The sequence below is a fragment of the Triticum urartu genome, chromosome 3A (assembly GCF_056163025.1).
Source record: "Triticum urartu cultivar PI428250 chromosome 3A, HENAU_Tu73, whole genome shotgun sequence".
NCBI lineage: Eukaryota > Viridiplantae > Streptophyta > Magnoliopsida > Poales > Poaceae > Triticum > Triticum urartu.
Genome location: NC_141875.1, coordinates 556,115,360 through 556,187,448, shown reverse-complemented (window position 1 = coordinate 556,187,448; position 72,089 = coordinate 556,115,360). Strand labels below are relative to the sequence as shown.

The window sequence follows — 72,089 nt, the reverse complement described above, 5'->3', positions numbered from 1 at the left end:
AATGCATCAAGAACAACAAGCTACTGCACTCTAACATGACAACAAAGCGCATGGCAGTGATCCACTCAAGATGCTTGACAAAATATGAACACTGAGCTACGGCTAATTCACTCAATATCAGGTTCAAACAAGCATGGCAAAAGTGCAAAAGATATCAGGTTACAGACTTAGTGAAAATAACAACACGGCAGGAATTAACATCAGGAAGCAATGTTTAGAGCAAGATAACAACATGCTACAAGAACATATCATGGCAAAGCAAGACATGGCATGAAGCTACTCAAAGCATATAACAAAAGTCCCTTACTGATCATAAGCCAAAAGGGATCAGAAAATACAATGGCAACCATGTAAACATAGCAAGTTTCGTTAACAGATTCAGACTTAGCAGAAAACTGGAACATGGCAAAACAGAATTACGTAGGCATGTTTGCAAGCTCGATGCACTCACCACAAGGCATTGCATGACAAACTAAGCATACACCCAGCAAGTAGACATGATAAATAAGCTAACCGCGACAAGAACAACCTCATAGCATGGAAGGATAAACTATAACACCCTCGGCAAAATTGCTTAACATGTAAACAATCTGCCAGAAACATTTTATAGCAAAAGTAGAGCAAGATTGAGTCATGCTAGGGTACTCCATAATTGCAAGCAAAAACATGGATGGATAGAGCATAATAATATCTCAAAATAACCCTTACTGAACATGCTCAAAAGAGGCATGGATCACTCTCTAGCAACAAGATTACATGGCATAAAAATATTATCAGGGAAAAGACTTAGAAGAATTCTAAGTCCCTGAAATCAGCAACATCACGAGAGCTACTTTGCATGCTTGTGCTAGTCACCACAATGATCACAAAAATACATGGCATACACCCCTGTAAAGATGGCATGGCATACTTCAAAACACATGTAGGGCTCAAGATTATAGGAGGCACACATTAAACATGGCAAAAATGACAAATGTCCAATATCTGTTAAGAAACTGAAACTAACATTACATAGCACTCTTGCAACAGCATTTAGGGCATCAAGATGAGCTCAAATGAACATGGTGCAATGGAATGAAATGAAGTACACATTGAGACGAACAATTTGATATGCTACACGCCCAAAACGGAGCCACGGGTGCAAAGTTATGATGCGATGAAGAAGGGCATATGTTATGAAGAAAAAGGACTTAGAGAAGAAAACAACCCCTCCGTGGAAAAAGTCAACTCCGGTGAGTCGAGGCTGGATCCGTCATCTCCGACGACGGCGAGGCCCGAATGCAGCAGGGAAGGCCGAGGAGCGGCCGGACTCCGGCGGGGTGGCCGGATCTGGCTCCGGGAGGCGCGGTGGAGGCGGAAGCAGCTGGATCTGAGGGCGGCGGCGGCGCGGTAGGACGGAGGCAACCAGAGCTAGGCGGCGGCGTCCTGTGGGTCGGCGGCGACCAGCGCGGCGGCGAGGCGACGCCAGCGAAGGCGGCGGGACGACGCGCGGGCAACGGGGAGCGCGGGGTGCGGGCGGAGCACGCCGGGGCGGCGATGGGCCGGCGGGCTCGCCGGGCCGCGGAGGCGGGTGGCGGCGGAGGTGCCACGTGTCAGTGCAGGAGTGGGCGCGCGGTGGCGGCGGACATGTCCGTCGGTGGGTTTTCGTCCGGCGGCGGAGAGGGAGCGGGGCTAGGGTTCATCCGCGAGATTTTGGAGGGGGGTCTATATTTATAGGTAGAGGGAGCTAGGAGGCTCCAAATTGAGCACAGTTTGCGGCCACGCGATCGTGATTGAACGACCAAGATGATGGAGGGGGTTTTGGTGGGTTTTAGGTCACTTTGGAGGGGTGTTGGGCTGCAACACACATGAGGCCTTTTCGGCTCCTCGGTTAACCGTTGGAGTATCAAACAAAGTCCAAATGGCACGAAACTTGACATGCGGTCTACCGGTAGTAAACCAAGGCCACTTGACAAGTCTCGGTCCAATCCGAGAACGTTTAGCACCCGCTCACGAAAAGAGGTAAAAGGGGACACCGGAGGACCTAGGAGCGCAGGAATGCAAAACGGACAACGGGGAAAATGCTCGGATGCATGAGACGAACACGTATGCAAATGCGATGCACATGATGACATGATATGAGATGCATGACAAGGACAAAAACAACACGAATACAAAACCCAACAACGAGGAAATATCATAAATTAGTGCCGGAAATGGCAAGAGTTGGAATACAAATATGGCAGGTTACATATGGGGCGTTACAGGTATGGAGTTTTAATCGGACACAGATAAAGATAGGGGCTTATAGTCTTGCCTCCCAACGTTTTACCTCGAGGGTAATGTCAACAGTAATAGTTCATGTAAACTCACATCCAATTAGCCATATATACCAGGATCTTTCCAACATATTGTGCTTGCCAAAGGATAAAGTGTAAAAAGGAAGGGTGAAAATCACCATGACTCTTGCATAAAGTAGAAGATAATGATAAAAGATAGGCCCTTCGCAGAGGGAAGCAGAGGTTGCCATGCTCTTTCATGGTTGTATGTACAAAATCTTAATGCGAAAGAACGTCACTTTATATTGCCCCTTGTGATATGAACCTTTATTATGCAGTCTGTCGCTTTTATTACTTCCACATCACAAGATCGTATAAAGCTTATTTCTCCCACACCAATCAATCATACATATTTAGAGAGCAATTTTTATTGCTTTGCACCGATGACAACTTACTTGAAGGATCTTATTCAATCCATAGGTAGATATGGTGGACTCTCATGGCAAAACTGGTTTAAGGGTATTTGGAAGCACAAGTAGTATCTCTACTTGGTGCTGAGAATTTGGCTAGCATGAGGGGGAAAGGCAAGCTCAACATGTTGGAGGATCCAAGACGATATAATTTATCTCAGATGTAAGAAAACATAACCCATTATGTTGTCTTCCTTGTCCAATGTCAACTCTTTAACATGTCATATTTTAATGAATGCTCACAATCATAAAAGATGTCCAAGATAGTATATTTATATGTGAAGACCTCTCTTTCTTTATTACTTCCTTTTAATTGCAACGATGACCAAAACTGTGTTTGTCAACCCTCAACAACTTTTATTCATCATACTCTTTCTATGTGAGCTCATTACTCTCCATAAGACTCACATGATCTCTTGGTTTCTTTTTATTTCTTTCTCTTTTCTTTTATTCACTTAGGATCGTGGCAAAATAATCAAGCCCTTGACTCAACACTAATCTTTATTATATAGCTCACGGACTCGATTACACAGAAGGATAATAAAGAAAAACTCACAACTAGATCATGCTAAGGAAAAACGGTAAAGATAAAGGTCATGGTGATACTAGATCAAAATACTAAGGAAAAACGGTAAAGAAAAACTCTACTAGATCAAAATACTACTAATAGGATCGTACTAAGGAAAAACGGTAAAGATAAAGGTCATGGTGATACGATACCGGGGCACTCCCCCAAGCTTGGCAGTTGCCAAGTGGAGTGCCCATACCCATGTGATTATGTCTCCTTTGTTGGTGAAGAAGGTGGGGCTTTTGATGACGGATAGTTGCACATCGAGTGTAGGAGGTCTTCTAACTTGCGGATAATGCCCTTGAGTGCGATAATATGCTCCTTCAACAAAATATTTTCACGTGTGAGATACTTATTTTGTATACGAGCTAACTCAATCATCTTGAAAGCTTTGATTTCTGTAGGGGTAAGAAAATTTTGATCCAGTTGAAGGGTGTCTTCTGTTGCTGGAACTTGGTCCTCCATGGTCTTCTTGATCCCTTCATCCTTGTTGATCTCCATAGGTTCTTCTCTCTTCAGCTCTATCTTCATTAGCCAAGCATCGTTGCCCTCATGGTTGGAGGAGGAGGGAGACGACATAGTGCCTGGCCTTGACAACCCTGATAGGAAACAACTCGAAACAAAGACAGGAGATTTTTGCGTGATACGGGAGTCAAAACCTTCGGGAGAATATATAGTGAATTTTTACTGACCAAAATACGTATTGTGCAAGAAAACGGAGTCCGGAAGGCATGCGAGGTGCTCATGAGGTAGGGGCGCGCCCAGGGGGTAGGGCGCGCCCTCCACCGTCGTGGGTCCCTTGTGTCCTTCCCGGACTGCTACTTAATTTTCTATTTTTCTAAATATTCCAAAACAAAGAAATATTGCCTTCAAAATTGTTTTGGAGTCGGTTTACTTACTGTACCACATACCTATTCCTTTTCGGAGTCTGAAATGTTCTGGAAAGGTGTCCCTTATGTATTCCTCCGGGGTTACGGTTTCAATAATATTGGTTTCAAAATTTATGGGATTACCTGAGATATAATGCTTGATTCTTTGATCGTTTACCACCTTCGGATTTGTGCCCTCGAAGTTGTTGATTTTTATGGCACCGGAATGATAGACCTCCTCGATAACATAGGGGCCTTCCCATTTAGAGAGAAGTTTCCCTGCAAAAAATCTTAAACGAGAGTTGTATAGCAATACATAATCACCTACATTAAACTCATGCTTTTGTATCCTTTTGTCATGCCATCTTTTAACCTTTTCTTTAAACAACTTGGCATTTTCATAAGCTTGGGTTCTCCATTCATCGAGTGAGCTAATATCAAATAACCTCTTTTCACCGGCAAGTTTAAAATCATAGTTGAGCTCTTTAATAGCCCAATAAGCCTTGTGTTCTAGTTCGAGAGGTAAGTGACATGCTTTTCCATAGACCATTTTATACGGAGACATACCCATAGGATTTTTATATGCAGTTCTATAGGCCCATAATGCATCATTAAGTTTCTTGGACCAATTCTTTCTAGACCTATTGACAGTCTTTTGCAAAATTAATTTGAGTTCTCTATTACTCAATTCTACTTGACCACTAGACTGTGGGTGATACGGAGATGCAATTCTATGATTGACGTCGTATTTAGCAAGCATTTTTCGGAAAGCACCATGAATAAAATGTGAACCACCATCAGTCATTAAATACCTAGGGACTCCAAACCTCGGAAAAATAACTTCTTTAAGCATTTTAATAGAAGTGTTATGATCAGCACTACTAGTTGGAATAGCTTCTACCCACTTAGTAACGTAATCAACAGCAACTAAAATATGTGTATATCCATTAGAGGCAGGAAAAGGTCCCATATAATCAAAGACCCAAACATCAAACGGTTCAATAACAAGTGAATAATTCATAGGCATTTCTTGACATCTACTAATATTACCAATTCTTTGACATTCATCACAAGATAGGACAAACTTACGGGCATCCTTGAAGAGAGTAGGCCAATAAAAACCGGATTGCAATACCTTATGTGCAGTTCTATCTCCCGCGTGGTGTCCTCCATAAGTTTCGGAATGGCACTTGCGTAGGATCTGTTCCTGTTCATGCTCAGGTACACACCGTCTAATAACACCATCTACTCCTTCTTTATAAAGATGTGGGTCATCCCAAAAGTAATGTCTCAAATCATAGAAGAACTTTTTCTTTTGTTGGTATGTGAAGCTAGGTGGTATAAATTTAGCAACTATGTAATTAGCATAATCAGCATACCAAGGGGTACTACGAGAAGTACTTATGACATTTAATTGTTCATCAAGAAAGCTATTATCAATAGGTGGTGGGTCATCAAGAACATTCTCTAACCTAGATAAGTTGTCTGCAACGGGGTTCTCAGCTCCTTTTCTATCGACAATATGCAAATCAAATTCTTGTAGCAAGAGAACCCATCTAATAAGTCTAGGTTTAGCATCTTTCTTCTCCATAAGATATTTAATAGCGGCATGATCAGTGTGGATAGTTACTTTAGAATCAACAATATAAGGTCTGAACTTATCACAAGCAAATACAACTGCTAAAAGTTCTTTTTCAGTAGTAGCATAATTTCTTTGAGCATTGTCTAGAGTCTTACTAGCATAATGGATAACATTTAATTTCTTATCAATTCTTTGCCCTAGAACAGCACCTACAGCATAATCACTAGCATCACACATAATTTCAAAGGGTAAATTCCAATCAGGTGGCTGAACAATAGGTGCAGAGACTAATGCTTTCTTAAGTATTTCAAATGCTTCTACACAATCATCATCAAAGACAAATGATATATCTTTTTGTAATAAATTGGTCAGAGGCCGAGAAATTTTTGAGAAGTCCTTAATGAACCTTCTATAAAATCCGGCGTGACCAAGGAAACTTCTTATACCTTTGATGTCCTTGGAACATGGCATCTTTTCAATAGCATCAACCTTGGCTTTATCAACTTCAATACCTCTTTCAGAAACTTTATGCCCCGAGACCCCTGTTCAAGAATTCATCCGATTAACCAGTTAACTTGCCGATTAATCCCTACTCGTAGGGTCACCGAGTAGCCGATAAACTCAAAAATCGTCCGATTAATTGATTAAATGGCCGATTAACTTGCCGATTAGTCGATTAATCCCCTACTCACCATCCAACCGAGCAGCTACTAGTTAACGATTTCCTCAACAATGCCAAGACAATACCTTCATTAACCATAAAGTGGCACTTTTCCCAATTCAAGACAAGATTAGTTTCTTCACATCTCTGCAAACTCGATCAAGATTGCTCAAGCAATCATGAAAAGAAGATCCATAGACGGAAAAGTCGTCCATGAAAACTTCACAAATCTTTTCACAAAAGTCAGAGAATATAGCCAGCATGCATCTTTGAAAGGTAGCGGGTGCATTACATAAACCAAAAGGCATACGTCTATAATCAAAAGTACCAAAAGGGCATGTAAAAGTAGTCTTTGATTGATCTTTAGCCGACACAGGTATTTGAGAGAAACCAGAATAACCATCTAGAAAGCAGTAATGTGTATGTTTGCATAATCTTTCTAGCATTTGATCAATAAAAGTTAAGGGGTAATGATCTTTCTTAGTAGCCTTATTTAATTTGCGGAAATCAATTACCATCCTATAACATGTAATAATTCTTTGTGGAATCAATTCATCTTTATCATTAGGAACAACAGTAATACCTCCCTTCTTAGGGACACAATGAACAGGACTTACCCACTGACTATCAGCAACGGGATAAATTATACCTGCCTCTAGAAGCTTTAGTATTTCTTTTCTTACCACTTCTTTCATTTTAGGATTCAGACCTCGTTGAGGATCACGAACTGGTTTGGCATCTGCTTCCAAATTTATTTTATGTTGACATAGAGTGGGACTAATGCCCTTAAGATCATCAAGAGTATATCCAATAGCAACACGGTGCTTCTTCAGAGTTTTCAATAATCTTTCTTCTCCATGCTCTGAAAGGTTAGGACTAATAATAACAGGATATATCTTCTTTTCATCAAGATAAGCATATTTAAGATTATCAGGCAATGGTTGAAGCTCAAACACGGGATCACCCTTAGGTGGAGGAGGATCCCCTAGGATTTCAACAGGTAAATTGTGTTTCGGCATAGGTTCCTGTTTAAAGAATACTTCATCTATTTCCCTTCTTTCATTCTTAAACATATCATTCTCATGGTCTAGCAGATATTGTTCTAAAGGATCACTAGGAGGTACGGCAATAGAAGCAAGACCAATAATTTCATCCTTACTAGACAATTCTTCTTCATGGTGTTGTTTACTAAATTTAGAGAAATTAAATTCATGAGTCATATCATCCAAGCTAATAGTAACAACATTCTTTTCGCAGTCTATCTTAGCATTAACAGTGTTCAAGAAGGGTCTACCAAATATAATGGGACAAAAGCTATCTTGTGGGGAACCAAGAACAAGAAAATCAGTAGGATATTTAGTTTTCCCACACAAGACTTCAACATCTCTAACAATTCCCATTGGTGAAATAGTATCTCTATTAGGAAGTTTAATAGTGACATCAATATCTTCTAACTCAATAGGTGCAATATCATGCATAATTTCGTTGTATAAGTCAATAGGTATTGCACTAGCACTAGCACCCATACCACATAAGCCATGATAACAATGATCTCCTATTTTAACAGAAATAACAGGCATGCCTATCACAGGTCTAGGTTTATCTGTATCACGGGGTTTAGCAATTCTAGCAGTTTCATCATAGAAATAAATAACATGCCCATCTATATTATCAGACAAGAGATCTTTAACAATAGCAATATTAGGTCCAACTTTAACTTGCTCAGGAGGTGTGTATGTTTTAATATTGCTTTTATGAACCACAGTTGAAGCTTTAGCATGATCCTTTATCCTAACAGGGAAAGGTGGTTTCTCAACATAAGAAGTAGGAACAATAGGATCATTATAAGTGATAGTCTTTTCTTCAACTTTAATAGGTGCAGCTACTTTTACTTCTATGGGATGATGATATTTAAACCATTCTCCTTAGGGAGATCAACATAAGTAGCAAAAGATTCACAGAAAGAAGCTACTATCTCAGAATCAAGTCCATATTTAGTGCTAAACTTACGGAAAATATCGGTATCCATAAAAGATTTAACACAATCAAACTTAGGTGTCATACCTGACTCCTTACCATTGTCGAGGTCCCAATCTTCAGAGTTGCGTTTAATTCTATCCAATAAATCCCATTTTAATTCAATAGTCTTCATCCTAAAAGAGTCAGCACAAGAAGTATCAAGCATGGTGCGATTGTTATCAGAAAGCCGAGCATAAAAATTTTGAATAATTGTTTCTCTTGGAAGCTCATGATTGGGGCATGAATATAACATTGATTTAAGCCTCCCCCAAGCTTGAGCGATGCTTTCTCCTTCGCGAGGCCAAAAATTATATATATAATTGCGATCACGATGAACAAGATGCATAGGGTAATACTTTTGATGAAATTCCAATTTTAATCTTCTATAATTCCATGATCTCGTATCATCACATAGCCTATACTATACCAATGCGTCTCCCTTTAAAGATAAAGGGAAGACCTTCTTCTTAGCAACATCATCGGGTATACCTGCAAGCTTAAATAATCCACAAACCTCATCCACATATATTAGGTGTTCATCAGGATGCTTTGTTCCATCTCGTGTAAAAGGATTAGCTAGCAATTTTTCTATTATACTCGAAGGATACTCATAAGGAATTTCATTTTCATATTCATTTTCAATAGGTTCAGTAGGTTGAGGAGCAACTCTTTGCTCTACTGGTCGGGGTGAAGATACCCCAAACAAGCCCCTCAGAGGATTACTTTCCATAGTAACAAGTGACAGTAAATTTCAGCACACTATATAAATTTTTCCTTACCAAATTCCACCTACCAAAGGCGCTTCACTCCCCGGTAACGGCGCCAGAAAAGAGTCTTGATGACCCACAAGTATAGGGGATCTATCATAGTCCTTTCGATAAGTAAGAGTGTCGAACCCAACGAGGAGCAGAAGGAAATGATAAACGGTTTTCAGCAAGGTATTCTCTGCAAGTACTGAAATAAGTGGTAACAGATAGTTTTGTGATGAGATAATTTGTAACGAGCAACAAGTAACAAAAGTAAATAAAGTGCAGCAAGGTGGCCCAATCCTTTTTGTAGCAAAGGACATGCATGGACAAACTCTTATATAAGGAAAAGCGCTCCCGAGGACACATGGGAATATCGTCAAGCTTGTTTTCATCACGCTCATATGATTCGTGTTCGGTGCTTTGATAATTTGATATCTGGGTGGACTGGTGCTTGGGTGTTGTTCTTACTTGAACAAGCATCCCACTTATGATTAACCTCTATTGCAAGCATCCGCAACTACAACAAAAGTATTAAGGTAAACCTAACCATAGCATGAAACATATGGATCCAAATCAGCCCCTTATGAAGCAACGCATAAACTAGGGTTTAAGCTTCTGTGACTCTAGCAACCCATCATCTACTTATTACTTCCCAATGCCTTCCTCTAGGCCCAAATAATGGTGAAGTGTTATGTAGTCGACGTTCACATAACACCACTAGAGGCTAGACAACATACATCTCATCAAAATATCGAACGAATACCAAATTCACATGACTACTAATAGCAAGACTTCTCCCTTGTCCTCAAGAACAAACGTAACTACTTACAAAGCATATTCATGTTCATAATCAGAGGGGTAATAATATGCATAAAGGATCTGAACATATGATCTTCCACCAATTAAACCAACTAGCATCAACTACAAGGAGTAATTAACACTACTAGCACCAATCCCAGACTTGGAGACAAGAATTGGATACAAGAGATGAACTAGGGTTTTTAGATGAGATGGTGCTGATGAAGATGTTGATGGAGATTGCCCTCTCCCGATGAGAGGAGCGTTGGTGATGACGATGGCGATGATTTCCCCCTCCGGGAGGGAAGTTTCCCCGGCAGAACGGCTCTGCTGGAGCTCTAGATTGGATCCGCCAAGGTTCCGCCTCGTGGCGACGGAGTTTCATCCCGAAAGGTTGCTTCTTATTTATTTTTCTCGGCGAAAGACTTCATATAGGAGAAGAAGGTCATTGGAGAGCCACCAGGGGGCCCACGAGGTAGGGGCGCGCCCTAAGGGGGGGCACCCCCCACCCTTGTGAGCAGGGTGTGGGCCCCCTGGTCTTCATCTTTGGCGAGGATTTTTCATTATTTATTATAAGGTGTTCCGTGGAGTTTCAGGACTTGTGGAGGTGTGCAGAATAGGTCTCTAATATTTGCTCCTTTTTCAGCCCAGAATTCCAGCTGCCGGCATTCTCCCTCCTTATGTAAACCGTGTAAAATAAGAGAGAATAGCCATAAGTATTGTGACATAATGTGAAATAATAGTCCATAATGCAATAAATATCGATATAAAAGCATGATGCAAAATGGGCGTATCAGCCATACGCAACAACCCACCTACTCGGGTTTAAGCTTCTGTCACTCCCACAACCCACCATAAGCGGATCATGAACGTATTGCAACACCCTACAGCGGGGGCCCCTCATGTTTGCGCGAGACGGAGGGCACCGTAGGACAGCACCATAAATAAAATATACAATCATACCAACCAAGATCACGATTAACCAACAGGACAAAACGGATCTACTCAAACATCATAGGATAGCCACATATCATTGGGAAATAATATACGGAGTTGAGCACCATGTTTAAGTATAGATTACAGCGGAGAGAAGAGGTGTTACACTGCTACACAGAGGGGGATAAAGTTGGTGTTGACGGTAGCAAGATTGTTGATGTAGATCGCTGTCACGATCCTAGCCCCGGTGGTACTCCGACGCCACCGGGAGAGAGGGGGAGAGAGCCCCCCCTCCTTATTCTTCTTCCTTGGCCTCCCCCCTAGATGGGAGGAGAGTTACCCCTCTGGTCCATGGCCTCCATGGCGGTGGAGGCGCGGGAGCCCCTCCGAGATTGGATCTCCCTCTCTGTTTCGCGTTCCCAGATCTAGCCGAAAACCATTTCTTATATTACCGAAGATCCATAACTCCGATTGCGCTGATATTTTAACACGATTTCCAGATATAAGCTTCCTTGCGCCCGAAATAGAGCTCCAACCGGCATTCGAGGAGGGCACAACCCACCACCACGCGCTAGGGGCCTGGGGCGCACCCTGGTGTCTTGTGGTCACTATGGGCCTCCGTTTGCGTTGATTCCGCCTCCCAAAATTAACAAATATTCCAAAATAATTCTCCGTAAAATTTTATTACATTTGGACTTTGTTTGATATGGATATTCTTCAAAACAAAAAACATGCAAAAAAACAGGAACTGGCACTGGGCACTGGATCAATATGTTAGTCCAAATAAATCATATAAAATGTTGCCAAAAGTGTATAAAAGTTGTATAATATTGGCATGAAACAATCAAAAATTATAGATACGACAGAGACATATCAGCAGTACACGGACAGTAAACTTTTTTACACAACCCAAATTTGTCTTTTTTGCCGAGAGCTACTCAAATGTCCAAATTATATGAAATTGGGAGCGAACATCACGCACCAAATTATCTACCATGCAAAAAAAATTGGATGTTTTGAATTTTTCAAGTATTTGTATTGAGTTTTCTCTTCAGCGTGGATGATCCTGGGGCACCGAATCGCTGCTCTCTGAATCTCAACTATTTTGTGGTTACTACATACAATCCTACTTGAGTATCTAAAAATGAGTTTTGCCAATTGTTTGGACCAAACTATAACACACTTGTAGTACAATTTTGGATTATTTTCTTTAAATGTCATGAAATTCATATAATCAGTGGAATATGGCAAAAAATTCAAAAATCAAAATCTTTTGGCAATATGGACTACTTTGTGTGAAAATTAGATAAGTGAACTTTTGCATATTATTTGTGCTACTTGTTTCACACACAAAAAACCTCTTTATTGGACTTCAAACATAAAAAAATGTTTTTACAACAAAGAGTTAGAAACTCTCATGTGTAATCTTGTTTGGCATGCTAAGCCCCATGTTTGTGCTAAATATGGTCACCCTACCATAAACTATGGCATGGCTATGGTCATAAACTTGGTCGTTTGGCTTGAAAGCCATGAACCTTCATAGATGGTAGTCCATTTTGCGAACATTTTTTATAACTCATTGTATTCCTAGTTTAGCATTTTTCTTGAAAAGTAGTACACATAAAAGGACTCCATGCAAAAGGATTGCATTTCTTATATCTTTTTTCATTTTCTTTCAGTTTTTGGAAAATGGGGTCAACATTGTCAGCGTGGCTATTCATATAAAGGGGTTGAATCTTTCGACTTTTTGTGACTTTTTTGTAGTTAAATTTAAATGTCCAGAAATTCATTAAGTCAATGAAATATAGCAAAAAAAACTCAAAATCTCAAAATCTTTCGGCAGTAGGCCTCCAATATGGTCCATTTCATGTGAAAATTGCAAAAGTTCAATTTTCCTTCTTGTTTGTAGTACTTGCTTCAGAAAAAAACATTTTTGGCACTTGAAAAATGATTTATTTACTTTTATAACAAAATTTTGGAATATCCCTTTGGCAATCATGTTTGGCATGGTAAGCCCCATGTTTGTGAAAAATATCTACAAGGAAATATGACATGGATATAGCCATGAACTTGATCATTTGGCTTGAAAGTCATGAACCTTTAAAGATGATAGTCCATTTCGTGAACACTTTTTTTAAATAATCATTGTAGTTTATCATTTTTCCTGAAAATTAGTACATATAAAAAGACTCCATGGAAAAGGATTGCATTTTTGAATCTTTTTTCATTTTCTTTCACTTTTTTGAAAATGGGGTAACTTTTTTTGTGAATACTGCATATAATCCTACCTAAGTACCTTAAAATGTTTTTTTTTCACTTTTTGTAACCAAACTATAACACACTTGTAGTTCAATTTTGAATTGCTTTTGGTAAATGTCCAAAAATCCATTTAATCAATGGAATATAGTAAAAAAAGGCTCAAAACTCAAAATCTTTCGATATTAGGCCTCCAACATGGTCAATTTCTTGTGAAAAATGCAAAAGTTCAATTTTCAATCTTATTTGTGGTACTTGCTTCACAAAAAAACCATTTTTGGCACTTGAAAAATGATTTATTTACTTTTATAATAAAATTTTGGAATCTCCCTTTGGCAATCTTGTTTGGCATGGTAAGCCCTATGTTTGTGCCAAATATCGTCACCTTATATGGAAATATGACATGGTTATAGCCATGAACTTGGTCATTTGGCTTGAAAGCCATGAACCTTCAAAGATGGTAGTCTATTTTGTGAACGGATTTTTTTTAATAATCATTGTATTCCTAGTTTATCATTTTCCTAGAAATTGATACACATAAAAGCATTCCATGTAAAATGATTGCAATTTTTGACTTTTTTCATTTTCTTTCACTTTTTGCAAAATGGGATCAACATTGTCAACATAGCTCTTCATAGAAAGGGGTTGAATCTTTCAACTTTTTTGTGAACACTGCATATAATCCTACCTAAGTACCTTAAAATGATTTTTCCCCACCTTTTGTAACTAAACTATAACACACTTGTAGTTCAATTTTGAATTACTTTTGGTAAATGTCCAGAAATTCTTAATCAATAGAATATAGCAAAAAAGCTCAAAATCTCAAAATCTTTCAGTAGTAGACCTCCAATATGGTCCATTTCATGTGAAAATTGCAAAAGTTCAACTTTCAATCGTATTTGTGGTACTTGCTTCTCAAAAAACAATTTTGGCACTTGAAAATGATTTATTTACTTTTATAACAAAATTTTGGAATCTCTCTTTAGCACGGTAAGACCTAAGTTTGTGCCAAATATCATCGCCTTATATGGAAATATGACATGGATATGATCCATTCCATGTGAAAATTGCAAAAGTTCAATTTTCAATCTTATTTTTAAATTGTGCGGCCAGAGTCGGGGATGAAGCGATCGATTCGGTTGTTACACTACATCAAAGCACATACGACTCACCGGGATGGAAGAGGATGCTGAGGCGGTTTCAAAGGTGCTCTCAATTCATCGGTGTGGTCGGAGACAAGCGCGCGACTCTGATCAAGCCGGTGCTAGGATTCCACCGGGAGGAGAGAGAAGAGAGGGAGAGTGAGCATGCGAGCGAGGGCCAGAGAGAGAAGAGCGAGGAGGGCGTCCTTGATGCGGGAGTCTGCGGGCTGCCTCCAGCCACGTAGCCACCTCCGCCGTGCCTAGTGTCCGTCGGCATGGCTAGAGAGTTGGGGAGCTTTTTTCTTCCTATTTCCCTTTGCTCTATTGGTCCCACATGTGAGAGAGAGAGGAGGAGGAGGAGGAGGAGGAGGAGGAGGAGGAGGTGACTCAGTGCCCAAGCTCAGCTGCACCCGCAATGAGCAGAAAAAATCACAAAAGATAGTAGAAAATTCAAAAAATCTGATTTTTTGCATGGAAGATAATTTGGTGCGTGAGGTGTGCTCCAAATTTCAGATCATTTGGATATGTGAGTAGCGCTCGACAAAAAAGACAAATTTGGAGTTTGTGAAAAAGTTTACTGTTCATGTATTGTTCTGACCCAGTTTGTCTTTGTGGTTGAGAGCAACTCATGTGTTCAAATGACCTGAAATTTGGAGCGCACCTCACATACCAAATTGTCTTCCATGCAAAAAATCAGATTTTTATTTTATTTTTTTTAGAATTTGTTTTGAAATTTCTCTTCATCAGGTGTAGATGAGTCTGGGCTCAAAAATGGATATTTGGATAGAGTAGTGGGTTTGTTTTTTTAGCAAGGGCATGTTGACATGTCAACATTTTAAGCAGCCCCATGCGTTAGCATTTTTAATGATTCCACTCGTCATGAACTCATCCATCTAACGGTCAACAGGCTTGACCCAACGGAAATGCTCTGTTTGGGCATCTGTGAGGTTCAAGTGGAGGGTGAAGGGAAAAGGTGAGGAAAACTAAGACGGTTGGGTAAAAATGGGTACAACTAAGAAACCAGGGGCACGAAAACAGAAATTCCTTACAATAATCTATCTATACTAATATATAAAAAATCCAAAGGGGCAGATTCAATTAATCTCGGCCATCAAATCATGTCAATCCAACAATCTAGACTGTTTTAATGTCGAGCGCTCAACACGTTTAGCGTGCAATTAATTTCATGCCAAATATAGTGTTAATCACATAATAACACACAAATAATATCCTACTTAATATCCGCATGCATTTAATATACTTCCAAATTAACGTGCATTGTACGTACACATTGACTAATACCAATATAAAAGACCCAAATGAGCAGATCTTACTAATCTCGGCCATTAAGCTAGATCGGTCCAACGTCGTAAACTGCTCCAATGGCGAGCCCTTAACCTGTTTACCGTGTAATTAATTAATATCATATCAAATATAGGACTAATCATATATTTAACATGCAAAAAATGTCTTGTCTAATATCCGTATGCAATTAATATGCTGCCTAATATTAACGTGCATTACACGTGCGTATTTACTAGTCACAAAAAGAAACATAAAACGAGCATGATTAACATCTCTTCAATTCAACGAAAAAGTTTTCTTTTATCAAAAAAGCATCTCTCAAATTGTCAATGATAGGGAATGTAAAAGGAGAGCCTATCATTGTATTGATAGTCTTCATATTTGATTTGTTGTTGAAAGGATTGAATTGTTAATAATGTTGTAATATATTAGCAACGAGTGTAAGCAAACCTCGGTAGCAGCTAGCAGAAAATCAGCACAATCAGATGTTGCCTCACACAATGTGGAATGCGCGCTAGACACGTGGGATTTATTCCGTATTTTGCACTGTCGGGTGTAGAGGCAGTAAGGGCATATCCAACGCCATCCATCAAAACGGACACTGTAAACGTTCGCAAACAGTGCTAGCGGAGCCCACCGTCCAACCCGCTGCACCAAATAAACGTGAACACGTCATTTTCATTAATACTTAGGATTTTTTACATCGCAAAAGTTAACCGACCCAAGTCTACTCTTTGCCGACTGTGGGCACGTCTGTCTTCCACGTCCTACTCTTCGCCGAGTCTGCCGCCTAACCGTGGACGTCCCATGTGGATGTGAGGTTGACAATCGACGTGGACGATCCAACCTCGTAGTCATTTTAGCCCGATGTGAACAACGCAGAGGTCCCGACATTGGCAGCATTCATGTCTGCCACCGCTTGTGCAGCCTCCGCGCCCGCCTTTGCCGTGACTTCCACCAAGGTGGCGTCGCGGTAAAAGGGTCTTCCACCACCCATGGTTGGTCCCAGCCATTGGTCACAAAGGTCGAAGAAGGAAGAAGGGAAAAGGTGGTGCATTGATGGAGTTCGGACGAAGGGAGATGGGGCTCTGTGGTGGTGCAGGTTTTTGCCATGGCCGGCGCTTGTTAAGTAGTGGGCGCCCGTGTTGGCAGCGCAATGGCTTCTCGTTCGCCACGCTAGCTTGAATGCGGTAGGAAGTCATCCCGTCGCCTCGTCCGGTCAAGTTCTCTTTGAACCGGCATTAACGCGGCATGGAAAGCGAGCGCACGCGGTGCAAGGGGCAGGCCGGAGCAGACGCCTCGACAGGTGCACCAGTGTGAATGTTGTGTCGTTCGGCTGGCATGGGCCAGTGACCGGTCGCGTCCATTCTGGATCGGCATAAATGTGGCGTGGGGAGCAAAGTAATGGTTGGATCGGAACAAGAGAGGGGGGGTTGTGTCGGTCGAGGGTATCAGACACCTAGGTGGCGGAGGTCCGAACACCCACAAAACTCCTTCGGCTTTGCTTCCGGTTTGCAGGAATTCGGACGTCTGGACACCCACAAAACTTCTTTGGCTTTGCTTCTGGTTTGTAAGAATTCGAACATCCGGACCGGTCTGCATTTTGATGGATGGCGTTGGACATGCCCTAATTCGGTAAAAAAAAATTGTGTAGCGTCAGAAATATACAATGCACATAAATGCCTGCAAAAATCTGTGATGCTAACTACAGCACAATCATACTCCCTCCTTTCCGGTTTAAAAGGCTCATTTGAAAAAATTCTGATTTCCATTATAGGAGTATTAGGCTCACTTTAAGTACAGTTGAGTTAAAGTGTTTTGAGTCTCATGCCACATTTAATTCATAGAGATAAAAGAGAGGGAATTAGTGGTCATGCATGCATCTTATTCTACATAAACCATGCAAGTTCAATGAGAGGAAGGGTGCTATACTTATTGTTTTGGGAATCGAATATGTGAGAAATATTTCACTGGGCAGTTTTATATCCACAAACTTGTGCCATCCACTCGCAATCTATCTTGGTTGATAAGATTTCATATTTGAGCAGAAAGGAAGACATTTTGATATATAAATCTTACAGTAACCGTACACAGCTATACAGTGACGTGTTAATTGCAATTCAGCGTTCGTCTGTCATCAGTATTTACAGTACATCACAAGTGAGAGAAAACCAGTTATATATTCCCTTCATATCTGCCTCGAGCCGTAGCCTGTAACTGCACTTGGATCATCTGCCTCCCTTCACAATTCTAAACTGGTCCCGGATCTCCATCGTGCCTGAGCTTACAAACTGAAGAAAACAGAGCATCAGGTGTTGTTTTTTGTCGAGGAAACTGAGCCTCAATTGTAAACTTCGTATGTAAAACTTCCCAAGAGAAGAAAGAAAGGAAGGTGAAGCTTACCTGAACCAATACACTGGTCCTTGTGGCGTGCACCCTGGCATAACCGAACTCTGAAATCCTCGACACGCTCCAGCTCTGCGGCTGAAATATGGACGACATCAACAAGAGGTTGTCAGAGGACCATACATATCAGGTACTAATGCAAGATTATGAATTTCCAATCATTTCCGACGTCCTACAATCCACTGTTAAAATTTCGTTGTTTGAGCTCTTACAAACAGAGAGAAGTCGTCCAAGCTGAACCCTCCTGCTCCAACGATGGCATGGACTGGCGCAGTGTAGTTGCTATTATCGTAGGTGTCGATCCCATTTGCATCCTTCCTCGGCATGCCTCTGCACTTGCCATTGTACACCGCGCAGGTCCTCTCGTAGTTGTGCACATGGCCGAAGAAAACCAAATCCACCTGTTACCAAAATATGTCAAGCAAACAGCTTCTTGCATACTGAATATGATGCGTTGCAGTGTGATCTTCTTCTACCCTGTTCCTGAGCAAGAGTGGCTCCACAGAGGCAACAAAGTTCGGGTCCACGCTGGGAATTATGGGAATTATACCCACATTCGATGAGTACATTGGTCTATGCCTGCATTGGTCATCAAAATGCAAGGTGTTTACTTGCAGACACGACAGCAAGACAAGAACAAGTCACTTGGTTCAGAAAAGAAAAGGACAACTTTTTTGGTTTCGATTTTAAGAACTCACCCGATGAAGATCACCCATGGAGTCCTGGATCGATCGACCGACGACAAATCCTTCTCCATCCAGTTATACTATTCACACAAGGCGTCGACGTTGCATAGAAACGTCAGCATGCAAACAGCTGCAAAGTCTGAAATAGGAACGCACGACTGCTGTCTGCTGGTAAAAAGAACGTACTTGCTCCGACTTGTGTGACCAGGAATGCTCCGTGGACATGACGATGAAGTGGACGCTGCCTTGCTCGATGGAATACCACGGCTTGTCCTTGCCGGCAGCGGGCATGGGGAAGTAGGTCTCGTACGCGACGCCGCATTCTCCGCCGGAGTCCGGTGTCTCGTACACAGACCCAGACCCTGCATAATCCCTGGAAAAGAGAAACACGCCATTTCCTTCATCAGCTCATGGTACTGAGGATGTTGCTATCCGGCGGCCATTGCTAGCTCGAGGCTGATTGGCGGCGATGAGCGCGAGGTTGGCGTTCTGGGTTCAGAAATCAGTCACCTCTCGTGGTTGCCGATGGCGGTCATGTAGGAGACCTGAGAAGCGAGCGGCCTGATGAGGTGGAGGAAGAAGTCCCACTCCACCAGAAACCCCGTGGCGTAGCTGATGTCTCCGATGTGGAAGATGGAGTCGACCTTCCCGGTCTGCATCTCTTTGGCGACTGCTTTGGTCACAGCGATCGATCCCGGCTGCAGATCGACGTTGTGACGACGAGACGGGCATTAGCATCGGAAAGGACGATGCATCATCTCACATAGAAACGTAGTATATCCGTTCCTAAATATAAGACGTTTTCGATTTTGGTACCTGAATATAGTGTTCCACCGACGGGTCTAGTGGAGCCTTCCCCATGTCGCCATAGACCACAAAGGACGTCTCGTCCGACCCTGCAGCTGGAGGGGTTCTAAACTTGACAGTGTCACTCCAACCCACAGAATCACTGCACACACAAAATATATATTACCAATCGACTCCCGATTATCCATGAAGCATCTTAATCAGCACTGCACTGCTTTGCCTTCGATTTTACTGGATAGGAAAACAAAATAGCCCCAGACAAGCACGGTATTGTAGTAATGGTAAGAACTTCACCTTCCATAGCGATAGGCATAGGACTGAGAAGGCTGGAGGCCGGTCATGACGGCCGAATGGATGTAGCCGGGGTCGTGCCACCCGAAATCCTTGGCCGGGCTCGGCAACAGGGGCGCACCTGCACGCATACAGGCAGGGCCGAGTGGCAACTGAAGGTCAACTCTTCCTTGTACAATGTACAGTATAATCATTTCTTTTTCTTTTGAGATGTACGGAGTACAATGTACTACGTATAATCTTGGTATGATCGACAAGCATTCGACCACTCACTGCACATGTCCTTCTGCGTGAAGGTCGTGGCGACGGAGGCAGCCGCCCTGCCCCCTGCGTACTGAACCTGCTGCGGCCTCCCGTCGCCGCTCACCCACGTGATCTTCATCTGGTAGCACAAACCAGGACCATGGAAAAAATCACTGCAGATGAATAAATGCTCGGCGTCGAGGTGGGTGCTCGATCACCTACGTACGTACCGAGGTGGCGGAGGAGTCGGTGCTGGAGAGGTGGCCGTTGAGCGGCTTGGCCGGGTTGGCGAAGCGGAGGACGCCGGAGCGCTTGAGGAGGCACGGCGTCTGGAACCCGCCGGCGAAGAAGACGAACTCCACGTCCGTGCGGAAGTTGACGACGTGGAACGTCAGCGTGGCGCCGCACGTCCGGACCTGGCAGCCGCCCGACGCGTCCCGCTTCTGGCACGCCGCCTTCTTGCACCCGAGGTAGCCCGGGTCGCTCTTCACCCGCTGGGCCTGCATCCAGGTTCGTCGTGACAAGTGTGTTCTAAACGCTCTTATATATCTTTACTTTTTTTTTGAGGTAATCTTATATATCTTTACTGAGGAAGTACTTATTATCTACCACAGCCCTCTAAGCAGGGCTTGACAATTGCTCGTGGGCCAACATTCGCTTTCATTTTTCTTCAAAAAAAAGGAAAGAAAAAACGAAGGTCCGAGAGAATAACTCTTGTTCATATCTTTACGCTAGCGGCGCCCCATGCATATATGATCCGGTTTTTCTCTTTCCAAAAGGAGGTTCACGTCATGCTCTCATCCATGCAACAGCACACGCCGTGCGTTCATGTGCGCCCATACGGATATAGCCGGCGTAGCACGCTTGAGAGCTCGGCATGCTTCAAGGATGGCCACTTCCGGCGAGGCTAACGTACGCACATGACTGGACCGTGTAACGAATCATAGCACTGCCTTTGTGTAAACACAACAACCTCTTAACGGAGGGCGGGAAATTAACTTGAGCAATGGTGTACAGGATCGGAGTTGTTCACGTGACGACATGCCGTGCTAGTACGAAATATATCGAGTGCATGTACGTACGTACTGATGGCTACCGCTAAAACATGAAAGCGTACGCGAGAGGATCGATCGTCTCTGTGGCAACTACTACTAGATTCTACTGTGGCGAAGCGGTAGCTAACGGTCAGCTGGCAAGTAGTGCAGGCGAAAGGCAAAAGGTTCTCACCTTCACAGGGTAGTGGCACAGGAGAGGGAGCTTCGCCGTGTCGCCGGTCTCGAAATAGTTCACGCCGCTCAGTGGACACCCGGAAACGCTGCGCCCGCGGCATGCACAGAGACTATTGTTAGTAAATGATTCACATGCAGGTCCATCATCAAAAGGCAAAACGATCGTGAACACTACGTACGTACGTCCTTGAAAACGAATCAAATCACATTTTTTTTCCAAGCTTAGATATGCAGGAGGATAAACCAAAACATCACATCAGTTGATGTAAGTTTGAAAGAAAAAACAGCAGAGGAATGTTCCTCTCTTCTCTAGAGTTGTGCGTGCGTACCTGGAGTTTGAAGGCGTGATCATGGCGACCCAGTGCGAGCCGCGGGGCCTGAAGACGCCGCCGACGGTGACGTTGACGAACGCCTCGTCGGGCAGCGGGCCGGCGGTGGTGACATTGATGGACAGGTACGGGCTCGGGTTCAGGCACGACTCCAGCGGCCTCCGGTTGACCGTCCTGAACTCGGACTTCCCCGCGAAGCTCTCGTGCAGCATCTCCGGCGGCGGGAGCTGCGCCGAGCACGAGCCGGCCGCCGCACAGAGGCCGAGAAGCACAAGGAGGAAACCAGCACGCCCGCAAGGAGCGAAACCCATCGCCCGGAACCGCTCCGGCGCGCGCCCCCTCCCCGCGTACGTACAGTGAGTGAGTGATACGCTCTACGCGGCGCGCAAAGTGCACGGACGGAGCCTGCAGCTTATACTGGCGACGTACAATGGCGGTGGGGAATGGAGGAGGACACACCAACACGAGCGCTGTGGGGACGAGAACGAAGAGGGCGGGGGCATTGGGATATCAGCGCAGCAGCGTCGTCCCCGAAAGCGACCGGGGCGGGAGGAGGAGGAAGCTATAGCGGCACGCCTGCGCGCACGCACGCCGCGGCGGGGAGGGAACGGGCGGGGGCAGCCAAGCCGAGCGCTTTCGATTGTTTGTCCGCGATCGCCAGGCTTCCGATCGAGACCCGACCGCTGTCGCTTGGGCCGAATGGCCACCGTTATGGCGACGTCTGGCTGACAGCGAGAGCTGTGGAGCGCAGCGGACACGGGACTTTCAGGAAGCACGGTATATGCTCCTGGAGCGCGCGGGACGGTACAAATTGCCCTGATGATCTCCAAGATACTTCGGCCTTCTGGTGAGAGCATCTCTAGCAGCAGATCTCGTAAAAAGCCACGACCCGTAAAATAACCATCAAAATTCAGATCGGCGTGGAAAATTCCGCCCGAACAAACCCCGCAAACACGTCTGACCTGTAAAAATATATACGGGGCGCGGCAAAAGTTCGGCCTCGACCTTTAGATTCACGGGGTGGGAGGCTGACTCGAGCTCGCCCCTATCCGTAGTGAGGTTTGGCGCGAGGGAAATTTCCGCGCGGCCGTTCCCCCCCCCCCTCCTCGGATGTCGTTGCCCCGCCACCGCGAGCTCCGGTCCATCTTCCCCACCGTACCTCGCCGTCATGGAAGCCTCCCAGGAGTCCCCCATCCCTGTGGAGGTCGCGCAGGCGCAATCCCCGCGGATCTCGTCGCCGGCCATGTCGCCCCCGCCGTCGCCCAAGGCCCCAACGCGCCTGCCCGCAAGCGGCAGGCAACGTTGTCGTGCAGGGTGGCAATCCGGCTGGCCCCGCCGGAAAGGCACGCGCGCCGGGCGCCGCCGACGGAGAAGTTGAGCAAGGTTTCGGGCGTGAAGCGAAAGAGGATTGCTACAAGGTCGACGCCTTCGTCCACTCCCCCCGTTCCGACGAGATGTTCCCCGGCGATGCCGCTCAATGTAACGGTGGTTCGAACAATGCCACAGCCGAGTTCGTGAACTTGTTGGACACCAACGCCGTCGACATCGATAGGGCCCCGTTCGCTGATTTCGATTACAATGAAACGGAGGGTGGCGTAGATGATCACGGTGGTGAAGATGAAGTGAAGGAATTGTGCGCCAACTATGTTTTATTGTTTGAATTTGAACTCATTTATTGGAATTGTTGTCTAATTCGCTCAATTGGGGGTTTTCAGTTTGCGGGTCCAAGTGGCGGCGCCCGAACAGACCCGTGTAGCCGACCCGTAAAAGAGCATCTACTGTGAATATCCTTTTTCCGGATCCGTTTGCGGGGTCTGACTCTGCCCTCGCCCGCGTCGGCCCAAAAAGCCGTTCTTCTGCAGACTGCAAACGCGTTTTGCGGGTCGGTGTTATGCAGGGTCTATTAGAGATGCTCTGATGCTGGGAACTTTCAGGCAGCTGGTAAAATCAAGATTAAAGTGTCACTTGGCGTGAAGGTTTTCCTTCGGTTCTTGTCAACTGTCCCGCTCACGCGTCAGCCGGGCCGCAGCAAAGACTAGGGCGTCACGCCATAGTGCAAGCCGTATGTGTATGTAAGTATGTACTATGAGGTGAAGATTCAAATGGTTCAGACGCTTTCCCGTAAAGCAAACTAATCATTGATCAGCGTGTACCGAGGCAAAGGCAATGGAAATCGGAAGTCTGGGCATGGGAAAATATTCTCTTCTTTTGCATAGAATGTCTCTTTACATCAGAGCACAGTTTCTCACTGGAATACAACAAGTTGTGAGGCCAACTCCACCGCGCGACCCTATCCTGTCTGGCCCCGTCCGTTTGGGGTAAAAGGGACAAAAAAAGCGGCCCAGCGCGCGGGAGTAAACGAATTTTTGTCCGCTTTGTGTCCGCTTTTGACCCATCTCCGGTCTAAACTTGCGCCGGTTTTGGGGTGAAACGGACAGCGCGAGGACGGGCGGGACGCGTGCGCTTGTCCTCCCCTGGCCTGCCTGTCGGTGGGAGAAACCAAAAACCCCCCGACGGTCATTTGGCGCCATTTCCCCCAAACCCTCCCACGTCCCTCCCGCCGCCCCCCCTCTCTCCCCCGTACATGGCCGACGCCCCACCGAGTTCCGGCGGCCTGGCCGTCGACCCGACCGCAAAGCTGAAGAAGGCGCCAAGGAAGCCGCGGTCGGAGTACACGCCAGAGGAGATCGCCAAGTTGGACGCGGAATCGTTGAAGAGGAGGGAACGGAGAGCGGCCGTCAAGATGAATGTCGCCGCGGCCAAGTTCGCCGCCCAGCACGAGGAGCCGGAGGCCGCGCGGCGCAAGGCCGCTGCCGACGAGAAGGAGGACCTCGTCAACAAAGCGCACGCCATCCTCATGCTTGGCATGGGCCGTCCGGCGGGGTTCCATGCAGCGGCCGTCGGCCCGGCGAGCGCAGGCTCGTCGGTCGCCCGGCCTACGCACTGCCAGTCGCCGACGTCGCGCGCCGCGCCCATGTCGCCCGGCTTTCCTCCACCCAGGCACGGCGGCCAGACCCGTTTCTCGGCGTCGCCGGACGTGGGCTTGTTCGCGCTGTCCACACCACGCCCCGCGGCCGTCATCGACCTCAACGTGATGCCTGGGTCCAGCAATGGCGGGCGGCCTTCCGTCGAGATGCAAAGAAAGCAGGCGCGTGCACCGTTCACGGGCACCATGCCGGGCCCCCGCGTGTTGTTTGACGAAATGCCAACCTCAACGCCGACGGTGGACGACCCCTTCTACAACTAGTACATGGAGGACGTGATCTTCCAGGGTGGGCATGGCCGTGCCTACGACCCCGATGAGACCCAAAGTCAGGATGGCCGCGCCCAGTACGTGCCCGATGAAGAGGCTGACGACCGTGCTGACTACGACCATGGTGATTCGTGGCATGAAGACGATGACATCTATGTCGAAGGTGAAGATGAAGATGAAGCCAATGATGTTGATATTAGTGGCACTCCATTGTTCATAGACGAGCTCACCCAAAGAGCGGAAGCACAAAAGAAGCGGAAGAGCATTCGCACCGGTTCATATACACAAGATGAGGACAAATTGATTTGCCAATGTTGGATGGAGATTAGCCAAGATCCAAAGACCGGCGCGCAACAAAAGGGCATTGTTTTTTGGACAAGAGTCCACAAAACATTCCATGAAAGGAAGATGTTTGAGCCCTACCAAATTACAAGCAACCGTGGCATCGGTTCGATTAAAAAAAGATGGTTGTTCATCCAACAAGAGTGCAACAAGTATTGTGCCGCATTTGAGAGCGTTGAAGCACGGCCCGTGAGTGGTCTCGGCGTTGGAGACATGATATGCTCTTCTCTTTCCAGCCCTTGCTACGGCCATGAGACTTCGGCCGTGTATATGTTTACATGTTCACTTGTTGTTGATCATGTGGTGTAGGCATTTCAATCTTTGGAGGCATTCAAGGCCCGGCACAATGACAAGCCATTCACTCTTACGCATTGTTGGACGATCATCAACAATTGCCCTAAGTTCAAGGATCAATACCGTGAACTTCAAAGAAAGAGAGGCAAGAAGACGGCCAAGTTCGCCGGAGGTGGGGATGGCGAGGCGTTGAAAAGGCCGAGGGGCAAGACCAACTCAAAGGTGGACGACATACGTGACACTTCATCCATGGCCTTGCATGAGACTTTGCATGGCATGATGTCACATAAGGATGTGAGGGACGAGAAGAAGCGGCAAAGCAAGGACGAGCAAATGAAGCAATACCTAGACCTCCAACGACAGAAGCTTGAGATGGAGGAGGCGGCCAAGAAGAGGAAGATAGACATGGAGCAGGCGGCCCGGCAAAGGCAGCTCGACATGGAAGAGGCCGCCCGGCAAAGGCAGCTCGACATCGAGGCCGACAACGTCAAGGCCAGGCAGAGGCAGCTCGACATCGAGGCCACCAATGCCGCCACCAAAGCGAAGGAGGTGGCCCTTGCGATCATGAGCATGGACTTGTCGAAGATGACCGACAAGACGAGGGCCTGGTTCGAGGCCAAGCAGAAGGAGATGCTCGACGCCGAAGGCCTGAACTAGGTCGTCCGATCGGCGTGGTCGTTCTTTTTGGAGGCTGGCATGGGTGCCGCCCGCCCGCTGGGCCGCTGGCAGTGTGCCGGCGAAAAAACATTCATTTTGGAGGCTGACTGTGTTGCCGGCCGCTGGCTGTGTTGCCGGCGAGGACAACTATTCATTTTGGAGGCTGGCTGTGTTGCCGGCCGCTGGCTGTGTTACCGGCGATGGTCGTGTAGGCCGCTGGCTTTGTTGCCGGCGTGATGAACTCAGGTCGTGAACTGGGGCTTGGCATTTGAAACGTCCCTTTTTTTTTAAATAGACGCGGACAGGATGGGGCAAAAGGATGCGACCGCGCGCTGGGCGCACGGCCACCGCATCCCAGGACAGGCCCGGACACGACCCCAAATCCCTACCCAAAGGGACAAAAACCGGACAAAACGGACGTCCGTTTAGGGTCGCGCGGTGGAGTTGGCCTGAAAGAGTTTTAACAGGACACACCAGGACTACCTATGTATGCTATGCACTGCAAAGGTTTCACCTGCCATGCCGTTGGGCAAGAGAACAGATGATCAACAATGCTGCCAGGACCCAACGTTGCAGAGTTTATTTGAAACACTTAGGGCTGCACATTGTTAGCAACAAACCGCCTGACAAATACTATCATAGGATCAAATGGCTTTTTCGGTCGCTGTCCCGACACCCCACTGTTAGTCTGCATTCAGTCCTCTCTGAACGGCCAAAATGGCAAGAAAGGAGCTCATGAAGCCATAAGCAGCAAGGTACTCCAAGAAATCTTTATCTCTTATCTCCAGTCCTATGGACACAATGAAGAAGATGAAAATCAGTACATGACCACAAGGATATCCAATGCTGAGTTTGGTTTGCTCATAACAGATGATCACATATTCGTGTGAATCGACTGTGTCAACCAAATAATTCTTATAATATCTCAACTCATAATCCCAATCAGACTAAATCCAAATAGCGATGATTTACTCTGATTTACCTCAACACAATATTGCAGGAGATTAGACCGGAAATTTGTATTCATTCCGCTCATTCCCACAAGGCCCAGCTGGATTTCATCAACCAACGTGTGGAACTATCCGCTGAATACATCTGTGGCAAGTCTAACAAAAAGAGTATCATCCAACAATTCAACCCAAAACTTTGCAGACGTTGAACCGAGCAAAAGATCAACTGACGGCAGGAACAATCAAGCCAGGTGGTTTGCCCGCCTTAATGGAGCTCGACCCTCTGTTGTTCCGCACATTATGTTCCTCCATCAATCTCCTAACCTTCAACACATCATCCCACCGCCCACCCATGGCATACAGGTCAGACATAAGAGTATATAATCCAGCATTTTCATCAGATATCTCCATTGCCAATACTTTCTCTAGTCCCTCCATTGCAATGTCAAAATTCTTAAGCCTCTTGCAAGCCGCTAGCAACGAAGTCCAGATGATGATATTTGGCTCCACTCTCATGGTCTTGATAACATCATAAGCATCTTCCAACTGACCTGCCTTTGCAAAGATATCAACCATGCACCCGTAGTGATGTATAGTTGGCTCAAGGTCATATTCCTCAACCATAAGTTTAAAGAACTCTCTCCCTTGCTCCACCAGTCCAGCATGCCCGCATACACTGAGCACGGCAGTGAATGTCATCTCATTCGGTCGCACTCCTTGCCGGCGCATCTCCTCAAACAGCTGGATAGCCTCGTCATAATGCAGATGCATAGCCATCCCACAAATCATTGCAGTCCAGTGCATCACATTCCTGGAGGGCACCCGCGCAAAGACACGGGAAGCATAATCGAGACGGCCAATCTTCGCATAGCAATCAATAAGCGATGTCCCAAAGTGCATACTGACTGCCTGGCGCCGCACAATATACCCGTGAATGGATCTGCAGAACGGCTGCAGCAAGCCAGCCGCCGCACAGCCTGTGAGGACGGTGACAAGCATTACATAATCTGGAGCAAGTGTGGTGGTGAATGTCATTGTGCGGAAGAAGGCAAGGCCATCAGCTACGCTCTTATTGGACAAATAGCAAGCGAGCATGGTCGACCAAGAGACGATGTCCTTGTCGGGGATGTCGTCAAAGAATAGACGTGCGGAGGCGAGGTCAGAGGAACGGCACAGGGACGAAAGCATTACGTTGACAACAAACAGGTTGGAAGTGGCAGGGGGCATTTGATCGAACAGGTGGTGGGCGACCGCAGGGGAGAGGAGTGAATAGGAACGAAGGAGCGATGAGGCGACCTGGGGGTAGGCGAGGAGGTTGGACCTGATGAGGTGCGCGTGGAAGTGGGAGAGGAGAGGGAGGGAGCCGGCGGCGGAGAGGGGCTTGAGGGCGAAGACGGCGGCGCGCCCAGCCAAGGAGGGGTCTGAGGGGGGGAGGTGGATGCGGAGGAGGGAGTACAATCGGAGGGCCGAGGAGCCGCAAGAGGCGCCGCGGAGGGCGGTGAGGAGTTCGCCGGCGGCGAGGTGGTGAGGAAGGGACATGGCGAGTAGGGGTCCGGCGTCGTGAGCGGCGCGACGCCGGCGCGGCCGCTTCGGTTTGGAATTGGGGCGGGACTGCTGGACCGTGAAACTTCCTGCTTCGGCGAGGCGTTGGCTCGGTCGAGCAAGTTGGGCTGCATCGGACCACGTAGTGAAGCAGGCTGTACTGCTGAAAGCCTGCTCGATTCTTTCATGGGCTCTTTAAGAAGATCGTCGATGGGGTGCTACTCCGTTCCCAAAATTTTTGTATTTGTCTAATACGGATGTATCAAGTAACATTTTAGTATTAAAAATATATTTGTATCTAGACAAATTGAAGATGAGAATTTTGAAACGGAAGGAGTACTATTTATCCGAAATCACTACTTGAGAAGTACTTGTCTAAAAAAAACTAGTTAAATCTCGAACCTGGGAGATTCCTCTTCGTAGATTGAAGCGATTGATCTTTGAGAACGAAGAGAAATCTCTTTTCTTTTACTCTGATGAATAATGTGATTCCAAATAACTGAAAGTTTGTAGTTTGTCAACATGATGGTACACAAGAGGCATACACACAATTGTGTATAATGGGATATCATTCTTTATTTGTCAATTTTTTTATGCTTCTAAGATAATCTATGAATGACATTCTTAAGCTTTATCTATATTCTAATTCTTATTTAGTGCATAGTATGCTTTTGCCCCCATTGATTAATTTCACGCTTCAAATATTCATTGTATGTCTTCAAGAGACAAGGTGCCTATTATAGTTGTTTCTAGTGATAGTTTTTAGAACGAAGGCTCGCAATGAGCCCTACTTTGAATTAACAAAGTCATCAACCGGTCAAGAATGAGCCCGGCTTGTTGATAGTGATAGTGAGTGCAGTACAGAGATGGTGTGATGTTGCTAAAGAGATGAATTTGAAATATGGACAAGACAATTTTTGTGACCTATGTTTGTAACAATTCTGTTGATGTTAGGGGTAGGCGACAATCTAGGATTAGTGCTTGGTGCAAGAGATTGAGGAAGTAAGGTCTTCGTCAATTTTTCTCCTCTTTTGATTGTAGACTTGACCGAATCTTCTCAAACCTTTCCTGGGCCAAATGAAGGCAACGATCTTCTTGATATTGTACAGTCTGAATTTTACTTTAAATTGCACCGATTTTACGTCAACTTCTCAGAAATACTCATTTGATATTGGAGTAGCAGGATAAAATGTATATTGTCATACCGCAAGTGGATTTTACTCCTAAATTTGCTGCATTTTTTTCTCCGTATATTGTAGTTCCACGACCATGAGCTGTAACTTGCACCTGATTATCTATGCTTCGTTCCAGCTGTAACTTGGAACTAATCATATACAGTAGTAAAAAAGGCCTCAAAATGTTCAAAAAAAGAACATGCAATGTTGGACCCTCATGGAGCGGCGCAGCGAAGCGCGCTGACGCTTAGTATAGACTACTTCCCACTATGACAAATGAACACGACAGCGGACGTTTTGTCATAATGGCACTGGGCCCTCTGTTTCAAAATTCTAAATGTAACCTGTACTGGCAAAAAGTCTTTACTTTTAAACAGAGTCACAATTGCACACAGTTTTTTTTGCTAAAGGTAACAAAAAAGACAATAATAATAATAATTAATAACACACGAGCAGCAGACTGTTTACAGAGTGACTTCACCTTGAAGAGACGACATTATTATCCTACTAGCAAACGACAGCTAGTATAGTTCACAAAGACAGACCCGTACTGCCCCATATACGGGTCTAAGAAGGCATCTAAGCCGCTACTGCCCGTACGGGTCTAAGGCGGCATCTAAGCCGCTAGCTAGTTTACGAGGACAGGCCCGTACTGCACGTACGGGCCTAAAAGGCGGCATCTAAGCCATGGTAGCAAGAGGCTACTTGCTGTACGTCCGAGCAAGACAGACACAGAAGGCAAGGATGGCAGCAATGAGGACGCCAAGAAGGCAAGCCCAGATGATGTGCAGCCACGCCTGGGCAGACAACAAAACAGGGCCAGAGATTAAGATAACGGCAAGGCCAATCAACCTGAGACCAACATCATCCAGAGCTTTCCACACAGCGAAGGGTGCCTGTGGCAAGTAGAGGGTCAAGTACCCCAGCGCCAGGTTCACCACTGCCAGGTAAGCTCCCAACATCAAGACAACTGGCAGCCTCGATGGGAAGCCGGCAGCCCAGATGGGTTTGTTATACATCCTGTAGGCCGAACCTGATGTGATGGCAATGAAAGTAGCCGGTATGCAGATAACCACCATCCACGTCAAAGCACGGCTCACCTTGAACTTCTTGTTCTGGTCCCCAATCGTCAATGTTGAAGCTGAAGACGTCCCCGACATCATCGTTACCAGCTGAATAGCATGGGGTAGGGTCTTGTACCCCTTCAGGTTGACTTTCTGACCAGTGGATGCTGATGGTGCCATGATTCCAGGCAAAAGGTGCCTTCTTTCTTGATTTGGCACAGGACAACTCTTCAAAGTATGCTGTAGTGTATCCTGAAAAAAAACACAGTTCTGACATATAGAAATATTGTATATACATGGAATCTTATTGATACAAAAACTGTAAATTATCTCTACACTTCTCTAAAAGGAGCGATCCATCACCAAACAATAATACTAGGACTGAGTATACATAATTCTACAAATTCTCTGCAGGTTCACGCCCAACCACAAAATATAAGAGAAATAGCTGGTCCTATTAAAATGAAGCCAGCTATAGTGTATCAGATAGCATTAGCTTAGCCCTCGTCAACACAGTATGGACCACATGGTTCCCGCAGAGTATCAGATTAAGCCCAAAACTGTGTGATCCAATAGATTGCAACTTGTTCTCAGTTCAAGTGGTTTTCATGAAAAGCCTGAAACCAGTACCATTCTGAACATATCAACCATGAATATAACCAAAGTAAGCTTTTAATGTGGGAGGGTCAGTCATGATCTGAACTAAACTAGACGGAACGAAATCAGGTACATACAACAGACCACGGCAGCTTACATTGTCAGAGTGGCCAGAGCATCAGCCACGGCAGCAGCAGACTCAGCCATATGCATTTCTTAATTATTAGGTGAGTTAGCCCCTTCATATACTTCAACAACATACCCACCTCCCCGGCGGCCTCCACCCAACTAAAACGTCTACAGCTCACCCCTGCGCGATTGTAGGAATTTCATAGGATTTCTGTGGGATTCCAATCCTTTACTTTTCCCTATGGTTTAACTCTGCTTCAAAGGGCAGGTGCTATCTAAATTCATATGGATTGGATTCATATGCCTCAATTCCACAGGAATTTGACCAAACACTCCAACCTCTTTTTAGGAATAAGAACAGAGCCTTTGTTTTCCAATCATCTTGCAGTTTTCCTGTGACCAGCAATCCTCTGTTTTGCACTAGCAAATCCGTGAAATTCCCGTGTTTATCGTATTCACACGTTTCTACATCCTGCGATCCAAAAAAATCCCTAAGCCCGCCTGTGCTCCATACCAGAACCCTAACCTAAACAGCAGCCACCCTCTCCGGCGACTAGAGTATCACTGCCGTTAATATAGAGCGATAGGCAAGAAAAAGACACCTTTTTTTGCCGAATCGACACCCATCGCCGAGTCGACGCGACCTGAGCGCCATCGTATCGGCGAGTTGCACAGGGAAGGAGAATGAACGAAGAGATGCGAGCGTACATCTGCTAGAAGAGGGTAGGGAGGGGGAGCATACCTTGATCTGTTGGCCTCCGCCTCGGATGGGCGCAAAGCAGACTCGCCGCGTCGACGAGAGAAGGGGGAGATCAGAGGGCGGCGGCGGCGGCGGCTATGCGGTGAAGATATGGGGCGAGTTGCGACGGGATTGGACCGGAAGGCTTTTTGACAGGCAGAAGTCTGGGATTTTTTTTTTGTAGGGGGTCTGGGATATATATTGACTGCCCCGTCTTCGATTGTGGCTTCTCCTTTTCATTATTTTCTTAGCAAGGTTGGTAGTTGGGCTGGTTCTCTGGCCCAGTAGTTTGTGTCAGGTCACCACTCCGACAACGGAAAAAAAAAACAAGGGAGCGTCTATATCGAGCTTAACCGAAAACTTCGAATTTTTTCATCGTCGAGTAGGGCAAAGCAGCCTGTTCATTTTAACCTAAACGTCAGAGTTCTTCCATATCGAGCCATCCTTGTTGATGACGCTGAGGAACAAATAGAGCGTCGGGACATTGAAATGCAAATTAGATCAAAGGGGCTGACTTTTAACAAATTTGCCTATGATCCGTGCACATATATACCATGGGGGCCATGGCAAGAGGTGCATTCGTTTGGTTATGACAAAGATGCTAATGAGGAACGCAGATTGATTGGCACTAAGCAACTGAAAAGCCATTTGCTTGACCATAACCGGGGGGAGGAGGGGAAGTGGAGTTGCTAGTTGAGGTGCATACCAAACCTTCTAAGAAATCTGCCGCCAAGAAAGCTAACAAACTTGCTAAGGAACCGACTACTAAGAAACCTAAGAAGGCACATATTGATAAGGCACCTAAAGTCCTAAAATCAGCTATGGATGATGTACTATGTAGTGCTACATCATCTGTCGTTGTGGACAATGCCAATGAAGAAGCACTTGACCTTCTTCGGTCAATAGCGAGTCAAACAAATGCTATTGGTAACAATGATATGAATTTTTCAACATGTGATGTTGTTCAACCTAATGTGCCATCAATTTTTTTTAGAACAAAGAGTAATCACATTACTCTAGTGGGGGTTACATTCAGATCTCATCATGGATCGCAGTATCTCTGGTACGTCTGCAACTAAGTATGTGTCCCCATCTATTCTAGCCTTTGATGCCATCTCATGTGCAAGAGAATTGCATAGTCTCCCCACCACACTGATTCTGTAATCAAAAAATACAGACAGGGCATCTTTGATATCGTTGATTAGGTCGTGGCATGGTGATCTGTTTGGAGCCCCTGTCGCTAGCTCACTTGCAATCACTTTGCAATCCATCTCTAAGATAATGGGTCCTCTTTATAGGCTCGCAAGTGTCTTCAGGCCAATCAGTGTTGCACTTGCTTCGGCCTCTTCCACCGATGCACACACCTTCGGGATCTTGTCGAGAGAAAAAAGTACCAAGCCTTTGTGGTCCCTCGCAACCGCGCCTGCAGTGCTCTTGCCAGAGTCAGCGATGAAGGAGGCATCTGTATTGATTTTGACCAAGCCCTGATCAGGGGCGCTCCACTGTTTGGTCTGGGGTTTAGCACAACAAGTAGGAGCACCAACAATGGGTACTACCTGTTTATCATTAAGATGTTCAGAGACATCTGCAGCATCCTTTAGCTCCTCATCGTACCTGCGCAGAAACAACACTGACTGACTGACAGATTCTTTGCCTTCTCTGCGGACCACATCGTCTCGTAGATGCCAACTTCTCCATAGTAAGAGCAAGATTCTGGCACGAGTGTCCTCCGATTCCGTACTTAGCAGTGCCTGCAACCAATCAACACCCGTGAACCAAAATTTTGTTCTCGGCTGGTAGAATCCAACTCTTCCACATTTCATGTCTCAAGGCTGTACTTCTGGTGCATGAGATGACTGCATGATATTCATCCTCCTCGCCGTTGCCACAAATACTGGAGGTTGCATCCAGTTCAAGCCATCAATTTCTAAAGTGGATGAAAGCAATGAGCAATGTGGGTCTTCGGTGGTGGTTGATACAGAACCACCAATTGGTTGGAGCCTAATTGAGATTGCTCCTCCAAATGAAGATGAAGTGGATGTTCCAATTACCAAGGAGAATATGTGTGACTTTCTTGGTATTGATGAGGATGAGACACAGGAAGCACCTCCTTCGCCACCTAGTGAGGATGTGTATCTCACCGATGAGGAGGACCAACAACTATTGAATGAGGCACCTATTCTTGTTGATGATAGGATAGCTCAGGAGGATGGAGAATGCATATGACAAAGAGAACCCTCAGATGTATGTAGGTGCCTTGTTCCCTTCAATGGAAGAGTTCAGGATGGCAATAAAACAATATGCCATTAACAATGAAATTGACATATGGGGATCTAAAACAGGTAAAAAAGATATCTTCAAAATTGTAGAGGCATCAAGTGTCCATGAAGGGTAATTGCTCGTTTAAGGGTTGATGAGAAAACAATAAAGGTACCAACTATCTTACTAATAATAACTTATATTCCTACTAAGTGCATGTACAATGGTTGATAAGACAATTTTATCTTAAATTTTGCATGTAATTTAGAGATGACAAAAAAGTATGTCTACAATGGGTTATATCTTAGCCTTATCTTCAATAACTAGTCATTCCTTAAAACATGGTAAGACAAATTACGCTAAGAGATCATCTCTTGTCTTTTCATACATAAGAGGAGACAAGCCTTTTCTTATGAGCTCTCTCTCCTCTACCTCATCATTTATCCTATATGGCACTTCTAAAATAGCATCATTGTACATGCCCTAATTAGTTTATATATATAGAGAGAGAGTAACACTATTCTGATCCTATGATTAGAATATTATTGTGATAACAGTCGGGCCTATATATAGGCGCGATCATGCGTTCCCGAGATCCACAGAAAACCAACAGCGCCGGCCCGTCCCAATTAGGGGTGGGCATAAAAACCGACGAACCGAAGACCGAACCGAAGCCGAAACCGAAAAAACCGAATTTTCTGTTTTTCTCACTGCTATAGAAAAATTCGGTTTTCACATGCATAAACCGAATTTGATTCGGTCAATTCGGTTTTACACCGATTACCGAACAAAAAACCGAAGTTACCCTCTGCTCACATCGCTCGCAGACGTACTCTGTAGCCTGTCCACGCAGTGTCTCCCGGGAGTCACGCGCCCACGATCGCAACCAGCGCACAGACGCGCTTTCCTTTCCTTTTTTCATTTTTTAATCGTTCGCTTTCCGTTGCTCCAGCACGTCTCACACATAACGTGCGTGGTGAGCCTACATGGCCGTAGTCCATGCAAGGATGGAAGACCCAACTCACGTGGGATTTTGGGTGGAGCTTGTGCATGCGCGTACGATCCTACGAACAACCGTTCAGGTCATTTGGTTCCTTTAGTCCCACCTCGCCCGACGGAGAAAATAAGGCAGATTTTTTGCCTATATAGTAGGGTACCGCTGCTGCAGTCCAAGCAGAAAAACTTGAATATGGCATTTTGGTATAAAACCGAAAACCGGACTGAATATTTGGTTAACCGAATTTTCGGTTAGCTATTTCAAGCCATCATTTTCGGTTTTTATTTTTCCACACCGAATTTAAGAAAAAACCGAATGGTAGAAACCGAGTTTTCGGTTTATACCAAATGCCCACCCCTAGTCCTGATCCCAAAATCCCTATTACGGCGTGGCTCCACCCCCAACCCACCTCCAGCCCCTCGCTTCGGCGCGCCTCGTGCCGACAACCCTCCCGGCTCCAGCGCGCCTCTCGCGGCCGCCGCCCCGGCCCTGGCGCGCCTCCTGCCACCGGGCCCCATCCCCAGCGCGCCTCTCTCCATTCCCAGATCGCCTCCCGCCACCGCCCTCCATCCCCACCACGCCCCAATCGCCGGACCTTCGCCGGCCAGCGCAGCCGGTGACCGCATCCCCTCGCTTGGCTGCACGCGATCAGGGGCGGACGTTGTAATACTAAGCCCATGGTATAAGGCCTTGCCCCCACTAAGCCCATACTCTTTGCCCCCACTCATTTTTTTTTTGGTTATTTTCCAAACAAAAGTCAGCCCATATGGCTTGGTCACGCACGAACTACCAGCGGGCTTTGCAAAACAGTGTACTAGCTTTTCCTTTCGTGAATCGCAATGGAGTCCGGACGCGACCCACCGCCTCTCTTCCGCCCAGTCGCCCAGACTAGATGCGACGGGCGCCCTGGCCAGATCGCCTTGGAGCGCTGGTAATCAATTGTCGATCCGCGTTGTACACATTGCCGTCTGGTCGGCGTGCCGTTCTTTGATCCTTCCGCCCTTGATTGATCAAGGTAAGCCCTAGACCTAGGTTCCCTTCATCTTTACAATCTTCTGTTGTAGTTCTTAAATTGATGTTCTTTTCCAACTTTCATGTTAGAAAGCAGTGAGTTTTACTTTTTTGATGATGCAACCAAGGTGCTTCTGTGATTTCATATGGATCGGCTAAAGAAAGAAAATACATGGTGGTGTGGTTTATCAAAAGGGAAACTAGGACAAAAACTAAAAGAGAAAAACGAAGAGAAAGTAAGGAAAAAACAACTATGTCGATGCCGGTCGACAAAAAACACAATTGATGAAATAAAGAGATTTTTTTCTTTTCCTTTTTGCAAAATCTACAACCGACAACACTCACGAATTTGTTGATTTGAACTAATTTTTAATATCCTATACCCCTTCATAATAAAGGGCATGACAGTGTACTAGCTTTTCCTTTCGTGAATCGCAATGGAGTCCGGACGCGACCCGCCGCCTCTCTTCCGGCCAGTCGCCCAGACGAGATGCGACGGGCGCCCTGGCCAGATCGCCTTGGAGCTCTGGTAATCAATCGTCGATCCGTGTTGTACACATTGCCGGCTGGTCGGCGTGCCGTTCTTTGAATCCTTCCGCCCTTGATTGATCAAGGTAAGCCCTAGACCTTGGTTCCCTTCATCTTTACAATCTTCTGTTATAGTTCTTAAATTGGTGTTCTTTTCCAACTTTCATGTTAGAAAGCAGTGAGTTTTACTTTTTTGACGATGCAACCAAGGTGCTTCTGCGATTTCATATAGATCGGCTAAAGAAAGAAAATACATGGTGGTGTGGTTTATCAAAAGGGAAACTAGGACAAAAACTAAAAGAGAAAAACGAAGAGAAAATAAGGAAAAAACAACTATGTCGATGCCGGTCGACAAAAAACACAATTGATGAAATGAAGAGATTTTTTTCTTTTCCTTTTTGCAAAATCTACAACTGGCAACACTCAAGAATTTATTGATTTGAACTAATTTTCAATATCCTATACCCCTTCATAATAAAGGGCATGACAGTGTACTAGTTTTCCTTTCGTGAATCGCAACGGAGTCCGGACGCGACCCGCCGCCTCTCTTCCGCCCAGTCGCCCAGACGAGATGCGACGGACGCCCTGGCCAGATCGCCTTGGAGCTCTGGTAATCAATCGTTGATCCGCGTTGTACACATTGCCGGCTGGTCGGCGTGCCGTTCTTTGAATCCTTCCGCCCTTGATTGATCAAGGTAAGCCCTAGACCTAGGTCCCTTCATCTTTACAATCTTCTGTTATAGTTCTTAAATTGGTGTTCTTTTCCAACTTTCATGTTAGAAAGCAGTGAGTTTTACTTTTTTGACGATGCAACCAAGGTGCTTCTGCGATTTCATATAGATCGGCTAAAGAAAGAAAATACATGATGGTGTGGTTTATCAAAAGGGAAACTAGGACAAAAACTAAAAGAGAAAAACGAAGAGAAAGTAAGGAAAAAACAACTATGTCGATGCCGGTCGACAAAAAACACAATTGATGAAATGAAGAGATTTTTTTCTTTTCCTTTTTGCAAAATCTACAACTGGCAACACTTACGAATTTGTTGATTTGAACTAATTTTCAATATCCTATACCCCTTCATAATAAAAGGCATGATGGTATTTTTGAAGAACTTGAAAAAAGAGCTAGGTCAGGTCGCACGAGGAATCGAGCTCCTGACCACGTCTCCCAAATTTCACAACTTACCAGTCCACTACACTGCCCTTTGGTGATAAAAGTAGCACAAGATTTATAAGAACATACTACGCCGGTGCGCAAAACTAGTCCATCGGCCCATCAATCTGGACCACCCAAGAAAAAATTATGTGTTTTATTCACACTTTTCAAGACTCGATTATCAACTGTAGGCTTTCTGCTTGTGGAGATATTCTAAAATGCCAAAACGCTATATATATGAACGCAACTAAAAAGAACACCTAAAATACTTTTTATGCATGCAACCTGCCTGGCATAGACGACAAATTGATCTAGTAGGACGTTTTCTGTAACAAGATAGGGCCATCTTAGATTTTGACACAGGGACCTCGATTTTAATGGACATCCCCAATCTCCAAGGAGGAAAAACATTCGCGAAATTGAAAAATGTTCATCGATTTTAAAAAAAGTTCACGAATTTGACAAAAAAAGTTCACAAAATCGAAAAGTTCATTGATTTGAAAACAAGTTCATGAATCTGAAAATATGTTCAGAAATTAAATACTTTATTCGTAAGAGGCCGCTCGACCGGGCCGTTTCCCAGGGCCTCGTACGTTCCAATTCAAGGCACAATGCCAAGCTGTTTTGGTTTTCAAATCTTTCTACATTTTATGGAGTTTTCTCGGCCAAAAAAGAGCGATAAATGGCCGAACGTGTAGCAACTTGCATAATATGTCGGAAATCATTCAGACCTGACATGGATGTCTACCATGAACATGCCGACCTGTTTGCAAAAGTTGGGGTGATTTGAAGGATGTCCAAACATATACCATGACGAAGGGTGTTCAGGTAGGCGAGAAGGCTTCGTGTGAGAGTATGTTGTTTTTCGACATCCTTAAAATGACCCCAAATTATTCATGACCCTGTATGAGCAATTCAAGGGAACATGCCAAGTTGTTTTGGTTTTCGATAAATTTTGTATTTTTCAAAGTTTTCTTGGTAAAAAAAAAGACCGATAAATGGATAGGCGTGTCAGAACTTGCATACGGTGTCAGAAAAATTTCAAACCTGGTAAGGATAACTACCATGGTCATGCCACCTGCTTGAAAAAGTTGGGGCTATTTCAAGAATGTCTAAAACTAGACCATGTTCAATGGAGCGTGTTCAAGATGGCCAGAAGGCTCCACCTAAGGGTACGTTGTTTCTTGACATAATTAAAATAGTCTCAATTTTTTTCCACCGACTTCTATGATCAAATCAAGGCACCTTGCCAATTTGTTTGAGCTTTTGACAATTGTTACATTTTTTGGAGTTTTCTCGATGAAAACTCGCCGATAAATGGCTAGACGCGACACACCTTGCATATTGTGTTGAAAATTCATTCAAACCTTGCACGGATGCCTACCATGGGCATGCCCACTACTAAAAAAAGTTGAGGACATTTCATGCATGCCAGAAATAGATCACATTCAACAGAGGGTGTTCGGGTAGGTGAGAAGGGTTCGTTTGAGAGCTTGTATTTTTGGCATCCATCAAATGACCCCATTTTTTCCATGATCTTATATTTCCTATTTTTTTTATTTTTTCTTTTTATTTCCTGTCCTATTTTATTTTTTCTGTTTCTTTTTTCCTTTTTCATCTTCTTTGACTTTTTTTTGTTTATTGTTTCTATTTCTCAAATTCAAAATTTTCAAAATTCAAATTGTGTTTGTATTTTTTCTGATTTTTAAAAAAGTTTATATACAATTTTTAATTTCTATTTTACGAAAAAAGGGAAAATAAAAACGAAAGAAAAGCAAAGAGTTAAGGTGCTGCAGTTTTTTCTTAGCGTTATTTATCTCGTTCAAAAAGAGAAAAGAAGGTCAGTTGGCACGCAAGGTTAGTTATCTCAGATGGTTGTGCGATTAGACATTGTTGCTGAAGACTCGGGATCGAATTCCGGTCGGACGTCCAGTTTTTTGAAGTTTAATACTAAAAATGAAACTAAACAAGCGCTCCTCATTTCTGATTAGATTTTAACATGTTTTCTCTTTACAAATTGCATGCTATAATTTGTGTTCAAAACTAAAAAAGGGCATATTGAGGGGGTGTTTGTTTCAGAAGTCCTAGGACTTTTTCTAGTCGGGGACTAAAAAGTTCCTGAACCGAACACCCCCTGATATTTCTCAATTTACTGGGTCTTCAGTAATTAGTTTAAAACTTATCGTAATTATCTGTGATGAAATTGTATTATATAGAAATATATGATGTTTTTTTTATTAGGCGCTATATGTATGCTTGTGTAGTTGTGTCGCTAATTTTTATAAATGATTTAGCCATTATTTTTGTTAGGCGCTATATGTATGTTGTGTAGTTGTGTCGCTAGTTTCAATAAATGATTTAGCCATTAGTTCTCACACATACCTCTGCAAAAAGAGTCATATGCATCTTTGCCCCCTCTCAGTTTTCATCCTGGCTCCGCCCCTGCACGCGATGGGGATCCCCCATCTCCCAGCAAACCTTGCAGCTGCACGCCACCTCCCTCGTCCTAAGGTGCCGCTCGTTCGATCCACTCCACTGATGTGCACGTCCCGACGCCGCCGGCGAGAGCCACTACCCCCTGTGCTCCTCTTTTCTCCAAGTTCGTGCAACTCTGATTCTCTTCGTGTTCTATTGCAGGTTGGGCGCGATGTGAACCGCGAACGGATCAGTGATTGGACTAGCAGCAGTTAACTGTACCAACACGGGCTGACAACAACTCGCACGCGTTCGTCTCCGTCGACGGCGGTCAGCACCTCTAACACATGACAGACCCGCTCCCCTAGCTCCTGTTGCTTCCATGACAACTGCTCATGCGCACCTCCAACGCATGACCAGCTGTCCCCTGGTTCTTCTTTTGTTCATGGAGTTGGAGCGTGCTGCAACTAACTTTCATTTCTGAAACTCAAATCCCTCCAGTTCAGTCCATGTATTGTTCTTGTAGGCAGATTTGAACAATCTAAAACTGGAAAAAAGAATGCGTCAGTATAGCTACTAAACAGAAAATGGTCTAGTGTATGTTGCTTTTGTGGTTTTTTGTGTGCTCGTATTTGCATAATTTACCTCAAATGAAAATTCAGTTACTTGTGTACCTATGTGGATAACGCGGGAACAAATTTCCTGTCCACCATCTGTTTTTGCTAAAATGAGTTTTTTTTGTTTTACTTTATATGTGAAGAAAATTAACGGCAGCAAATTTCTCTTGAAAATAAGTTCAAATAAAAAGATGGTAGAAGGTCACATATGTGTACCAGGAAAAAGTTTGCGCAAAAATGCAGAAGGCTTTACTATCCAGGAGTTTGTGTAACTGCTCCGTTTTTTGTGGCTGCTGCAGGCGGCAACACCTGCCGTCGTCATCCCCACTTAGCCCATGTCATGAAGCTTCGCCCCCTGCTACTGCTACACGAAGTGATTGCTTGCTCGTCTGTAATTTGGCACGAAGTTGAACAGCTTTAGCTAGAGTTCAGATAACCGAATGGCAGAGGTTGCTGTAGAACTAGAGTAGCATACTTCAGAGTTCACAGTGCAGATAACTAAATGTTCATACAGTCAAACCTGTTGGCCCCGAGATTATATGAAGATATTCAGAATCAGAAGTTCAAAAGGAGAGTTCGATGAAAGTCAAAATCATGAAAGAGCTTATGAAGTATAATTACTACTGTAATAAGACAAGTGTATTTCGTATGTGCGTGTGAAGTGTGATGTCTCCTGTGTATGTATGCTCACTGTGTGGGTGCTTGTGCCTTCGCATGTGTGTTGCCAGCTCACATGTGTGCACTCTGGGTTTTTTCTTTTCTTGAGAATTCGTGTTGTGTGTGTGTGTGTGCGCGCGCGCGCGTGTGTTAATCAAAACATTTGATGCTAAGGCAAAATAAAAGAGTGTTATGAATTAATTGTTGTGTCCTTATACATGTTCACAAAAAGGTTGTTTGCCTATCTTAAAAAACTTACAACTTTTATATTTGTCCATCTCTTGGTGAATTAAACAAGATAGACGCTCACTTTTCAAAATTTAGAAACTTGCTCACTAAATAAATAGAACTATGTTTTGAAAAACAACAAAAAAAATAGTTTGTGCAAGTTTCGGATTTTCTCGATTTGTGCGTCGAGAAAATCCGAAACTTGCACAAACTATTTTTTTGTTGTTTTTCAAAACATAGTTCTATTTATTTAGTACTAAAAGATTAGGAAGTTTAGAAAACACAAATGAAAATGTTCAAAACCCAAACATGGGGTGGTTCGCCATAAAAAAATTAGGGGCATTCCTGACATGAAAGTTTTTCAATAAAAAGAGCAATTCGAAATTTATGAAAAATCAGATTATTTTCATACTAAATCAAAAAAACAAGAAGTTCAAATTAAAAAAACCGATTAGTTCAAAATTGATAAAATAAATGAATTATCCCCATTTCTAAAAAAAACGAGAGGTTAAAATTAAAATAACGGATCGGTTCAATGATTAATAAAAACTCAGATTTGTAACCGCTACTAAAGAAAAAAAACAAGATGTACAAAATAAAAAGCAAAGCAATGAAAAATTCATATAAAAAGGATTTTCAACGTTTATAAAAAAACCTAGAAATTAAAATTGAAATAACAAAATCGGTTCGATATTTACTAGAAAAACTTGTATTTTTCCCGGTACTAAATAAAAAACACAAGAAGTTCAAATAAAAACCCAGAACGGTCGAATAATTAGTAAAAAAAGGTTTTTCCCAATTTCTAAAAAAAATAGAAGTTTAAATTTTCAAAATTGATCATTTCAAAAATTATAAAAATAAATTGGATTTCCCCGTTTCTAGAAAAAACTAGAGGTTCAAATTCAAAAGACGAAGAAGTCCAATGTTTATTACAAACCCAAGAAGGCCAAACTAAAAAATGAAGCATTTGAACACAAATTTATAAAAAGGGATTTTCTCCGCTTAAAAAACTGTCAAAAAATGTTGTTCTTTGTGTTTAAAAATAATTCTCTCAATCCATTACAAATTTGAAACAAAATGCTCAAAAACCTTCCAAGGGTAGATACTATTCTTATTCTAAAATAAACGGCTAAAACAAATTAATGTATGTTGTTCGAAAAGAAAAGTTTAACCGTATAAGAAAAAAGTTGCGTTTTCTCAACAGTTTTCTAGTGGTATATCATTTGTGCAACTCCGACGAAACGCGTGAGGAATTATGAACAAAAATACGTGACAGAAGTTCAAAGTAAAAACAGCGAGCAGTTCAAGTGCAACACGGGATGCATTTCAGATGAGAATAAAAGAATAAAAAACTAAAAGCCTAAAAGATTTGTTTCAATAAGTTAACGTCCTCCTCCCTGCACGGTTCAAAATTTATATTGTGAGACGTCCGACCTTCAATTACATATTTTAAATAAAGGCAAAAAATGATGTTGTTTTTGCCATTTTTTAAACTGCTCTCAAACGGTAACGAATTTGTAATGATTCTCCAGATGAAAAGGTTGCTCCTATTCATAAGCTTTCCAACGGTTTATTATATACTACATTCCGATGATCGGTTTAAAAGTTTCATGGATACAGTTAAAAACACTCCGATGGCGGTAGTGCGTGAGAATCAGGAGGGAAAGAGAAGGCTAGATCGAGGAGTCGGGGAAGGCTGCACATAGGAGGTGGAAGACAAAGCTGGGAGGTAGTGGTGGTGGTGCAGGAGGAGGAGGAGGGGAACATCAGATAGTGGGATGAGAAAAGGAGGGGAAAACCTAAAATTGAAAATAGGAACATTTTGAAAATTTGAAATCATGAACTTCTTTGATTTTCAAACTTTTTTTTAAATGAAGGTAACAACTTTTCAATTTTTTTGGAATTTCTGAACCAAAATTGGAAACACGAACATTTTTCAAAAATTAAACGAATTCTAAAAAGTGTGAACATTTTATAAATTTCTGAATATTTGTTGAAAAAGAAAAATAAACTTGCAAAATAAAAAAATTAAAATAAATTAAAACAGAATCATAAAAAGAATGGAATGAAATATCTATCGTCCGCTTAACAAGCGGTGAAAAAAAAAATCAAAACCGACCGAAAACACAAAAACCAGTGAAGAACCTGCAGTGAACCAAAGTAAAAAACCGGGTACACGTGTGAGGCCCAAGAGAGCCATCATTCACAACGGCAAATGCACGGGAGGGCTCCTAGCTTATCCACTTTATATATAGTATAGTATATACTAGCGAAGCCCGCGCGGCGGCACGCCGTGCCCGTTGAGACGTAGGTATTGTATGTACTGAAATATTCTGTATGCATGCTATTTTCATCAAGTGGTGATTAAAGAGAAAAAGCTTGCATTCATAACTATTTTACACACGGCATACATCTAAGATGGAAAAGAGACGGTACCACATTCCGGAGAAGATCTCTTTATTGTCAGTGGACACGATAGACAGTACTATGTGTATATATACATTATCTTATTTCATGCGATAAAAAATAAGACTTCTATGAGCATGAGTTTGTAGTAAAAAAAAGCAAGACATGCACAAAAACAATTTGCAAATGATACATTTATTATCAGCATGAGTGCTTCATCTTGCCAGATGGAAATTATACATTGTCCTCTTTTTTTTTCAAACAAGACCAGACACATTACATTCATTCGTAGCTTATATCATTCTTGTGGAGTCTTCCGCCAGATTGGTACCTCCAATGAAATGAGGCAAAGCATTTGCAAATTGTTCCATGCGGCCTACAAGTGCTTAGCGACACTGCATGCAACAACGATTTTGAACAAATAAAAGAGGCATCACTATGATATGCATTTGATTCAGAACTGATCAATCGACTGCGAGTTAAAAGTAGAAGTAAAAATTTTCATTCAAGCACAATTTTTCCCTCATTGCCCTCCCGTATATTTTACTCTTTTGTGATGTTACATAATGATGTTCCTAGGCATGTTTCATGTAAGTTTTCATATGGGAAGTTTCATTTATTAAAATAATAGATCAAATAATGCCATGTTGATTGCTATCGAGAATGAAAGAAAAATATGTCAAAGAGGAATGCCAAAAAAAGTTGTACGGGTCCATATGATTAAAAAATGCATAAAAGGAATGATTTGATTTAGAAGTGTGCCTGTAAAGTGAAAATTAACATGTAAGCTATCGAACACAAATAAGGGAAAGTATAAGTGCTAAAATGTAAAATGACCTAAGAGATAAGGTTTTCCAGTCCTGCTCTCTCTGCTTCTGTGCGGCACACGAATAACTCCATTCAGACAGCGTTGGGCCGAGCACCGCCGTGTGTCGCCGCCCCCACGCCCGGCTACCGCATGCAGCAGCCACACCGCAGGTCGCCGCTCACGGCAACTACGCCCACACACGCAGCAGCCACCGTCGCCCCGCGAGCTTCGCCTGGCCGCGCACTGCCGCAACCACACGTGAGCTTTTCTGACACCCACCGCCCACGGTCGACCTGCGAACCACACACGCACCGTCGCGAAGTGTTGATTGATCCCCTCCATGGCCTCGTGCTCGCCGTCACAGCCCGTCGCCCTGGGACGGAGAGGGGCAAGATCCGTGGAGCTGCGCATGGGGTCAGCATATCGTCCTCCTGCTCCTCAATTCTGGTCGGGTATCGTTTGGTCCGTGCGGCAGAGATGGTGAATTCCTCCTTGGGTGCCCCAGGTTCGGTTCCTTTGCTTCGCTTGCTATTTCTGGTTGTCGTGTGTTTGTTCTGCCTGAATTGAGCTTCTCTGTAGAGTAATGAGTTCCTGGATTGATGGTAAGGAAGTAGAAACATGTACTTGAATACTTGACTTGTTTCTTAGTAAGAATAGTGGTCAAATTCGGGATTGTTCGCTGAAAAAATATAACTTTTTATTAATATTGTTGTCTAGGTTGATGGATTGGTGCATTTGTTGTGCCTGACAGAGAATTTCTAATTTTGATAATTTGGCCGATACATTATCTTCTCCTTTTGGATGTTTGTGAATTCCGACATGTCCAATGGGAAAACAAATGCTCAGTTTAGTGACTTCACCTCAAATTCGGTTTTACCTGTTGAATGAGCAGGTTGTGATTTATCTTCAATTTCTCACAGTGGCCACTTACCTGCTGTAAAACTCTTGTTTCCTTTGTGCAGGGTGGTGCGGCCTTATATTTCAAGAAATAAAATCTTATGGTTACATGCTATCAGTTAAGGTGAATCCGTGAAAGGCCGCTTGAATTGTATGCCTCGCTCAGGTAATGATTCCTTTGTGCAGAGAGCTCTTCTTGATGGCCCCATAAGTAGTAATTAATTTGCTACTCAGAAAAGGCAGTGGCTATTTGTGTTATGGGACACTGATTGCTTCTTGTGTTAAAATGACGATATGGCTTTATTTATGTGAAATAATCATCCATGTATTTAAAGGTCATCCAAGTACATATTTAGAACCTGTTAGGGCCCTTGTGTGTACGCGCTTCTCTAGTATGACCAGGTATTAGTTGACAAATGAATATACATCAAAGAACGTATGACCAGGTATTAGTTGACAAATGAATATACATCAAAGAGCGCCACTTTACTTGCAGTGCTTCGAGCCTTGTAGGCCTCGACATAAGTCCCTTGGCCAAGCTTCACTGTGATGCCTAACAAACTATTTCACAAACATCTTTGTTAAATGATAAAAGCAACAGTGCAAGTAAATAAAGTCATTTTCCCATGTATAAACTGACTTCTTCCAACTGTCCAAAAATGGAGTACTAATACACAGAGAAGGTGTATAATTGTTAAAGCCACTTTACAAATTATTTTGGGAACAGATTAAACATAACAGACAATATACACCGGTTGAATGGGTATTATACATGTCAGGAATTACCAACAGTACTTCTTCTTCTTCTCTCAAAGCTGTCAAGAAAATACAGCCAAATAGAAAGTTAGAAGGATTTTGAGCTCTAAACTCCAGGTATCAATCCACTTGACTGTCTACCGATCTCCGGCCAATTAATTTATGAATCAACGGATTTATCGATAAGGGAGTAATTATCTGTAAGATAGGACTTGTTTGCATTCATTTCATAGATAACAAATCTGTAAAGAGAAGTTAGGAGGCAGCATACATATCTGAATATTCACACTTCATATACAGCCACAATATATCGTTGATTCAGAGGTAGGACAGAAGACCGCCCGGCCAGATCTCCATATAGCTGCAAAAAGGTTGAATAATTTGTGAACTCCGTCAGACAGTAATATTAAAAATTCCTTGTTTTATTGATATATTCACATCTAGAGGAAGGAGATACATGTCAACGGGGGAGGAAAAGCAACCATCAATTGTGCTAAAGTTACCTCTCCAAAGTGGCCTCAGTCCAAAGACACTCTCTGTAGTAAAATTTAGAACACAAAACTGATGAATGCTCTGTGAAGTAAAATCTAAAACACATAAAATGGCACGGGAGGTGTGGAGCCCGTCCATCTTATTTAGATGATCTCCAAAAGAGTAGTGTTTTCGTCCTCTTGTGGAGATTTAAAATGCAATTACCCTAAAAAGTGAAGTTAACTGGTGGGTGAACACGTGCATTAGTTTTGAAAAATAAACCAATTCCCTTTTATGATAATTTTATACTTCATATTTGTTTAGACATTGTCAATTCAATTTTTGGTATGCAATAGAGCTAAAAAAGGAACTGTTTGTACATCATACATATATGCATGATATTATAAACCATTGCGAGATTTCTTTTGTTATTGAAATGCTCCCTATTGTGAATTTAATAGCAGTTTAGGATAAAGTAGTGGATCCCTAGCTGATGGTGAAAAAACACACCCTATTCCTATTGAGCTGCCTAGAAAGAAGCAGCCCCAAACACACATCATAGACACGTAATGTAGGGCACACTTCATAAGTCAAAACCAGTATTATACGCGTGCTAATACATTAAGTGCTAGAACAAATCACATCACATGTCACCAAAAGCAAAACCTATTCATCCAAGGACCTTTTCTATTGATCTTGGAAGCGTCTCCCTGCTTGCGGAGATATGCATGATGGAGAGTGGAAGGTTTCTTTTTAAGAAGTTATAGAGAGAGCAGTGACCCTCACCTAGCTAGCACACACACACGGACTAACTGTACATACCCACCACACAGCAGCAGCATACTACTGCTCCTGCGCATGCAGATGGCGCAACAACAGGCTGCGTGAGCACACACGCAGGCAGCAAGGTGCATAGACAAGAGAGGGATGAGCACACAACCTTGGTGCGCTTGCCATCGAGGTGTTCACCCGGGGGCGGAGAGAATCTCCTCGCGTCGCCTTCAGCGCTAACCTACCCGAGGCAACAGTTTCCCTGAGCAAAGACGTGGACCAGAGACTTCAAGGTGCCAACGGCAGGCGCGAGGTCGCAGCAGTCGTGACCTCGAAGTGGCGGCAGGTTGGGAGGGCCACCGCTGCTCCACCGGAGGAAGCCTCGGTCATGTGGCAATGGAGATCCACATGAGCAGTAGCGGTAACCTCCATGTGGTGGTGATGGCGATTCAGGTCCTCCCTAATACGTGCTCAAAATAAAAATACTTCAAAAATAATGGACTCAATTATGCTTCTGGTTTAAAAATTAGAGCTGGTCAAAGTTTGGGTTAAAATGGATATAAATTGATTTAACTGGAATTTCCTGGATCGGCCACGTCGAAGGCGTAAAGCAGAAATACGGTTTCACTTACGTACCCCTTCGGTAGTGGCTGACTCGCTGACAAATTGGGCTAGAACGGTCAGGTTTTAACAGAGGGGGAGGGGAAAAATAGTACTGGTGAGCTCTCCGGTGATGGACGGCGGCGAGGAAGAAGCGGAGGTGCTCGGTGAGCTGATGGATGGAGGGATACTACGACGGCGAGTCGACGGGTACCCGTAACTTGGCGATAGGTGGACGGACGCCGATGGGAGCGTCGTCTCTAGAGACGGCGAGTGGCAACGCTGGATGGATTCGTGGATACCTGCACGGAATCAAGTAATTGAGCATGAAATCGGCTCCATAAGGAAGTGAGGATCTGAGGTATGCAGAGGTTCTTCGGGGACTTCACCGGAGGTGGCTGGCGGCGATGGTGCCCGAGCGGCGGAGCACCTCGCCAATGTCGGGGAAGGACGCCCTCCTAGCCACCCTTCTGTGGAATAAGGATCGATTGGATGGTGGAGGAGGCGAGTGGTCATGCAAACCGAGCGCGGGCGACAACTTTTATGGCCGGGAGGAGGTGTTGTGCATCGGTGCCGCCATGGATGCGCTGGTCGAGCAAGGACGATGCGCTGGCTGGCGTGGAGCGGCGTTGACACGGCGGAGGCGGTCATGGGAGATAAGAAATCAGGCTAGATGTCAAGTGGGGAAGAAGACAGAACTGACCACAATCGCGCACTGCGCTGTCAGTGCGGCGGCCGTTATTGTCGTCGTCTGGCGACGAAGCGGACGACGGTGCGAGGTGGCCTGAGGAGGGAGTCGGCCGTGTGTTTGCGATGGCGGCACGAGGGGACATGCCTCAGTGGCTCGAGCTGGCCTGGGCGACGCGACGGGCGCGCAGAGCGCCAGTTTGACATGCCATTGAGATGATCACCACATGAACTCGTCCTCGGGGACACGTCGACATGCCAAACATTGTCTAGTGTATCGATCTGACACCAAGTAGTCGACCTGGTGCACTTAAATGCAAAGGATAGACCTGTGATGAGCTGGATGCACCCATGAGCCGAAGCCGTACACTATTTTTATCGTCGGTCTTATATGTTCATCATCATCAATAAACATGCTAGGCAATAGCCGGTGGGCACTTCCTAACCAAACTATGTCGCTGTATTCCGCCGCTATCTTAATCACTATGTAATGAGACGCTCACCGACGGGCCGCACCAAGTCACCCCTATTGGAAGTTTGGAACTTGTTTCCCATGATACTCCCCACTTTTAAGAGATGGTATCTTGCCTTTGTCGAGCATTCGCTACTCGCCAGGCAGCTGCTGCTACAATTCAATCTGCTGAATCTACATAGCCAATCACCACAGATAGGGGTGAACATCTTATATCAACAATCCAACAGATAGGGGTGAACATCTTATATCAAGTGGTCGATCTTGCCAATCATTCGGTGCTATATCCACCGGTACAACAAAAAGCCAAGAGACCTCACCTAACCTTGTTAGTACTCTAATACACCAAAAGAATGCAGTCATGTGCTTCAGATAAAATCACCACCCAGAGTATATCAATGGTCAATATCAGTCATCACATGCCACATTTGTTTACAGCCAATCGTATACAAGAAACAATTTGCAGCAGCAACTACATAAGCAGACTGCAAAGTGTAGATCCAATCACTTCAAAAATTGCTAACTACAGACACTATCCCAAAATTACTGTTAATTCACATTAGTTTTAGAGCTGTGCTACATGGACGACATTGTCTGCACGATTGTTGGATGATGCTACGCATCTAGCCATGCATGAGTAGAAGCAAGTGACTCACATCCGTCAGACCAAGTGTCGTCTGTCATCTGCAACTGCGCATGTGGACAGGGTGGGGGGCTCAGATATTTAGTGGGTTTGAACACCATCTTCGACCTGACGCTTGCGCTGTGTACGAGGCAGGCACCAGCTACCACCAGGAGCTACAATTGCTGGCGCATTCCTCATTGGTTTTTTGTCAGCTAGGTTGATTCTACAGCAAAGAAAAGGTCACGTTTAGATTTGTCAGTAATATGGCAATATAATGTGTACAGCATATGTTCTACAAACGAACAAGCAATGAGAAGTCCACGTGGGTGCATACAGTAATCCTAATGAAGAGAACCCTATGGAATGACATGTTAGTCTAAAGTGTGACCCTTTCAGTTCAGTCAAATTGCCGTCAACGGATGACAAATATGTACCCTATGGAATAAAGAGCCCATTTAAAAAACAAAATGAGACAAAAAGACATGTACCCTTTTTTAGTTCAATCATTTGACTTCTTTACTTCTCCATTGGACCTGTGAGATGAGCTTCGCTCTGAGGGCTTCTTCTTAATAAAAGGAAAAGAAAGGGATCAGCATGTTAATCATGCATAGTGGTATATAAAATGACTGGTGGTACACTTACAGATCTTGGGGTGAAGGATACAGTTTGAGAAACTTTGTGTTCAGGAGTAACAAGTTTTGGCCTGAGGATGTGGCAAAGATAAGGTCAGAATCATCTGCCAAATATGAAAGCAATATAAAATATGACAGCAATATAATACCCAGATCATACATGTTATCTTTCATCAGGTTATCTCCAACAGCGTCGTAAAAGGTATCTGTGTCAGTAGCATCCTTAAAGGAGCAAAAGAAATCAGCATTTTAAACTCACAGACCAATTAGAAGAGTTCAATATGTTAAATGAAGCTTTCAACACTCACAAAATTTCTAGAATCTTCGAAGTCGTCATCTGTATCATTCTCAACTTTCACCCCTTCGGGAATACCAATCCAAACTTCAAGAACAACTTCAGGTCATAAAACTATAGAGCAGAAAAAAAAATTTAATCCAAAGGAACAGGAAAGCCCTTACTCTCTCCAGATGGTGGCTGTCCCTCACCATCAGCTTCTTCCCTGTTCACAGTGTCATCAGCAACATCATCTCCATGTAGATCATCATCTTCCTGCAGATTGTTGCCATGAACTCCTTGTGGATTGGCATCATCCTCATCATCATCACCATCATCATCATCATCATTGTCATCACCATCATCCTTATCGTTATCATCATCATCCTCATCATCATCACTATCATCATCATCATCATCTTCTTCTTCAGCTCTGTGTGGATTGTTGACATTGGCATTGTTGCCACCAGCACCTTGAGGATTGTTGCCATTGGCATCATCATCATCATCAGCTCCTTCTGGGTTGTTAACATTGGCATTGTTGCCACCAGCACCTTGCGGATTGTTGACATTGGCATTGTCGCCACCAGATCCTTGTAGATTGTTGACATTGGCATTGTTGCCACCAGCACCTTGAGGATTGTTGCCATTAGCATCATCATCATCATCCTCAGCCCCTTCTGGGTTGTTGACATTGACATTGTTGCCACCAGCACCTTGCGGATTGTTGACATTGGCATTGTCGCCACCAGCTCCTTGCAGATTATTGCCATTGGCATTGTCGCCACCATTGTTGCCATTCCCAGGAGCATGATCTAAATAATGACAATAGATCACATCACCACTAGTATCAACAACAATTTGAGAAATGTGAAGTTGGCAAAGAGATTATTACCATTGGGAGCTCGAAAGAAGTTGTCATCAACAAGTTTTTTTATCAGAATCATGACTTCCACGAAGCCGAGCACAAACCCCATCAGTGACGAATACTGCACGAAATAAGATTCTTTCAAATTTTATCTCATCTAGTCTTAAATGCAAATCTGCCATATTACTAAAGCAATATAATAGAATGGTGAAGATTGAACAATTTAAGACTAGAAAGTTGATGATAATTCATCAGCAGCAAGGGTGCATCTTGATTTGCATTACGCATCAACTTCGGGCTACTACTCTTAGAACTTTGAGCAAAATGCAGAAGAATAGTAATGTCCAACCAATCAAGTTAAGGCTAAAATAAAAATACCGTATCTCAAAATTACACACAAAATGCAAAAGGCAAGGCAATTACTCTTCCAATTGTCTAAATGTGTGAGGAAAGTGCAAACAAAAAACTGTATCTCAACCGAAATGTCAAATGTATCTCAACCGAAAAATAGAGAAATACTTTCTGCAGTTCGATAGCAGTAGCAGTACACACTACATTATGAAAGAAAGGTTTACACCTTTATTTTTATGGAGCAAAATGATAATAGTTAAATTACTTCTACGTTTATGTACAGATGATATTAGCATTACATACAGGACAACTAATAAGAACAGAACACAATGTTTATGTCTTAGATGGGTAGATGACAGATTGTTCATGCCTTAATAGGTAGATGACAGATTCAGTTAGATGATATTTGCATTAGATACAGGACAACTAATAACAACAGAACACAATGTTTATGTACCAGCGACCCAAATTTATTCATGGTCAAGAATTCGGAAAAAAGAAGTCAGAATGATAAAAAACACGAGATAAGTGAGAACGGCATGAATTAAACAGGGAGCTACTTACTACAACAAATTGCTGATCTGGGTGGTTTTTGGCAATGACATAAAAGGTCGCTCCATTTAAGGCGGTGCTGAGGACAACATTTATACAATAAATCACATAATGGAGCAGCCCTGCTATGAGCTGAAAAAAGGAAACGAAGAGAACTGTCATTAAGTTACTCCTGCTGTGTAGTTGCTGCAATGTAACTAGATCAGAAATATACAAATATACGTACACGAATGTCACAGATTAAACATGCATGTGACCATACAAGGGAACATAGCGCAAGCAAGCCAAGCATCTCCCAGCTCTCAGGAATATCAGGATGAAATCGTATCGCATAGAAAATATAACCCAGTGATAAAGTGACAAGGCTACTCAGCATTATTGCCTTCATCAATAAAAAACATGTCAGGAAAATTAGGTGCAAAATGTGTGTAAACTCAAACAAAGTTGCATAGGTATATACCATTTTAAAGCTGTTGATAAATCCATAGACGATCATCAGGTATATGAAGTTGGAAGCTAGGACGATCGGATATGCGAGCACGAGCTCCATGCAGTCCTCCTTATCCATCACGACCGTGGTAAAGAAGAGCCAGATCATACTGTTGAGAACTGCAGCCCACATGGAAGATGTACTCACCACCCTGAGAGTTCTCTCCATAGATTTGGTACAAAACCAGACAACAAGAGGCAAAAATAGAAGGATCACAGATCCTCCAGCTGCTGCTGAAAGTACAGCGTTCTCCAGGACCTGATTTGATTGAGAAATTAATATGGACATAATACACATACAAGGTATGGTATGTTGGCTAGCAATGGAACACCAACAGATGAAGCAATCATAATAATACTACAAATTGAAAAATACAAAGCAATTGGTACTGATCACCTCAAAGGTGAGCTACAACCTTATCCTGCATAAATACGAGCTACCTAATCCCTAATTAATCAGGTTACCTTGATAATTTTATATAGGTCGTGTGCATAACGGGATCCAAACAAATTCACACAGCAATTTCTCACGAATTCCCCAATCCTAGGCAGTGCATACACATTGTAGGTTAATCCCCCAAACCGAGAAAAACTAGTGGAAATTTAGTCCCCGTCCAACCCCAACCCCAACCCCTACCCCAACCGTCCAAACCCAACCCCAACCCCAACCCCAACCGTCAAAACCCAACCCCAACCCCAACCCGCCCCTCATGCATAGCCCAAACGATCCTCGCACCCCACCCGCACCCGCACCCCACCCCCACCCGCACCCCACCCCCAATGCGCTCTAACCTCGTCATGAAATTCAGGAAGAAAGGCCAAATCGCGGTCGAGAACAAGGACGGGGTTATCGAGAGACGGTACCGGGTGCTGGTGATGCGACGGGCCATGCGGCTGGTCTCCAGACCAGAACAACCGCAGAAGCGGAAGCATGATCTCCATGGCCGCGGCGGTGGCAGCCGCGGCGGCGGGGTCAGAAGGGTGGGAAATATGGAGCGCCTGCCGCCTGGAGGCGAGAGCCGCGAGGCCAAGCACAAATGAGCCCCGAGTAGGCACCGGTCTCTCTTGCATAAACCATAAACCCAGCCCCCCAGCTGATTTCAAAATAAAAAACAAAAATAGGAAACGAAACCAGCTCGGGACATCCTAGTCCCGCATCCACCTTGGGATTTTGCTCCCTTCTCACTGACTACTGGGCCCCACAACTTGTGGGCCACGGCTGTCAGTCACTGTGGTTGCGAAGGTGCCCGGTTGCCTTCTTCTGCGGCGCGTGGCACCGCCTGTGATTTTCATTGCCGCCGAGGGCATTCGTGGTATTTCGCAATTTGGCCCCTGCGTGGCGTGCTGTGTTGGTTGCTTGGTTCCGCGTAAGGCCAACTCCACCGCGCGACCCCAAACGGACGTCCGGATGGCCCGAATCTGTCCCTTTGGGGCGCCAATGGGTACGCCCGTGTCCGGCTGTGTCCATCGGGTCGTGCGTGCGCCCACCGCGCGACCGCACCCCAAATCGTGTCCGGGGTAAGCGGGATTAAAAATAATAAATTAAATAACTAAAAAAGTAAATAAACGCATTTTAAAAAAAACATAAAACATATATATGGGTTGGCCACAAAACGGCCCAGTTTCAACGGCCACTTAAAAGGCCCAGATTCACAATTAACATAATAAGAAAATAAAAAAAAAACTCCTCCCGCGCGCTCCTGCCGCGCCCGTCGATGCCGTGGCCGTCGCCGTCTTCACTGGCCGCCGGTGTCGTCGTCGTCGCTGACGAGGTCGACGTAGTCCGGCGGCGTCTAGAGGTGGGCCGGAGGTGCGTGGTGGACGGGGGCCGGGTGGACGGCCGGAGGTGCCTGCACCACCTCCTCCCGTGGCGAGGCCTCCCGCTCCGGTGACCGCGGCGGAGTGGGGCACCAGTGCACGCCCACGCCGGCGGTCATCTCCGGAGCAGTGCAGGACCAGCCCCACTCCTGACCCAGCAGCTGCTGGAACGCGGCCGGCGGGTCGTCCCTCCTCTCCTCCTCGACGGGGAAGGCGACGTCCCCGGCGGCAGAGAGGGCCATGGCCTCCTCCAGGCCGTCCCACTGCCGCTCGTCGTGCGTGTACATGGAGTCATCCATGACACGCTGCAGGAGACGGGCCTCCTCCTCGTCTGTCATGCGAGGAGGTGGAGGGGGCGACGGAGACGACGACGGTGTGGGCGTGACGCCGCGGACCCGCCTACGCCCGCGCTCCTGGGCGCGCTCCCGTGGCCGCCGCGGCCCCGTCGAGGTGCCGGCGAAGAAGGAGGCGCGCCTGGTGTCGTGCTCGTCACGAAACCAGGTGTCCCACAGCGGGGAGTCGGGGGCGTATCAGGCGTCATAGAAAAGGTCGTCGGGGAGGAGGCGGCGGCGCTCGATCTCCTCGGCGCGCGCACGGCCGCTCTTCGGGATCGGCGGGATGGGGACCCGGTCGGCGGAGAGGTGCCAGTCATTGGGGAGATGGGCGTCGCTCCAGGGGACCGGCGTCCTCGTCTCCCAATAACGGCGGCAGACCGACGCCCGGACGTAATGTCGGTCGCGCTCGCCGGCGGACGTGGGCGCGATGGAGAAGGCGGGCGGCGCCGGGGCCCGGCGTGGTAGCGATGGCGAGGCAGGCTCCTCCTTCACCGAGCCGTGGTGGCGTCCCTACGAGGAGCCGGCCTCGCGGTCGTGCCTGCCTTTGCGGCCGTAGTTCCAGAGGCCCATGGCTGCGGGCGGCCGGCCGACGAGGTCTAGGCTAGGGTTTTGGGACGTGGTCGCCGCTGTCGGTTTCGAGGAGGCCGCGGGGTGGCGTGGGGCAGTGTGGACGACGACCCGTCCACACTTCCCACTTCAAGAAGGACGGCGACCGCTCGACGTGCGGATGACAGGTGAGGCCGCCCGCTCGTGCGCATTGATGTGGGCGGGTGGGAGGTAGGTGGCCGCCTGTCACGCCGCCCCGACGCGGACGAGCGCGCGTTCGTTTGGTGTCCGCCGCGACCCAAACCCGGCGCAAGTTTGCGCTCGAAATGGATCGGCCCGGACACAAAACGAACAAGATGGGTTCGGGCCGTCACGCGCTGGGCCGCCTCCTTTGTCCGTTTTACCCCAAACGAACGGGACCGGACAGGATAGGGTCGCGCGATAGAGTTGGCCTAAGGGTCCCAATCGGTGAGAGGCGTAGGTTATGGTGAAATTCTTTTACTCTTTGAAGCGGATTGATCTTTGAGAACGAAGAGAAATCTCTAGTTGAGAAGGACAACCTGGGTGTTTTTTTTCTTTTTTCGTAGATTTATTTATTCAAAATGTTTTATCTCTCCATCAAATCTCGAATCGCTTTCATCGTTGGATTCCTTACGTCGAGATCTTTAAAACTAGATCCTATATTAATAAGTTTTGACAATTTTTTTTTTTTAAAAAAGAACGAAAATATTGAAACGGAAGCACGGGTTTTTTTCCTTTCCGAAAAAGGCACGACCGTGACTCTCGCGAAAGCACTCCCGTATCTCTCGCGGAAGCAAAACCGTGACTCTCACGAAAGGAAGAAAAAACAGAAAACGCGTTTTTTTCCGTTTCCGAGAGGCACAACTGTGACTCTCACTAAAGCACAACCGTGCCTCTCACGGAAGCAAAACCTTGACTCTCGCGAAAGAAAAAAAAACAGAAAATGTGTATTTTTATCGTTTCCCAGAGGCACGGCTGTGACTCTCGCGAAAGCACACCCGTGCCTCTCGCGGAAGCAAAACCGTGACTCTCGCGAAAAAAAATAGAAAATATGTTTTTTTCGTTTACGAGAGGCACGACCGTAACTCTCGCTAAAGCACAACCGTGCCTCCCGCGGAAGCAAAGCCATGACTCTCGTGAAAGAAAAAATAATAGAAAACGCGTTTTTTTTTTGTTTCCCAGAGGCACTGCCGTAACTCTGCGAAAGCACCCGTGCCCTCGCGGAAGCAAAACCGTGACTCTCGCAAAAGGAAAAAAACAGAAAACTTGTTTTTTTTCGTTTCCGAGAGGCACGGCCATGACTCTCGCGAAAGCAAAACCGTGCCTCTCGCGGAAGCAAAACCGTGACTCTCACCAAAGAGAAAAAAAGAAAACATGTGTTTTCGCGCAATTTTTTTTTAAAAAATTATCGAAAGGCTAAGGAAGACCGGTGAAAAATCAAAACGTTGAAAAAAACCGTTTAAAAAGCCGAAAACGCGTGCGAAAAAATAAAAACAAAACATGTGACGAATGGCTGAGAGCGTGCCAAGTGGCGCTGATCGTTGCGAGGCTCCCGAAGGAGCGCTCGTTAACTAGTTGCTCTCTTATTTAGCGAAATTCTCTTGTTACTCAATTTTTTTTAGCGAAATTCTCTTGTTACTCAATTTTTTTAGCGAAATTCTCTTTACCACCAAAAAATATATTTAGTACAATTCTCTTCAAAAAAATACCCCCTTCGTCTTAAAATTCTTGTCTTAGATTTTTCAAAATACGAATGTATTTAGTTACGTTTTAGTATTAGATACATTCATACCTAGACAAATTTAAGACAAGAATTTTAAGACGGAAGGAATAGCAAAATTCTACCACTTAAAAAATAGCGAAATTCTACTACCGCTAAAAAAGCAAAATTCTGCTCTTTTTTTTTACTATTTTGCGAAATCTCCAAGATGATGTAAAATAGGGACAGACTATTTGCACTTTTACTTTTGAAGAATCTGCTGCAAACTATGAAGTACATAATCTAGCCAAGTTTTCGCTTACTCTAGTTCAGGGACGCCACATGTGGTTTGGCCAACGCCATGACATGAATTGTATCCCACATTTCATGATTTTCGATCAATAAAACTTGGATTTACCCCTCAAAGAAAAAATTAGTGAATTCAACAAAGATGATGTATAATAGGGACTGACTAGCTAGCGGGTACCCCTGCATCGGCCTCCCAGTGTGTGGCGCGGGGCACAGAACACACGGGCTGATGCTGCATGGTGCGTCCAACCATCATCATGTGTCGCATGTAGGGCGCATTCATGGGAGCACTTTTTTTTTCTGCATGCATTTTTTGGGAGGGGGTTCCTTGGGTTTTTTTTACTTTTTGGATTTGGCTTGTTTGTTTGTGTCTAAAATAGGATTTTGTTTGGTATATTCTAGGTCTTTTAAAAAGAATCATTTTTTCTCGTGCGAAGCACACACTATGGAAAAAAATGATTTTATACCTATTTTTTTTCTGGTTTTGCAGGTGGAGTTACCCTCGGTTTAGGTGTTCCCTCTATTTAGTGCTTAAGACGCCAAAGATGCCTCTGAAGCGCCCACTAGTCCTCAAACCATGAAAGTTTCGCTTGCTGCTAGTCTGCTCGATCGGCTCATTTCATTCTTTTGAATGGTGAAACCAATAATTTTTTAAGATTTTAAAAAAATATTTTGGATATGTATAAATGTTCACAAATTTAAAAAATATTCATGCATTTCCAGAAATATGAACTGTTTAAAAAAGTTCACAATTTTTTAATAAATATTCATGAATTTAAGAATATAAGAATTTTTTAAAATATTCACGGTATTAATGTAATCAAGGTTCTGAAAAATATTAGTGTTTTTTTTAATATATGAACATAAAAGTATTCATGAATTTCAATTAATATTCGTGCATTTGAAAAATATTCTCAAACTAAAATATGAAAAAAGAAAAAGGGGAAATAATAGGGAAAAAGGAAAAGGCATCTGTAAACCGGTAGATTAAAAACATAGAAAAGGAAGGAAAAAAGACGAAGGAACATTTGAATGTTCCCAAGACCAGAAAAACATGAACTGTTAGCTCGTTATTGTTGGGGAACGTTGCAGAAAACAAAATTTTCCTACGGTTTCACCAAGATCCATCTATGAGTTCATCTAGCAACGAGTATTCAGATTGCATCTACATATCTTTGTAGACCGTGAGCGGAAGCGTTCAAAGAACGGGGATGAGGTAGTCGTACACGACGTGATCCAAATCACCGATGACCAAGCGCCGAACGGACGACACCTCCGCGTTCAACACACGTACGGAGCGGATGACGTCTCCTCCTTCTTGATCCAGCAAGGGGGGAGGAGAGGTTGATGAAGATCCAGCAGCACGACGGCGTGGTGGTGGATGCAGGGCGTCACAGTAGCAGGGCTTCGCCGTGTACTACGAGGAAGAGAGGTGTAGCAGGGGAGAGGGAGGCGCCAGGGATGCAGGGTTGCGGCTGCCCCCTCCCCCCTCCCTTTATATAGTCCCCTAGGGGGGGCGCCGGCCCCTTGGAGATTGATCTCCCAAGGGGGGGCGGCGGCCAAGGGCTGGAGTGGCCCCCAAGCCAAGGTGGGGCGTCCCCCACCCCTAGGGTTTCAACCCTAGGCGCATGGGGTGGGCCTAGGGGGGCGCACCAGCCCACTATGGGCTGGTTCCCCTCCCCACTTTGGCCCATGGGGCCCTCCGGGATGGGTGGCCCCACCCGGTGTACCCCCGGGACCCTTCCGGTGGTCCCGGTACAATACCGGTGACCCCGAAACTTGTCCCGATGGCCGAAACAGCACTTCCTATATATAATTCTTCACCTCCGGACTATTCCGAAACTCCTCGTGACGTCCGGGATCTCATCCGGGACTCCGAACAACATTCGGGTTACTGCATATACTTATCTTCACAACCCTAGCGTCATTGAACCTTAAGTGTGTAGACCCTACGGGTTCGGGAGACAAGCAGACATGACCGAGACGACTCTCCGGTCAATAACCAACAGCGGGATCTGGATACCCATGTTGGCTCCCACATGCTCCACGATGATCTCATCGGATGAACCACGATGTCGAGGATTCAAGCAACCCCGTATGCAATTCCCTTTGTCAATCGGTATGTTACTTGCCCCAGATTCGATCGTCGGTATCCCAATACCTTGTTCAATCTCGTTACAGGCAAGTCACTTTACTCGTACCGTAATGCATGATCCCGTGACCAGACACTTGGTCACTTTGAGCTCATTATGATGATGCATTACCGAGTGGGCCCAGTGATACCTCTCCGTCATACGGAGTGACAAATCCCAGTCTTGATCCGTGTCAACCCAACAGACACTTTCGGAGATACCCGTAGTATACCTTTATAGTCACCCAGTTACGTTGTGACGTTTGGTATACCCAAAGCACTCCTACGGTATCCGGGAGTTACACGATCTCATGGTCTAAGGAAAGGATACTTGACATTGGAAAACTCTAGCAAACGAACTAAACGATCTTGTGCTATGTTTAGGATTGGGTCTTGTCCATCACATCATTCTCCTAATGATGTGATCCCGTTATCAATGACATCCAATGTCCATAGTCAGGAAACCATGACTATCTGTTGATCAACGAGCTAGTCAACTAGAGGCTTACTAGGTACATGTTGGTGTCTGTTATTCACACATGTATTACGATTTCCGGATAATACACTTATAGCATGAATAAAGACAATTATCATGAACAAGGAAATATAATAATAATGCTTTTATTATTGCCTCTAGGGCATATTTCCAACAGTCTCCCACTTGCACTAGAGTCAATAATCTAGTTACATTGTGATGAATCGAACACCCATGGAATTCTGGTGTTGATCATGTTTTGCTCTAGGGAGAGGTTTAGTCAACGGATCTGCTACATTCAGGTCCGTATGTACTTTACAAATATCTATGTCTCCATCTTGAACATTTTCACGAATGGAGTTGAAGCGACGCTTGATGTGCCTTGTCTTCTTGTGAAACCTGGGCTCCTTGGCAAGTGCAATAGCTCCAGTGTTATCACAGAAGAGTTTGATTGGCCCCGACGCATTGGGTATGACTCCTAGGTCGGTGATGAACTCCTTCACCCATATTGCTTCATGTGCTGCCTCCGAGGCTACCATGTACTCCGCTTCACATGTAGATCCCGCCACGACGCTCTGCTTGCAACTGCACCAGCTTACTGCCCCACCATTCAAAATATACACGTATCCGGTTTGTGACTTAGAGTCATCCAGATCTGTGTCGAAGCTAGCGTCGACGTAACCCTTTACGGCGAGCTCTTCGTCACCTCCATAAACAAGAAACATTTCCTTAGTCCTTTTCAGGTACTTCAGGATATTCTTGACCGCTGTCCAGTGTTCCTTGCCGGGATTACTTTGGTACCTTCCTACCAAACTTACGGCAAGGTTTACATCAGGTCTGGTACACAGCATGGCATACATAATAGAACCTATGGCTGAGGCATAGGGGATGACACTCATCTCTTCTATATCTTCTGCCGTGGTCGGACATTGAGCAGAGCTCAATTTCACACCTTGTAACACAGGCAAGAACCCCTTCTTAGACTGATCCATATTGAACTTCTTCAATATCTTATCAAGGTATGTGCTTTGTGAAAGACCTATGAGGCGTCTTGATCTATCTCTATAGATCTTGATGCCTAATATATAAGCAGCTTCTCCAAGGTCCTTCATTGAAAAACTCTTATTCAAGTAGGCCTTGATGCTGTCCAAGAGTTCTATATCATTTCCCATCAAAAGTATGTCATCTACATATAATATGAGAAATGCTACAGAGCTCCCACTCACTTTCTTGTAAACGCAGGCTTCTCCATAAGTCTGCGTAAACCCAAACGCTTTGATCATCTCATCAAAGCGAATGTTCCAACTCCGAGATGCTTGCACCAGCCCATAAATCGAGCGTTGGAGCTTGCACACCTTGTCAGCATTCTTAGGATCGACAAAACCTTCCGGCTGCATCATATACAATTCTTCCTTAAGGAAACCATTAAGGAATGCCGTTTTGACGTCCATTCGCCATATCTCATAATCGTAGAATGCGGCAATTGCTAACATGATTCGGACAGACTTTAGCTTCGCTACCGGTGAGAAAGTCTCATCGTAGTCAACCCCTTGAACTTGTCGATAACCCTTAGCGACAAGCCGAGCTTTATAGATGGTCACATTACCATCCGCGTCTGTCTTCTTCTTAAAGATCCATTTATTTTCTATGGCTCGCCGATCATCGGGCAAGTCAGTCAAAGTCCATACTTCGTTTTCATACATGGATCCTATCTCGGATTTCATGGCTTCTAGCCATTTGTCGGAATCTGGGCCCGCCATCGCTTCTTCATAGTTCGAAGGTTCACCGTTGTCTAACAACATGATTTCTAAGACGGGGTTGCCGTACCACTCTGGTGCGGAACGTGTCCTTGTGGACCTTCGAATTTCAGTAGGAGCTTGATCAGAAGTATCTTGATCATTATCATTAACTTCCTCTCTAGTCGGTGCAGGCACCTCAGGAACATTTTCTTGAGTTGCGCCATTTTCCGGTTCAAGAGGTAATACTTCATCAAGTTCTACTTTCCTCCCACTTACTTCTTTCGAGAGAAACTCTTTCTCTAGAAAGGATCCATTCTTGGCAACAAAGATCTTGCCTTCGGATCTGAGGTAGAAGGTATACCCAATAGTTTCTTTAGGGTATCCTATGAAGACGCATTTTTCCGACTTGGGTTCGAGCTTTTCAGGTTGAAGTTTCTTGACATAAGCATCGCATCCCCAAACTTTTAGAAACGATAGCTTAGGTTTCTTCCCAAACCATAATTCATACGGTGTCGTCTCAACGGATTTTGACGGAGTCCTATTTAAAGTGAATGCGGCAGTCTCTAAAGCATAGCCCCAAAAAGATAGCGGTAAATCGGTAAGAAACATCATAGATCGCAGCATATCTAATAGAGTGCGATTACGACGTTCGGACACACCATTACGCTGAGGTGTTCCAGGCGGCGTGAGTTGTGAAACTATTCCACATTTTCTTAAGTGTGTGCCAAATTCGTGACTCAAGTATTCTCCTCCACGATCTGATCGTAGAAACTTGATTTTCCTATCACGTTGATTCTCAACCTCACTCTGAAATTCCTTGAACTTTTCAAAGGTTTCAGACTTGTGTTTCATTAAGTAGATATACCCATATCTACTCAAGTCATCAGTGAGGGTGAGAACATAACGATAGCCACCGCGAGCCTCAACACTCATTGGACCGCACACATCAGTATGTATGATTTCCAATAAGTTGGTTGCTCTCTCCATTGTTCCTGAGAACGGAGTCTTGGTCATTTTACCCATGAGGCATGGTTCGCACGTGTCAAGTGATTCATAATCAAGAGACTCTAAAAGTCCATCTGCATGGAGCTTCTTCATGCGTTTGACACCTATGTGACCAAGGCGGCAGTGCCACAAGTATGTGGTACTATCATTATCAACCTTACATCTTTTGGTATTCACACTATGAACATGTGTAGCATTACGCTCGAGATTCATTAAGAATAAACCATTCACCATAGGAGCATGACCATAAAACATATCTCTCATATAAATAGAACAACCATTATTCTCGGATTTAAATGAGTAGCCATCTCGAATTAAACGAGATCCTGATACAATGTTCATGCTCAAAACTGGCACTAAATAAAAATTATTGAGGTTTAAAACTAATCCCGTAGGTAAATGAAGAGGCAGCGTGCCGACGGCGATCACATCGACCTTGGAACCATTCCCGACGCGCATCATCACCTCGTCCTTCGCCAGTCTCCGCTTATTCCGCAGCTCCTGCTTTGAGTTACAAATGTGAGCAACTGCACCGGTATCAAATACCCAAGAGCTACTACGAGTACTGGTAAGGTACACATCAATTACATGTATATCACATATACCTTTCGTTTTGCCGGCCTTCTTGTCTGCTAAGTACTTGGGGCAGTTCCGCTTCCAGTGACCACTTCCCTTACAATAAAAGCACTCAGTCTCGGGTTTGGGTCCATTCTTTGGCTTCTTCCCGGCAGTTTGCTTGCCGGGCGCGGCAACTTCCTTGCCGTCCTTCTTGAAGTTCTTTTTACCCTTACCCTTCTTGAACTTAGTGGTTTTATTCACCATCAACACTTGATGTTCTTTCTTGACTTCTACCTCTACTGATTTCAGCATTGAAAATACTTCAGGAATGGTCTTTTCCATCCCCTGCATATTGAAGTTCATCACGAAGCTCTTGTAGCTTGGTGGAAGCGACTGGAGGATTCTGTCAATGACCGCGTCATCCGGGAGATTAACTCCCAGCTGAGTCAAGCGGTTATGCAACCCAGACATAGTGAGTATGTGCTCACTGACTGAACTATTTTCCTCCATCTTACAGCTGAAGAATTTGTCGGAGACTTCATATCTCTCGACCCGGGCATGAGCTTGGAAAACCATTTTCAGCTCTTCAAATATCTCATATGCTCCATGTCTCTCAAAACGTTTTTGGAGCCCCGGCTCTAAGCTGTAAAGCATGCCGCACTGAACGAGGGAGTAGTCATCAGCACGTGTCTGCCAAGCGTTCATAACGTCTTGGTTCTGTGGGACGGGTGGATCACCTAGCGGTGCTAGTAGGACATATTCTTTCTTGGCAGCTATGAGGATGATCCTCAGGTTCCGGACCCAGTCCGTATAGTTGCTGCCATCGTCTTTCAGCTTGGTTTTCTCTAGGAACGCGTTGAAGTTGAGGACAACGTTGGCCATTTGATCTACAAGACATATTTGCAAAGATTTTAGACTAAGTTCATGATAATTAAGTTCATCTAATCAAATTATTCAATGAACTCCCACTTAGATAGACATCCCTCTTCTAGTCATCTAAGTATAACATGATCCGAGTCAACTAGGCCATGTCCGATCATCACGTGAGACGGACTAGCCAACATCGGTGAACATCTTCATGTTGATCGTATCTTCTATACGACTCATGCTCGACCTTTCGATCTTCTGTGTTCCGAGGCCATGTCTGTACATGCTAGGCTCGTCAAGTCAACCTAAGTGTTTGCATGTGTAAATCTGTCTTACACCCGTTGTATGTGAACGTTAGAATCTATCACACCCGATCATCACGTGGTGCTTCGAAACAACGAACTGTCGCAACGGTGCACAGTTAGGGGGAACACTTTCTTGAAATTATTATGAGGGATCATCTTATTTACTACCGTCGTTCTAAGTAAACAAGATACAAAACATGATAAACATCGCATGCAATCAAATAATAATAGTGACATGATATGGCCAATATCACATAGCTCCTTTGATCTCCATCTTGGGGCTTCATGATCATCTTGTCACCGGCTTGACACCATGATCTCCATCATCATGATCTCCATCATCGTATCTCCATGAAGTTGCTCGCCAACTATTACTTCTACTTCTGTGGCTAACGCATTTAGCAATAAAGCAAAGTAATTTACATGGCGTTTCTCAATGACACGCAGGTCATATAAAAATAAAGACAACTCCTATGGCTCCTGCCGATTGTCATACTCATCGACATGCAAGTCGTGATTCCTATTACAATAGCATGAACATCTCATACATCACATATAGATCATTCATCATTCATCACAACTTTGGCCATATCATATCACAAAGCACTTGCTGCAAAAACAAGTTAGACGTCCTCTAATTGTTGTTGCAAGTTTTACGTGGCTGAAATAGGGTTCTAGCAAGAACGTTTTCTTACCTACGTGAAAGCCACAACGTGATTTTTTAACTTCTATTTACCCTTCATAAGGATCCTTTTCATCGAATCCGCTCCAACTAAAGTGGGAGAGACAGACACCCGCCAGCCACCTTATGCAACTAGTGCATGTTAGTCGGTGGAACCGGTCTCACGTAAGCGTACGTGTAAGGTTGGTCCGGGCCGCTTCATCCCACAATACCGCTGAAGCAAGATAAGACTAGTAGCGGCAAGAAAGTTGACAAATCTACGCCCACAACAAATTGTGTTCTACTCGCGCAAGAGAACTATGCATAGACCTAGCTCATGATGCCACTGTTGGGGAACGTTGCAGAAAACAAAATTTTCCTACGGTTTCACCAAGATCCATCTATGAGTTCATCTAGCAACGAGTATTCAGATTGCATCTACATACCTTCGTAGATCGTGAGCGGAAGCGTTCAAAGAACGGGGATGAGGTAGTCGTACACGACGTGATCCAAATCACCGATGACCAAGCGCCGAACGGACGACACCTCCGCGTTCAACACACGTACGGAGCGGATGACGTCTCCTCCTTCTTGATCCAGCAAGGGGGGAGGAGAGGTTGATGAAGATCCAGCAGCACGACGGCATGGTGGTGGATGCAGGGCGTCACAGTAGCAGGGCTTCGCCGTGTACTACGAGGAAGAGAGGTGTAGCAGGGGAGAGGGAGGCGCCAGGGATGCAGGGTTGCGGCTGCCCCCCTCCCCCCTCCCTTTATATAGTCCCCTAGGGGGGCGCCGGCCCCTTGGAGATTGGATCTCCCAAGGGGGGGGCGGCGGCCAAGGGCTGGAGTGGCCCCCAAGCCAAGGTGGGGCGCCCCCCACCCCTAGGGTTTCAACCCTAGGCGCATGGGGTGGGCCTAGGGGGGCACACCAGCCCACTATGGGCTGGTTCCCCTCCCCACTTTGGCCCATGGGGCCCTCCGGGATGGGTGGCCTCACCCGGTGGACCCCCGGGACCCTTCCGGTGGTCCCGGTACAATACCGGTGACCCCGAAACTTGTCCCGATGGCCGAAACAGCACTTCCTATATATAATTCTTCACCTCCGGACTATTCCGAAACTCCTCGTGACGTCCGGGATCTCATCCGGGACTCCGAAAAACATTCGGGTTACTGCATATACTTATCTTCACAACCCTAGCGTCATCGAACCTTAAGTGTGTAGACCCTACGGGTTCGGGAGACAAGCAGACATGACCGAGACGACTCTCCGGTCAATAACCAACAGCGAGATCTGGATACCCATGTTGGCTCCCACATGCTCCACGATGATCTCATCGGATGAACCACGATGTCGAGGATTCAAGCAACCCCGTATGCAATTCCCTTTGTCAATCGGTATGTTACTTGCCCGAGATTCGATCGTCGGTATCCCAATACCTTGTTCAATCTCGTTACAGGCAAGTCACTTTACTCGTACCGTAATGCATGATCCCGTGACCAGACACTTGGTCACTTTGAGCTCATTATGATGATGCATTACCGAGTGGGCCCAGTGATACCTCTTCGTCATACGGAGTGACAAATCCTAGTCTTGATCCGTGTCAACCCAACAGACACTTTCGGAGATACCCGTAGTATACCTTTATAGTCACCCAGTTACGTTGTGACGTTTGGTATACCCAAAGCACTCCTACGGTATCCGGGAGTTACACGATCTCATGGTCTAAGGAAAGGATACTTGACATTGGAAAACTCTAGCAAATGAACTAAACGATCTTGTGCTATGTTTAGGATTGGGTCTTGTCCATCACATCATTTTCCTAATGATGTGATCCCGTTATCAATGACATCCAATGTCTATAGTCAGGAAACCATGACTATCTGTTGATCAACGAGCTAGTCAACTCGAGGCTTACTAGGGACATGTTGGTGTCTGTTATTCACACATGTATTACGATTTCCGGATAATACACTTATAGTATGAATAAAGACAATTATCATGAACAAGGAAATATAATAATAATGCTTTTATTATTGCCTCTAGGGCATATTTCCAACAGTTGTATGGGCCGGTCAAAGATGTGCAATCTCATGTGTGCATTTTCTACCAAATGACTAATATATGGCACGCGAAGCGTCGAATAACATTTTCCTCATCGCCGGCCTTACATGTAAGTATCCAACACCTTTTCCTTCCTTATATAGTCCGCTTGATTGTTTCCTCACAAAAACATTGCTTGACCGGAAAATAGGAAAAAGAAACGCTCAGACTCTCTTACAAAAGAAAAAAGGAACAAAGGTAGAATATCATCTAAATTTATGGCAATTGCCAGCTAGACTAGATCTGAAAGATGGGATATCATAGTCATCCACACGACTTTGAAGGCGTTCTTGTCACACTCGGCTCTTATCTTTCTTCCAAATTCAACACTGACGTCGTCTCATAACATCTTTTCTTATCTTCGCCAAATCATTAATATAAGATTCACTTCCTGCTGCCCGACGCCTAACTCACTAGCCATGCACATGGCCGCCTCCTTGATCCACCCCCGCTTGTGATTGTTGTCCACCCTAAATCTCGGGTCTAGAATACCAATAGATCTAGATCTAAGGGCCTCATAGATTCAAAGGGACTAGGAATTGTAGAGGATTTTAATCCTCGAAAATTTCCCAACGAAGGTTGTTTGATCCGTATGATTACAATCTATATGGGTTTTCTTTACTTATGATTCATTTGCACCGGATTTCATACGAATATATCCATCCATTCCATCCACTTGTGAATATTATGTTTTTGCTTTGCACATACATGTGTTCATGCAATTCCTATTTTTTGTGTTTTAAATATGCAGAATCAAAGAGGCGCTGAATTTGGTTACTTCGGTCTCTGCATCACGTTGGAGTAAGAGCGTGGATTGCGGCCCGGATACAAAGTTAAAGCATTACAATGTGTTTTGGCGGAATTTTATACTTGTGATGTTTATCAATTCGAGGATCTTGAGATTCCAATTGTATGTATTGTTTAGATTACAATAATTTACCACAAAATACGTTGGTACATGGACGCTTCTAGAATTATACCGCAGATTCTTATTTCACCTACCAGTGGGTTTTATGTCTTGACATTATGTTGATTGCTTTCCACTGAAATCCATATTGAGGACTCATTGTCTTGGCTTCATCAAAACCAACACACCACGGTTGCTTCTGCTAGACAATATGCTCCACCTTCAAAAACACCCTTCCTCCCTCGTCCTCCTCATCAATATTTTTCTCGTTTTGTTTGACTATAGGTCTTTCCTATCACTGTCTAAACACTGTTAGTTCAACACCTTGTTTACATTGCACCTAACGGTGGCGAACGACGATAACAGATGCCAACACAATGTTTGATACACACATGGGTGATGCTAGTGATGTCGGGAAATTAACAAGGCGGCATACTTACGCTCCTAATTATTGTCAGTTGAGTGAAGATAATGGAGTGGACAAAGTTTTGGTCAGTATTTGTACGCAAGAAGCTGCATGTATGTTTGATCAAGGTGTGCAGGAATTTGGTTGTTTCTTCTGGTTGTCACGTACAAAACATGGTCCAGCTATAGATGCACAAGAGATATTTTTTATTGGGACTAATCAAAGAATCCTAACCTACTACTATTTCTCACAGTCAAGACCGCCGGAGCAACAAGCGTACGTCAACAGATTTAAATGGTGGCAGTTGCTTTCCTTGAGAGATATAGGTTGGGGGCCACCAAATAAATTGTGTTTAGTTATTTCAGGTATTTATTTTGTAATGATTACCTGCTAAAATAAAGCACGTGATCAGTTTTACTTTCTTTGGTTATTTTGATCGAGAGTTAGAGATAGAAAGAAAGTTTGTTCGGTCAACTTCTTAGGCAAGTTTGAGTTCGCAGGTATACTAGTATATATAGTCATAGTACGATCAATGTAAAAGGAGAGGTTGTTTTTGTATGAAATAGAGATGTGTTTTCGAGGGTAGAAACCCGTATCAAGTTTTTGAGGTAACTTTAGAAAACCTCTTTGTTGCGATTTCTGCAAGGAAATTGTTTTGCGCGTGAGGTGCCGTCGTACAGATTGTTTCTCTCTTGCTGAGCCGCAAGGTTCAAACCCTCTACTTCGTGTACATCGCGTGCGCGGGCGAGAGGTTACTGCTACTGAAGGTGGAGTGTCGTGAAAGATCAGACCGCAACAACAGACCGGATCTCGCCAACGGGGTTCGGTCCACATCAAGTGGTATCAGAGCAAAGGTTATTCACGATACAATATTTTTCTTTGAGTTATTATTAAACTTGTTCATCATGAGGAAAGATTGTAGCTCGTAAATGATGATGTCGGTGGAGAAGGATCCATTGTGTGCCTTGCCGTGGTACCAATGCTTTACGCGTGTGCGTGTAGGGCCGGCGAGCTGTGCAACTTTAATGAATTGCTATTCTGGGATGAATTTAGTGAGTCGGACTATGGTTGATGCTTTGAACCTGTCGTTGATTGAACATCCAGAACCGTATGAGCTTTGGTGGAAGGATAAGTTTGTCAAGATTATGCATCGCATCGAGGTGCGGTTTACTTTATGCGGATATGGTGATATGGTTATGTGTGATGTGCTTCCTATGCACATGCATACATGTTCGATACTGTTAGGAAAACCATGGACAGATAAAAGACGGTTAACATATCATTCAGTTGGAGAATTTTCTTTTGTTCATGGAGGACAATACGTACCAGTTGACACGTACACTTTTGATCAGTATAAGGTGGACCGTCAGAAGCGGGATATTGCTCATGCTGCATCAGAAGTAAAGAAGAAGAAAGTTGAAGCTCCTGAAAAAAAATCGGTCATTGCTCAGTCTGCTATTGTTGAAGAGATTGACTTGAAACCGAGGACGGTTTCGTTTCAAGGAGGAGAGGATGATACACACATGGGTGATGCTAGTGATGTCGGGAAATTAACAAGGTGGCATACTTACGCTCCTAATTATTGTCAGTTGAGTGAAGATAATGGAGTGGACAAAGTTTTGGTCAGTATTTGTTCGCAAGAAGCTGTATGTATGTTTGATCAAGGTGTGAAGGAATTTGGTTGTTTCTTCTGGTTGTCACGTACAAAACATGGTCCGGCTATAGATGCACAAGAGATATTTTTTATTGGGACTAATCAAAGAATCCTAACCTACTACTATTTCTCACAGTCAAGACCGCCGGAGCAACAAGCGTACGTCAACAGATTTAAATGGTGGCAGTTGCTTTCCTTGAGAGATATAGGTTGGGGGCCACCAAATAAATTGTGTTTAGTTATTTTAGGTATTTATTTTGTAATGATTACCTGCTAAAATAAAGCACGTGATCAGTTTTACTTTCCTTGGTTATTTTGATCGAGAGTTAGAGATAGAAAGAAAGTTTGTTCGGTCAACTTCTTAGGCAAGTTTGAGTTCGCAGGTATACTAGTATATATAGTCATAGTATGATCAATGTAAAAGGAGAGGTTATTTTTATATGAAATAGAGATGTGTTTTCGAGGGTAGAAATCCGTATCAAGTTTTTGAGGTAACTTTAGAAAACCTCTTTGTTGCGATTTCTGTAAGAAAATTGTTTTGCGCGTGAGGTGCCGTCGTACAGATTGTTTCTCTCTTGCTGAGCCGCAAGGTTCAAACCCTCTACTTCGTGTACATCGCGTGTGCGGGCGAGAGGTTACTGCTACTGAAGGTGGAGTGTCGTAAAAGATCGGGCCGCAACA

At 44.6% G+C, this 72,089-nt stretch overlaps 3 protein-coding genes and 1 long non-coding RNA gene across 5 annotated transcripts; 1 reads left to right on the top strand and 3 right to left on the bottom strand.

The window, feature by feature from the left end:
• Positions 1–17,665: 17,665 nt before the first annotated feature.
• LOC125548727 (nucleotide pyrophosphatase/phosphodiesterase-like) lies at positions 17,666–22,299 on the bottom strand. The gene is made up of 13 exons (XM_048712274.2): positions 21,605–22,299; positions 21,274–21,361; positions 20,277–20,546; positions 20,077–20,185; positions 19,807–19,924; positions 19,522–19,654; positions 19,216–19,403; positions 18,892–19,078; positions 18,718–18,785; positions 18,496–18,598; positions 18,232–18,420; positions 18,017–18,097; positions 17,666–17,904 (listed from the first exon to the last, which is right to left on the bottom strand). The coding sequence occupies exons 1-13, from the start codon at positions 21,913–21,915 to the stop codon at positions 17,842–17,844; spliced, it is 1,908 nt and encodes a 635-aa protein (XP_048568231.1). The 5' UTR covers positions 21,916–22,299; the 3' UTR covers positions 17,666–17,841.
• A 4,432-nt stretch (positions 22,300–26,731) lies between these two features.
• On the bottom strand, positions 26,732–28,798 carry LOC125545051 (pentatricopeptide repeat-containing protein At1g33350). The gene is made up of 2 exons (XM_048708900.2): positions 27,133–28,798; positions 26,732–26,940 (listed from the first exon to the last, which is right to left on the bottom strand). Exon 1 carries the CDS (start codon positions 28,637–28,639, stop codon positions 27,323–27,325), a length of 1,317 nt encoding a protein of 438 aa, XP_048564857.1. The 5' UTR covers positions 28,640–28,798; the 3' UTR covers positions 26,732–26,940; positions 27,133–27,322.
• A 1,430-nt stretch (positions 28,799–30,228) lies between these two features.
• LOC125545050 (uncharacterized) lies at positions 30,229–32,523 on the bottom strand. The gene is made up of 2 exons (XM_048708899.2): positions 32,350–32,523; positions 30,229–31,133 (listed from the first exon to the last, which is right to left on the bottom strand). Exon 2 carries the CDS (start codon positions 31,059–31,061, stop codon positions 30,519–30,521), a length of 543 nt encoding a protein of 180 aa, XP_048564856.1. The 5' UTR covers positions 31,062–31,133; positions 32,350–32,523; the 3' UTR covers positions 30,229–30,518.
• Positions 32,524–44,732: 12,209 nt separating this feature from the next.
• On the top strand, positions 44,733–48,518 carry LOC125545049 (uncharacterized). Of its 2 annotated transcripts, XR_015619379.1 has the most exons (3): positions 45,480–45,932; positions 46,390–46,726; positions 46,771–48,518. It is a non-coding gene; the product is annotated as an uncharacterized LOC125545049 (long non-coding RNA). The 2 variants fall into 2 exon arrangements; XR_015619377.1 differs by lacking the exon at positions 46,771–48,518 and having other exon boundaries at positions 44,733–45,932; positions 46,390–46,663.
• The last annotated feature ends 23,571 nt before the right edge of the window (positions 48,519–72,089 follow it).

What these genes read in the sequence shown, in the direction of transcription:
- LOC125548727 (XM_048712274.2), bottom strand. Translation starts at nt 21,915, where the DNA reads ATGGGTTTCGCTCCTTGCGGGCGTGCTGGTTTCCTCCTTGTGCTTCTC. An exon ending in CACTCTTGCTCAGGAACAGG is followed by an intron (nt 18,421 to 18,495) that starts GTAGAAGAAGAT and finishes TTTTGGTAACAG; the next exon opens with GTGGATTTGGTTTTCTTCGG. An exon ending in GGACCAGTGTATTGGTTCAG is followed by an intron (nt 17,905 to 18,016) that starts GTAAGCTTCACC and finishes TGTTTTCTTCAG; the next exon opens with TTTGTAAGCTCAGGCACGAT.
- LOC125545051 (XM_048708900.2), bottom strand. Translation starts at nt 28,639, where the DNA reads ATGTCCCTTCCTCACCACCTCGCCGCCGGCGAACTCCTCACCGCCCTC.
- LOC125545050 (XM_048708899.2), bottom strand. Translation starts at nt 31,061, where the DNA reads ATGGCACCATCAGCATCCACTGGTCAGAAAGTCAACCTGAAGGGGTAC.